A 54,545-nucleotide genomic window follows, 5' to 3' on the forward strand; every position below is an offset into this window, starting at 1 on the left:
TCGCGGGCCATATCTTTAGTGCATACAGGTAAATAGGGCAGCTAGAGGCTCCTAATAATTCCTTCAGCCTTAAAAATTAGAAACTTGGCAAACGGATGCACAGTTGCTTAAGACTAGATCAAAGGGCCCTGATCCAAATTGCTTCCTTGTTTATAAAATAGACCAGTTGAATTAAATCAGATGATTGTTTAGAAAACCAAGGCAAAAGACATTAGTACGCGCCCTTACTTCCGTATTGCTTCATGCTCTCCATGCGCATGCACCATTTCCGTGGGTCAGAGGAGGGGCCGACGACCCTGTTTTAGAAGTCCTTAGCTCGTTTAGAACGCGAAACTCTAAGCTTATTGGAGGGCAAGCTTGCTTTACGGCTCAGGGCCGCTTTTTACGTCATTTTCCGGCTTCCCATTCACTTCGCAGTGAAGATGGCGTCGGGCAGCGGGGTAGGTGTTGTGTGTGAGGAGGCTTTGGTCGGGGGGCAGAGGGTGCCTTCGTAGCGCGGAATATCCTGCACCCAACTGGCTTCTCGACACCTCCTTGCGGCCCAATGGTCCGAGTTCAAGAGCCTCCTCGTAGGGTCCTGGCACAGGGTCTGTGGAATCGCGGAGAACTCTTGGGTTGGGGTCCTGAGGCCACCTCAGCCTTCTGGTGCGGTGTGGAGAGTCTTCGCTCTCGACAGGTCCGGGGGGTCGCCTTGCCGGCGTGGACGCGGTTCCCTCCGTTTCTCTAGGGTTCCGATATGATTAGCGACGAATCTTGAGCGCTTTTTTCCCTACAGACAAAAAACTTGGACTTTCGCCGAAAGTGGGACAAAGATGAATATGAGAAGCTCGCCGAGAAGAGGCTCACGGAAGAGAGAGAAAAGAAGGATGGTGGGTGCCTACTCCCTAAAGGGCAGAGGTATCGTAGAGGTGAAGCCATAGCTGGAGAGCGGGTGGGGAGTTGAAATGCGATGTCCTGGTTGGTACCTTGTGTAACCTCTGGCTGAATGTTGCCTCCCTGGTTCTCCATTTCTTACTGTATAAAATGGGAGGAAAGAGATGGACTGAATATACTCAGAGGTATTTCCCAGCTCTGTTTCCTGTGCTTTCTTGCCTTCTTTTTGCTTAGCTCGTTTTGTACTTTCTTCAAGTGCAGAGAAGAGAGGAGAAGCCTTAGTAGTGACAGAGATGTGGAGTATTTTGCTGCTATGCACTACTCCTATTGAGGAAACTCTTTCCGTTGAAGTCACTTAAGGGGAAGAATATAACTGGTCCAATCAAGTCCTTCCCCTGTGGTCTGAGAAGAGTGAGGGTACTGGGAGGAATGTGTGATTGTTTCAGCTGGTGGTTAGTAGTACTGTTTCTCTGCTTTGTACAATGTTACGGAGTTGATTCTCCTCTCCTAGTTAGAGAATCCATTATACAAAAAGAATCCTTATTTTTTCTTATGCTTTCACTTTACTTTCACACCACCTTGCACAAACTGATCTTTTTAGTTTTGATCTAATTTGTACAGTAGCAAGTAACAGATATTGCCTGAATGTTGGTCCCATTTAGAAAATCTTCCCCAGCCTTCTAGAGATTCTTTTTTGTGTGTTACACTTGGGGTATCTGTCTGAAAGTATTACTGAGTGTCCTTGCTTTTCTTTTAAAAGTTTACTCTTTGTGAAAATTAATTCCTTTCTTCAATTCAGTTAACAATAAAAAACTTTGTTTTTAGACTTATTGGCTTTGAAGTGGAAAAAAGCTATGTAGAGTTTAGGGATTGCATATCATTTTTTCCTGTGTTGAGATTCTCCCTAGTTGCTGCTACAAGTGCTTTTTGTGCCCCCTGCTTCAGGCTTAAGAAAGAAATGAAGAGTAGACATCTGTGTATTGGGTTTCATGCATTTCTTTTCGTTTCTGCTTAAGGAACTCTAATAATAAAAGGACTTTCTTCTGTCTTATATTTTAGGAAAACCAGTACAGCCAGTCAAACGGGAGCTTCTCCGGCATAGGGACTATAAAGTGGACCTGGAATCCAAGCTTGGGAAGACAATTGTCATTACCAAGACCACGCCACAATCTGAGATGGGAGGGTGAGTGACTTTTCATCTTTTTCAGGAGCCAAGACTAGGTCTAATAAACTGTGTTGATTTTAGCAAGTGTCGAGGAGAGGTTCTCTGGCTCCAGGATAGCAATCATGTTACTTATAATTCTATCTTTATTTTTATTTATTTTTTTAATAGTCCTACCTTTAGATATTTCTTTGTGTCACTCCTGTTCCAGGCCTCAACTAAACATGGTAGTGTCTCTAGGAGGAGTTACTCTGTAGACCTCTTCATATTGGCACTGTAACTCTTTCTTAATATCTGAAGAGGAAGAAATGAAGGAAAGGACTCCTGAAAACATTTCTAGGGGAGAGATTTCTCGAGCTAGAATGGAGCCTAGAAGCTGTTGATGGTGAATAAAGGGAGTTGAGGTTCCAGACTGGCTGCAAAGGTTGTAGTTGTTACGGATTGCTTGGTTGTACACTTTCCTCCTAGACCAAGACTATGACCCATGAGAAGAGGTGTCCTGTAAGGACTTTTGTTTTTGCCCACCACTACTACAGTATTCATTTACGTTTTCTAGCAGGAGAGCAAAACAGATAGCAATGAGTGACATGTCTGAATTGCTTAGAAAACTTACATCAGGGATCCCTGGGTGGCTCAGTGGTTTGGCGCCTGCCTTTGGCCCAGGGCATGATCTTGGGGTCCTAGGATCAGGTCCCATGTCGGGTTCCCTGCATGGAGCCTCCTTCTCCCTCTGCCTGTGTCTGCCCCTCTCTCCCCCTCTCCCTGTTTCTCATAAATAAATAAATAAAATCTTAAAAAAAAAAAACACCTCACATCATTCTTTTCTGTATTAGTTACCTATTCCTGTGTAAATTAACTAACTCACCAAAATTTAGCAGCATAAAACAGATAGCTAACAATTTGGGTAAGTAATCTGGAAAGGCTTAGGGTTTCACAAAGCTGCAATGAAGGTGTCTGCTGGGTCTGCATTCATATGAGGCTTAAGTGGGGCTGAATGATTTGATTGAAAGCTCTTTCATGTAGTGCTTTGGAGGCCTCACTTCTTTGCCCCATGGGCCTCTAGTGCTGTTGACAATAAAGCAAGTGGCTTCCCAAGAGTAAGACATGGACAGGCTATTTATTTATTTATTTTAATTTTAATTTTTGTATTTTTTTTTAATTGGAGTTCGATTTGCCAACATATAGTATAACACCCAGTGCTCATCCCATCAAGTGTCCCCCATAATGCTCGTCACTCAGTCACACCAACTGCCCGCCCACCTCCCCTTCCACTACCCCTTGTTCATTTCTCAGAGTTAGGAGTCTCTCATGTTCTGTCACCCTCTCTGATTTTTCCCACTCTTTTTCTCTCCTTTCCCCTATAATCCTTTTCACTATTTTTTATATTCCCCGTATGAGTGAAACCATATACTGTTTGTCCTCCTCCCATTAACTTATTTCACCCCGCATAATACCCTTTAGTTAGACATGGACAGACTAACACTGCAGCCTTTTTTAAAAAAAAATTTCTTTTTTTCTTTTTTTCTTTTTTTATTTTTTATTTATTTATGATAGTCACAGAGAGAGAGAGAGAGGCAGAGACACAGGCAGGGACAGAAGCAGGCTCCATGTGCCGGGAGCCCGACATGGGATTCGATCCCAGGTCTCCAGGATCGCGCCCTGGGCCAAAGGCAGGCGCTAAACCGCTGCGCCACCCAGGGATCCCCCAATTTTTTTTTTTTTTTAAAGATTTTTTATTTATTTATTAGGCAGAGAGACAGAGGGAAAAGCAGGCTCCATGCAGGGAGCCTGATGTGGGACTCGATCCCAGGTCTCCAGGATCACAGCCCGGGCTAAAGACAGCACTAAACCACTAAGCCACCGGGGCTGCCCCTTTTTAAAAATTTTTAATAAAGATTTTACTTATTTATTTATTCATAAGAGACAGAGAGAGGTAGAGACATAGGCAGAGACAGAAGCAGGCTCCTCTCAGGGAACCCAATGCAAGACTTAATTCCTGCACCCAGGATCACGCCCTGAGCCGAAGGCAGATGCTCAACCGCTGAGCCACCCAGGCGTCCCAGAAGCCTTTTTTTTTTTTTTTTTTTTTATATAGCCTATTCTTGGAAGTGACACAGCGTAATTTTTGAAATATTTTTTTTTTTAAGATTTTATTTGAGAGAGACTAAACAAGAGAGACAGCATGAGCAGCGGGAGGGCCAGAGGGAGAAGCAGAAATCCCCAGTGAGCAGGGAGCCAGATGTCAGGCTCAGTCCCAGGACCCTGAAATCATGATCTGAACCAAAGGCAGACACTTAATTGAGCCACCTAGGTGCTCTGAAATATTCTTTTGGTCACAGGACAATTCTAGTACAAATTGGTAGGGAACTGCACAAGGTACGCATACCATGAATTTGAGAATCATTGTGGGGCTATCTTGGAGTTTGGCTACCATACTCTTCCACGAGGTAAGGCTTTATAAAAATGAGAAGTGCTGCCTTCTTGTAAACAGAAAATTTGCCTGAAAATATGAGGTTTTTAACATTTATTTATATATTTATTTATTTATTTTATTTATTTATTCATTCATTCCTTCATTCATTCATTCATGAGAGACACAGAGAGAGAGAGGCAAAGACATAAGCAGAGGGAGAAGCAGGCTCCATGCTTGCAGGAAGCCCCGATGTGGGACTCGATCCCGGGACTCTGGGATTGTGTCCTGAGCCAAAGGCAGATGCTCAGCTGCTGAGCCACCCAGGCATCCCCAAAAATGAGTTTCTTAGTTGAAAACATTAAGATCCTTAAGCTAGATTTGACCACAAGTGCTGTTTCTTCTGTTCGCTAGGTATTACTGCAATGTCTGTGATTGTGTGGTGAAGGACTCCATCAACTTCCTGGATCACATTAATGGAAAGAAACGTAAGGCTTGGAGGTAGTTTGTGACTAGGACTGGGATTGGGTTTTGGAGACGGGGTAGGGGAAGGAGTGGTTTCAGTTGAATCTTTTTTTAATGCCTGAGAATTTCTCCGGTTGCTTCATCCTTTACTTCATAATCTAATGTTTCTGGAGGCACTGAGATGAGACACTGTTTTAGGCTCTCAACAAGCTCAGACCACAGTCTTCTCCAAGGCCTCGCTGTCCCCACTGGTATGCATTTGCTCACTAGGGGCAGTTGAAAGCCACTTGCATCTTGCTATTTGTAGCTGCTGCTTCTGGGAACAAGTAAAGCCAAGGGTTGTTTATTGTTGTTGTTTTCCAGCTATAATTATTTTTGCTGTGTATTATTTTATGAAAAAATTTTTTCTTTTTAATGTCAAAGACTTTTTGATGGCCTGAAGATATTGTAATGTCATTACCTTTTTCGCTATTGATCCCACCCAGATCAGCGAAATCTGGGCATGTCTATGCGTGTGGAACGTTCCACCTTGGATCAGGTGAAGAAACGTTTTGAAGTCAACAAGAAGAAGATGGAAGAGAAACAGAAGGATTATGATTTTGAGGAAAGGATGAAAGAGCTCAGAGAAGAGGTAAGGCTTTTTTCCATCCTTTGTCCTCCAGCTTTGAATTTTATGTTACTAATCATGAGGAGGCTGTCTTCCTCATCCACTCCTCCTCTCAGGGGATAGTTGTATCCTGAATCTCTTTGTATTGGGGGAAATAATAAATATTTCCTTAGAGACTCTCAAGATCTGAAGGATATGGTTATAAACCTATCCTTTTTTCCTAGACTCTGGGCCTACTTTTTTTTCTTTAAACTATAGGAGGGATTAAATTCACCTAGTCCCCAAGAGGCACATAGAACTTGGCTGACTGGGTCAGAATTCTCTTTCCTTCACTTACTAGCTATGACTTTTGGGCAAGTTATATAACTTCTCCATGTCTCAGTTTTCTCATATTAAGAGATCTTAGATTATAATCTACATAAGTGTTTAGATCAATTACTGGCATATACTCTATGCACCAGGGTGATAGTTGCTATTATATGGTTCTGTTTTCATAACCTTTTTAAGAACTAGAGATGTAGGACTGAGAAATACTCTTCACAGGCTAAAACTTCTTTTTGTTGTTTCTTAAAATCTTTACTGTGGCTTTTCCTCTGCTCTTGAAATTTTACTTGCCTTTACTATTTTCTCCTAAAGATAGAAAGGAATCTTGACACTCACTTGTATCTTTCAACATTTGGCTTAGGAGTCTGAACTGATTCTGAGTGATTTCCCCCCTAGGAGGAAAAGGCCAAAGCCTACAAGAAAGAGAAACAGAAGGAGAAGAAAAGGAGGGCTGAGGAGGACTTGACATTTGAGGAGGATGATGAGATGGCAGCTGTGATGGGCTTCTCTGGCTTTGGTTCCACCAAGAAGAGTTACTGAGGCTTTCTATGCTTGGCCTTTTGTTAACTGTGTGTGTGTGGGGGTCATTTTGGGGGGGGGGCGGGACTTGGGAAAGTCCTTAAGAGCTGCAATGGGGGTGGACTAGAGGGTGGGTGTTGGTGGTTTCCCTCTACTTTGGGAGAGAACACAGGATGCAGAGGTAATGCTGTGGCATATTCCTTCAGCCTCAGCATATCACTGGAGTCACAGGGCCTCTGCCTGAGTTCCCAATAAAGAAAAACCTCTTCTGAGGCTGCTTTCCCAAACCTCCCCCTGCATCTTTCCCTCTTCATCTGTCCAATCTCTTTGAGCAGCTGACATTTATCCTGTGTTTTCCATTTGTTTTAATTTTGACTCTTGCTTAGCCTGCAGCAGAAGGGTTCTCTGGGTCCCCAGTGTCCAGTTGATAGCACATTTTTGACCAGCCCTCTTTCCCCCAAACCTCCTGTGGTTCTCTACTGCCTGTGCATGCATGTGTATTTCTGCCTGGGTCAGTGATATGTGCGGGCGTGTGTGCATGAATTTGTCACATAGAGGGAGCCTGAGCTAGATCCTCAGAGCATTGTTGCCTTGGGGCCTGATGTTCTTGGCTCCCTCAGTGCATGTAACAGGAAATTAAATGGGATGAGTGTTTGGTGTGGTTTTTGTCTGGTGAGTTTTTTAACCTTTGTTTTTCATACGTAGACTGTTCAGCCTTTCCTGTTTGTTTCATTTTATTGAGGATTACTCTTTTTTTCTTCCTTGTGAGCAGGCTCTTGGAAGAACCTATTTGATGCAAAAAAAGAAAAAGAAAAAAAAACTTTATATGGGAGCCCTTGGGTCTCAGAGACTGTTCAACATGTATAATAAATGGCATTGACTGGGCCTATTCACATTTGGTGGGAACATTCCATATTCTTCCCAGTGTATTGTTTTTTTTTTTTTTTTTTTCCTACACTGAATATTTACATATAGAGCTGCTGCTTTTTTCTCCCTTCATTTGAGCCCTGTCACTTTTTTTTTCTAGGTTCCTTCAGCACGAGTTGTATTTTCCTCTGATGGGATGTGTGTCCAGATGAATCTAAACACAACTTTTCCTATAATTTTAGCCTCCTTTGGTCTGTTTTTGGAACAGCAGAATTTAGGGTGGAACTTGGTGTTTTCCTTGCTATCTGCAGTTAGGCTAAGCACAGGGTTATTCAGTTTTAGCACTGTTGACCTTTTGGGCTGGTTAATTCTTTGTTGTGGAGGCTCTCTTACGCATTTCAGGATGTTTAGCAGTGTCCCTAGCCTCTACTCACTAGATGCTGGTAGCACCTCCTGCCCGAGTTTGACAAATAAGGATGTGTCCCCAGGAGTTGGGGGTGAAATCCCTCCTGCCAGTCCCATTGAGAAGCATTGACAAGCTGTCTCCCTACTTTGGTCTGACTTGAGAATTAGAAGGCACAGACTGCTTAACTAAAGAAAAAGGTTTGATATTCCCTGAATTGGGTACTGTGCCAGATCCTAGGGATATAGGGGGAAAATCAGTCTTTTAAACCAACAATAGTTACACAAACTTCAAGCAGATGAATTCTGTAATTTTAACTGGTTCTATATCCTGAAAAGTGGGTTCTGTGTGTGTGAAGAAGGCTGCCATCAGCAGCCTTGGTGTAAATAAGCACAAGGTTTATTTACATTCTCTGTCGCATCTGGCCCCTAGAAGCATCTGAACTACCTTTGGGTCCCTTAAAGTACTATGCTCTTCCCTTTGGACTTTTGTACATAACTCCCTTTTTACCAGGCATAACTTTTGCCTATTTTATTTCTGATGCTCAGTCTTGCCATTGGGATCACTGTGAATGTGTGTCTACTGGCTCAAAGTTTCATGTATGGTACTTGTTGGCCAATTGCAGGCAGATTAGTGGATTCTTTCCTTGATAGGATTATGTGCTCTACAGGTCATTCAAGTAACAGCTCTACTCTAGTAGGCTGGGCCCTTTTGCTCTCCATTTCAAGGCAGGCTGGAGAAAGCGTCAGCTGAGTTCCTTGCATTTTTCATTACTCTTCAGGAAACCGTCTAATTCAGATTGTCTTCAAGTGATTTCTCTCTCTTTGGTACAGTGAAATCTTAACTATGGTCACCTGTACTAAAAAGTGATTTTGAACAACAGGTTCTCTCAATTCTCTTGGGACTGGCAAGTGGGTTTGAGTCTAAGGGGGTGTGTCTAGGTCATGGATATGTGAAGAGACTCAAGATGGTGACTTGGGAGGGGGGAAGAAGGAGATGGAATGGAAATTTAGGAGCCCAGAGCAATCCCAGATAACTCAGGAATCTCCGGAAGAGAAACTTCTTTGGTGTTTGTGGTCTTTCTAAAATCTATGAAAATTTTGCATTCTGATTGAGGAATGTGCCTGTTACTCTCCTACATGTGTTCATTTATTCAGTGGTTGCTAAGATACTGAACAAGTTGTAGGACCTGGTAGTCTTTGCTAGGGTAAGGCATCAGGGTTCCAACTGTCATGGAATTTACATTCTGGTGGAATTGCCTTTTACAGTACCTAGGAACAAAAGTTTGGATGATTTCAGGCACCCCCAGGGACTCTTGCTGCATTGCTCTGATAACCCCCTCCAAAAATTTAAATGTGAAGATTCTTTAATCAGCAATTCTACTCTGAAGTGTCTATCCTAAAAACATACCTGTGTTTGTGTACATATACTTGAAAGTTTACTGCAGCTTTGTTTATATAACAGTGAAACATTTAAAATAAAACTGGTACATTTATTCTTGAACATAATGCAACCATTACTATATATATGAATCAGATTTGTGTATTAACAAGAAAGATCACCAAGACATACTATCAAGTAAAAAAGCACAAAAACAATACCAGACAAATTGATGTTCATAACCCCCCCAACCTCCTTCATAAAACTATATTATATGTACAGTTAAATAAAGAGATTGAGAAAAAGGACTGGAAGGGCATACACTGAAATGCTAACTGGTTAACTGGAAGAAATTATGGGAAGAGAAAGGTTAGCTGTTTAACAACGTACATAAAAGGAATAGAGTATTCATGTGGGGTTATTTATTCTTTGGTCCCAAAACCCAGGAATAAATATATGTGGAGGTTAAAATGTTTAAAATGCTAACAAATAATACCGTGAAACACCTATTATGGCACCTGAGAGGGGCTGTTAGGTATATCTTGTTTAGTTTCAGAGTTCCAAGGTAAGGCCTTGAATACACCTTGCACCTTTAAACATTCCACTCTTGACTCGGGCACTGTGAAATTGATTTGGTCAAAGAGTGACTCCCTGTGGTTGTTCAGCCAGCATAGAGGCTGAAGGGGATGTCCAGAGACCTGTGGACCAGGTGACCGCTGCAAGACAATAAACTTGGAAGGCACCTGATTGGTAGAGCTCGCTAGGCTGTTAAACGGAGGAGTTCTTATAGCAGTGTGTCCTCAGCAGATGAGCACTCCCGAGTGTCTGGGTAGGGCAGTTGTTTGGATGCTAGAATGTACTGGATCACTCCTGTTACGATTTAATTTATTTTATCACATGTTTTTCTTGCCAGTCAAGATAATATCTAGAGGATGTGGCCAGCTTGTCCCTAGCTGAGCAGTTCCTTCAAGTAAAGCATCTTCTCACCACTCAAGTGATTCAGAACCTTCCAGACCTTTTGCCACTGTGCTGGTTCTCTTCATTCCCCCACTAATAAGCCTTGGAGAGAGTGTTTTAGAACTCCTCTCCTGTCCAGAGCAGCAGAGTGACTAGGTATCCAGTGGATGTTAAGCATCCTTTACACCAGGAACCAGGCTCCTTGGAGATATGGTTGATGCTAGGACTGGGGAAATAAGGAGATGAACCTGGAGTGTCTTAGTGCCAGAAAGTGGGTAAATGCTAACAAAAAAACAACCCTAAACAAATAAATGAAAAACTCACTTAAACTTACTTTTGGTGTTTAGTAATGTTTGTGCGTTTGTTCTAGAGGTTAGTAACGCTTGTATCTTCTCAGGTCCTCAAATTTATTTTCCTCATTTAGAATCTATTTTCATTTGTCAGCTATATCTTGACTCCCTCCTACTATGTAACCACAATTATTTTGTTCTGTTTTCTTTTACTCCCATTTTTTTAAGTAATGTTTTTAGGGAAAAAAAGCTTGCATACTATTTTTCCACTCCTAATCACCTTTATTTTAGAGATCTACAATGTGATTTATTTAATGCTTGCCATCATAAGATTTTTTGAATTTCCTCCCAGTCTTTACTTGGATAAAACTCATTCTCTTATAAATTCCTCAAGAGAGTTTCCTGAATATTGTATTCTTGAGTTCTTGCATTTTTAAAACTGATTTTTATGGCTTTGGTATTTGAAGGACAGGTGGATATAAGATCTTGGTTCACATTTCTTTTCCTTGAGTTTTTAAAAACTGATTTGCTGCGTTTCTTTGTATGTTGTAGTGAAAATACCAACCTGATTCTTCCCTTCCTAAATGATTTTGTCTTTTTGTATGAGGCCTGGATTTTTTTTTTTTTTTCCCTTCAATTCTAATTGATTTTCTAAGGTATATCTCAGAATTGACCATTCCATATCAATTTTCCTAGGTTCATGGAGGACCCTTTGGATTTGTAGATTCATGTTTTATTTCCAGAAAGTTTTCTTGTATTATAATTTTGAATATTGTATCCATTCCATTATTTTGCTTTTTTTGTTTATATATATTGGATTTTTTTTGCCTTGGTATTTAGCACTTTCTCTTTGATCCTTCTTAATTGCTTTCTTGATTTTTATTTTCATTTCTTGACTGTTTTTATTTCTTTCCTTAATATCACGATATTTTAAGTAAAATATATTTCCCTTGGACATCGTATAAATTAGTCTCTTTTTTCCCTGAGATGATTTGTTTTTTTCTTCAGTTTTTCCTTTTTTTAAAAAAATTTTTTTACTTCGTTTTTTTTAAAGATTTTATTTATTTATTCATGAGAGACACGGAGAGAAAGAGAGAGGCAAAGACACAGGCAGAGAAGCAGGCTCCATGTAGGGAGCCCAATGAGGGACTCGATCCTCAAACTCTAGGATCATGCCCTGGGCTGAAGGCAGGTGCTCAATCACTGAGCCACCCAGGCGTCCCTCTTCAGTTTTTCCTGATTTTGACTAACTCTTGTCTTATATTTTTCTTTTTGGTCCACTTTTGTTCTGACTTATTTTTTATTTGTAATATTTTCTCATAACCCCAAATGACTGTTTAAGGTTATTTAATTTCGGTTGGAGTGTCATCTTTGTTTTCCCATTTCATAGTTAGATTTTTTTTAAAAAGATTTTATTTATCCATTCATGAGAGAGAGAGAGAGAGAGAGGCAGAGACACAGGCAGAGGGAGAAGCAGGCTCCATGCAGGGAGCCTGACGTGGGACTCAATCCCAGGTCTCCAGGATCAGGCCCTGGGCTGAAGGCGACGCTAAACCGCTGAGCCATCTGGGCTGCCCTCATAGTTAGATTCTTAAATATATATATTTATTCTCATTTTTTGTTGACTTATTATAATGCCTGCCATTTTCTGTTCATTTTGAAATGTCTTTATTTCCAGGTTCAGCAATTGCAAATTAGGCAGGCAGTGTTTCTTCGAGTGTGCTCTTCTGTTGGAAGTTTGAAGTGAAATAGAATGTGCTTTTTTTGGAGGTAGAGCCCAACCTGGCATTATTCTGTGGAAAACTGAATGCCACCTCATTTTTTTTGCTTAAAAGAATTTTAATTGTGGTGAAATACACAGATCATAAAATTTACCATTTCAGCGATTTTTGAGTACAGTCAGTAGTATTTACATTCACGTTGTTATGCAACCATCACAGCCACCCATCTCCAGAACTTCTTTCACCTTGTAAAACTGAAACTCTGTATCCATTAAACACTCCAGTGCCCACCCTCAGCCTCTGACAACCACTATTCTTTCTCTCAATGAATTTGACTACTCTACGTACCTTATATAAGTAGAATCATACAGTATTTGTCTTTTTGTGACTGGCTTTCTTTTGTATGTGTGACTAGCTTATTTTACTTTGCATAATGTGCTCAAGGTTCATGTATACTGTAGTATGTGGCAGGATTTCCTTTTTAAGACTGAATAATATTCTACTGTATATTTATATGCCACATTTTGTTTATCCATTTATTCACTGATGGACACTTGAATGGGTTGCTTCCACCTCTTGGCTGTGGTGAATTAGTGCTGTTATGAAGGTGGCTGCACAAGTATCAAGATCTTACTTTAAGCCCACTTGCCCTTTAGTGTAGAGTTTAAGGGTCTGGGCTCTGGAAACAGAGTACAGGGTTCAAACCATGGATCTAGAACATCCACACTCTGTAATCTTAGCCAAATAACCGCACCTGTCACACTGCTTTCTGATCTCAAGACATTAACATTCAAAGCACCTAATTTGTATAGTTCTTGTGAAAACTCATTGGATTGTGGTGCCTGGCTGGCTCAGTTGTTAGAGCATATGACTCTTGATCTTGGGGTTGTGAGTTTGAGCCCCATGTTGGGGGTAGAATTTACTTTAAAGAAAATGAGGGGTGCCTGGACGGCTCAGTAGGTTGGGCATCTGTCTTCACCTCAGGTCATGATCCCAGGGTCCTGGGATCAAGCCCAGTGTCAGCAGCGTTCCCTTGCTCAGTGAGGAGTCTGCTTCTCTTTCTGCCCCTTCCCCGCTCCTTCACTCTCTCTCTCTTTCTCTCTTTCTTTCTCTCAAATAAATATTTAAAAAAATGAAATGGAGGGGCACCTGGCTGGCTCAGTCAATGGAGCGTGCAAACTCTTGATCTCAGGGTTGTGAGTTTGAGCCCCACGTTGGGTATATAGATTCATTAAAATCTTTTTTAATTCCACAATTAATAAAAATAATATGCTTGGAACAGTAACTGACTCATAATTAGTGAATTGTTATTACTGGTACATCAAATAACTTAAGAGGATCAATTTACTGTCAACACATCACAAGCCACTAAAAGTTTCTGACATCAAGTACAACTACTAGATAGTAAAGAGGGCAAGATTCTGCTTTCAGTTCTTTTGGATATATACTCAGAAGTGGGATTGCTGGGTTACATAGTAATTACTTTTTTTTAGTTTTTTGAGGGACCTTCATGCTGTTTTCTATAGCAGCAACAGTATTTTACATTCCTAAAAACAGCGAAGAATTCCAATTTCTCCATATCCTTACCAACACTTGTTATTTTGTTTCTGTTTTTTTTAAATATTATAGTAGTCGTTTTAATGGGAACGACGCGAATCCTCTATATTCTTGCATGTTGATTTTTCTGTTATTATTGTCTACATCCATAAAATGTTGGTATTGGATTGGGATCATATTATCTATTAATTTGGAGACAACTTATATCTTTATGATAAAAGTCAAAGGGTCTTACTTTAAGAACAAGGAATGTTTTCCACTTGCTTAAGTCCACATTTGTGCTTCTTAGGACATTAAATTTTTCCACGTGTGAGATTTTGTACATTTCTTAACAGATTTACTTTTAAGAATTTATCTTGTTTTGTTTATAAGTAGGATCTTCTATTCCTTAACACTTTCTAACTTGTTATTCATATATATGTGAAGATTGCTGATTTTAGTGTGTAAATTTTATGTCCTGACACTTTACTAAATTGTTTTATACTTCTTTTCCAATTAATATACTTGTTTGTTTTCCTTTCTGTGTCTACATTTGATAATTACTCCAATGTAATGTTAAAAAGTAGTAAAAATAGAAAGCATCATTGCCTTGTTCCTGACCTTTATTAGAATTCTTCCACTGTTTCCTCATTAAGTAAGATGTGTCCCTAACATGCTTATATATGCGTGTATATATAATAATATGTGTATAATATGGTAAAATATAATTTTAAAAAAGATTTTATTTATTCATGGGAGACAGAGAGAGAGAGAGAGAGAGGCACAGACACAGGCAGAGGGAGAAGCAGGCTCTATTCCATGCAGGGAGCATGACGTGGGACTTGATCCCAGGTCTCCAGGACCACACCCTGGGCTGAAGGCGGCCCTAAACTGCTGAGCCACCCGGGCTGCCCAAAATAAAATTTAATGCACACACATGGTGACCTTAGACATACAGGCAATTCCCATTTTAATTATTTTTACAAATCTGAAAAGTGTGTTGAATGTTATAGAAGGGTCTTTTAGCACATAGGGAACGAATTGTTACTTTTCTTCTTAGATCTACTGATTTGGATAAATGATACTATTGTAATTCGTAATGTTTCATTTTTGCAAATATGATAAATTCCACTTGGTCGTGATGTGTTATTTATATAATGTGTTGCTGGATTTTGTTTGCTATTTATTTATTCTGCCTCAATAACTGAGTCTGATCTGAAGTTGTATTTTTATTTTTATTTTTTTTTTTAATTTTTATTTATTTATGATAGTCACACAGAGAGAGAGAGAGAGAGAGAGGCAGAGACACAGGCAGAGGGAGAAGCAGGCTCCATGCACCGGGAGCCCGATGTGGGATTCGATCCTGGGTCTCCAGGATCGCGCCCTGGGCCAAAGGCAGGCGCCAAACCGCTGCGCCACCCAGGGATCCCTGAAGTTGTATTTTTATTTTATTTTTAAAACAGTCGTAGGTTTAGAGAAAAATTTCGTAGGAAATACAGAGAGGACCTCTGTGCCCTCTCTTCCGTTCCAGCTTTCTGTTATTAACATCTTGCATTAGTGTGATACATTTGTTAAAATTTATGAACTAATATTAATATATTAACATTAAAGTCCATAGTTTTATTGTTTATTCTCTTTGTTTTATAGTTTTGTGGGTTTTGATAAATGCATAATGTCATATTTTCACCGTTAGAGTGTATTATAGAATAGTTTCACTGCCCTAAAAAATGCCCTGCACTCCACCTTTTAATCCTACCTCCCTCAAATCAAACTTCTGGTAACCACTGATCTTTTCACTCTCTCCATAGTTTTGCCTTTTCCAGAGTAATATATAATTGGAGTCTTAAGAGTATGCAGCCTTTTCTTTTCTTTTCTTTTCTTTTTTTTTTTTTTTTTTTGAGTATGTAGCCTTTTCAACTGGCTTATTTAACTTAGCAATATGCATTTAAGATTCCTCCATACTTTTTCATGGCTTGATAGCTCTTTTTTTTTTTTTTAAGTCACTCAGTAATACAGGCATACTTTGGTTATTATTCTTTACTGTGCTTCACAGGTAATGTTTTTTCCCTCTTTTTTTTTAAACAAATAGAAGGATTGTGGCAATCTTGTGTTAAACAGGTCTACTGGTACCATTTACCCAGCAGCATTTGCTCACTTTGTTTTTGTGTCACATTTTGGCAATTTTTGCTATATTTCAACTTTTCATTATTAATCATATTCGTTATGGTGATCTGTGATAAGTGATCTTTGATGTTATTATTGTAATTATTTTGAGGCACCATGAATTGTGCCAGTATAAGACAGTAAACCAGGAGAGCCTAAGTGGCTTAGACCATTAAGCATCCAACTCTTGATCTCAGCTCAGGTCTTGATCTCAGGATCATGAGTTCAAACCCCACATTGGGCTCCATGCTGGGCATGGGACTACTTAAAGACAAAATATATAACAGTGAACTTGATCAGTAAATGTTGTGTGTATTCTTGACTACTCCACTGACTGGCTGTTCCCCCATCTTGTTCCCTCTCGTTGGGGCTCCCTATTACCTAAGACAACAATGTTGAAATTAGTAATTAATAACCCTACAATGCCCTCTAGTGTTCAAGTTAAAAAAAAAGTAAAGCTAGAAATGATTAAGCTTAGGTAGCAAGGCATGTTGATTAGACAAGTTGAACATTGGGCCTCTTGAACCAGTTAGCCAAGTCGTGAGTGCAAAGGCAGTGTTCTTGGAAGAAACTGAGAGTTCTATTCCAGTGAACACATGAATGATAAGGTGAAACTGCCTTATGGTTGATATGGAGAAAGTTTTAGTAGATAGAAGATCAACCAGCTACAACATTCCCTTAAGCCAAAACCTAACCCAGAGCAAGGCCCTAACTTTCTTCAATTCTGTGAAGCCTGAGAGGTGAGGAAGCTGCAGAAGAAAACTTTGAACCCAGCAAAGGTTGGTTTATGAGGTTTAAGGAAGGAAGGTATCTCCATGACAAGTAGACATGAATAGACATTTTTCTAAAAAAGACATAGAGATAGCCAACAGACACATGAAATGATGCTCAACATCACTAATCAGGGAAATACAAATCAAAAGTACAATAAGATGCCACCTCACACCTGTCAGAATGGCTAAAATAACACAAGAAACAGCAGGTATTGGTGAGGATGTAGAGAATGGGGAACCCTCTTGCACTGTTGGTGGAAATGCAAACTGGTGCAGCCACACTGAAAAACAGTATAAAAGTTCCTCAAAAAGTTAAAAAAATAGAACTACCTGAGGTGCTTGGGTGGCTCAGTCAAGTCTATGACTTTTGATTTCAGCTTAGGTCATGATCTCAAGGTTTTGATTGAACCACATGTCAGGCTCCACACCTAATGCTTAGGATTTTCTCTCTGCCTCTCCCTCTGCCCCTCCCTCACCTCTCTCTCTCTCAAAAAAGAAAAGAAAAAATATATATGGGGTGCCTGGGTGGTTCAGTCAGTAAAAACCTGAGTCTTGGTTTCACCTCAGTTCATGATCTTAGAGTCATGAGATTGAGCCCTGTGTTGGGCTCCACACTCAGCAGAGAGTCTGCTTCTCTCTCTCTCACTCTGCCATTCCCCCTGCTCATGTGATCTCTCTCTCTATCTCTCTTTTAAGATTTTATCTATCCATTTGACAGAGAGATAGAGCCAGAGAGCATAAGTGGTGGGAATGGTGGAGAGGGAGAAACAGGCTTTCTGCCGAGCAGGGAGGGCTTGATCCCAAAACACGGGGATCATGGCAGATGCTCAACAGACTGAGCTACCCAGAAACCCCTCAAGTAAATCTTAAAAAAAGAACTACCCTATGATCCAGGACTTGGATTTAGGTATTTAGCCAGAGAATACAAAAATGTGAATTCAAATTGATAATGCATCCCAATGTTTATAGCAGCAGCATCTGTAATAGTCAAACTGTGGAAACAGCCCAAGTGTCCATCAACTGATGAATGGATAAAGAAGATGTGGTATATATACACAATGGAATATTACTCAGCCATATAAAAGAATGAAATCTTGCCATTTGCAATGACATGGATGGAGCTAGTGAATATTATGGTAAGCTAAATAAGTCAGAGAAAGACAAAAATGCCTTATGATTTCACTTATATGTGGAGTCTAAAACAAAGGCAAAAAAAAAAAAGACAAATCAAGAAACAGACTCTTAACTGTAGAGGACAGACTGATGGTTACCAGAGGGAAGGTGGATGGGGAGATGGGCTAAATGAGTGATGAGGATTAAGGAGTGCACTTGTGATGAGCATTGGGTATTGTAAGGAAATGTTGACTCACTGTATTGTACACCTTAAACTTACTGTGTAGGTTAGCCAACTGGAATTTAAATAAAAACTTTCAAAAAGTGCAAGTTGAAGCAGTAAGTTATCCAGAAGATCTTGCTAAGATAATTCATGAAAGTGGTACACAAAAGAACAAATTTTCAATGTAGACAAAATAGCTTTCTGTTGGAAAAAGATGCCATCTAGGACTTTTTTGCTAGACATCTAGGACATCTAGGACAAAGTTTGCTCATCTAGGACAAAGTTTGTCCATCTAGGACAAAGTTTGCTCATTGACAATGCAGCTGGTCACTCAAGAACCTCTATGGAGATGTATAGTGATATTAATGTTTTCATGCCTGATAACACAACATCCATTCTGCAGTCCATAGATCAGGGAGTCATTTTGACTTTCAAGTCTTGTTATTGAAGAAATATATTTTGTAAGGCTTCAGCTGCCACAGATAATGATTTCTTGGACGGATCTGGGCAAAGTAAATTGGAAAACCTGGAAAGGATTCACCATTCCAGATGCCATTAAGAACATTCTGATTCATGGGAAGAGGTCAAACTATGAACATTAATAGAGATTTTTAAAGGTGATGACAATCTTCATGGCTAATTCAAGGGGTACCTCAGTGGAAGAAGTAACTGCAGATAGGATGGCAATAGCAAGAGAATTAGAATGAGAAGTGGAGCCTGAAGAAGTGACTGAATTGCCACAATCTCATGATACAATTTTAATGGTTGAGGACTTGCTTCTTATGGATGAGGAAAATAAAGTGGTTTTTAAAGATGAAATCTACTCCCAGTGAAAATTCTGAGAAAAATTGTTGAAATAACAACAAAGGATTTAGAATGTTACCTAAATTTAATAAAGCTATGGCAGGGTTTGAGAGAATTGACTGATTGACTCTGATTTTCAAAGTAGTTCTCTGGTTAAAATGCTATCAAACAGCATTACATGTAGGGCACTTGAGTGGCTCAGTGGGTTAAGCATCTGACTCTGGATTTCGGCTCAGGTCATGATCTCACAGTGGTGGAATTGACGCCTGCATCAGGCTCTGTACACAGTGGGGAGTCTGCTGGGGATTCTGTCTCTCCTCCACTTGCTCTTCTTCCCCCCACCTAGTCAAATGAATAAATCAATCTTTTTTAAAAAACCCAGCATCACGTACTACAGAGAAATGCTTTGTGAAAGGAAGAGTCCTGGGATCAAGCCCTGCATTGGGCTCCCTGCTCAGTGGAGGGTCTGTTTCTCCCTCTCCTTCTGCCCTTTCCTCAGTCCTTTCTCTCCCTCCCTCTCTCTTTCTCTCTCTCCCTCTCTCTCTCTCTCACACACACACTGTCTCTCAAATAAACAAATCTTTTTTAAAAAAAGTAAAAAATAAAAAGTAATCACCAAACCCAAGGTTGCCTAGTTTTTACTATGTTGTCTAGAAGTTTTAGAATTTTTCATTTTATATTTAGATCTATTGATTCATTTTGAGAATTAATTTTTGGGAGAGGTGTAAAGTCTGCATCTATATTCTTTTTGTTTGTTTACATTTGGATGTCTAATTGCTCCAGCATGGACATTTGCTACAAAGATCCCTGTCTCCATTGAATTGCCTTTGTTCCTTTGTCAAAGATCACTTGACTATATTAGTGTTAGTCTATCTCTAAGCTTTCTATTCTGTTCCACTGATTTATTTTTGTGTTCTTCATACTATACCACACTATCTTGAACGTTGTAGCTTTATATGGTAAATCTTAAAAATCAGGTAGTGTAAATCCTCTGATTTTGTTTTTCTTCATTATTGTGTTGGCTACCCTGGGTCTTTTGCCTTTCCATATAAACTTTACAATGAGTTTATTAGTATATACAAAATAATTTCCTGGCATTTTAATTGGCATTGCATTGAATCTATAGATCATTTTGGGAAGAATTGACATCTTAAAAATATTGAATCTTCTTATCAATGAACATAAAATATCTCTCCATTTATGTAGATATACCTTGATTTCTTTCATCAGAATTTTGTAGTTTTCCTCATATAGATCGTTTACATCCCACAAATTTTGCTATGTAATATTCTCATTTTAATTTAGTTAAAAGTATTTAAAATTTTATTGTGACTTCTTTTTTTTTTTATTGTGACTTCTTATTTGACTCATATATTTAGAGATCTGTTGTTTAATCTCTACATACTTTGGGATTTTCCAGGTATGTTTTGTTAAATTTACACCTAAGTATTTCAGTTATTTTGGTGCTAATTATAAGTGGTATTATGCTTTAAATTTCAAAATCCAGTTGTTCCTTGCTGCTATATAAAAGAGCAATTGGCTTTTATGTATTAACTTAGTATCCTGCAAATACCTGGCTATACTTTCTTATTGATTTCAGAAATTTTTGTTGATTCTTTGGGATTTTATACATAGACAATCATATCATCTGCAAACGTAGATAATATTTCTTCCTTCCCAAAATATGTACATTTCCTTCCCTTGTCTTACTGCATTAGCTAGGGCTTCCAGTAGGATTTTAAAAAGGAATGGTGAGAGGAAACATCCTTATCTTGTACCTGTTATTAAGTGAAAATCATCTAGTTTCTCCTATTTTTGTTAAAATTTTATTTATTCATTCATAAGAGACAGAGAGAGAGAGAGAGAGAGAGGGGCAGAGACACAAGTAGAGGGAGAAACAGGCTCCATGCAAGGAGCCTGATGTGGGACTTGACTCTGGGACCCTAGGATCATGCACCAAACTGCAGGCAGATGCCCAACCACTGAGCCACACAGGCATCCCTAGTTTCTCACTATTAAATACAATGTTAGCTGTATACTTTTTTTTTTAGCTGTATACTTTTTTTGTAAGTTGTTTGTCAGTTGAGGAAGTTCCTCTCCCTAGTTTGCTAAGAGATGATGATGATGATGATGATGATGATGATGATAATGAATGGATTGTTGTTAGATTTTATCTAATACTTTTCTCTGCATCTATTACTACCATCACATGATTTTTCTTCTTCAGCCTTTTGATGTGATAGATTACATAATTTGATTTTTTTAAGTGAACTCTGTGCCCAACATGGGGCTCAAACTCATGATCTTGAGATCTAGAATCTCATACTCTACCAACTGAGCAAGCCAGGTATTCCTGATTTTTAAATGTTAAATAAGCCTTTCATACCTGGAATAAATGCCATTGGGTCATGGTATATAATTTTATACATCATTACATTTGGTTTGCCAATATTTTGTTAAAGTTTTTTGCATCTATGTTCATAAGATATATTGTTTTGTAATTTTCTTTTATTATCTCTGTCTGATTTTAATATTAGACACATATGGCCTCATAAAATGTACTAGGAAGTGTTCCTTCTGTTTTTGTTTTGTTTTGTTTTGTTTTTTTTTAAGAGATTGACAAAATTAGCTTCATTTCCTCTTTAAGTGCTTGGAAGAGGAGTCCAAGATGGCCAAGGAGTAGGAGACCTTAGTTTTGTCTGGTCCCAAGAATTCAGCTAAATAGCTATTAAATCATCTGAATACCTGTGAACTCAACAGGAGATCTAAGAAAAGAATTGCTGCAATTCTACAAATAGAAAAGCAAACACTTTCTGCAAGATTGACAAAATAGAAAAACTCACCTCAAGAAAGAGAACAAGAGGCAGTACTGACTGCCAGAGACCTAATCATTATGGCTATAAGTAAGATGTTGGAACTAGAGTTTGGAATAAGGATTATAAAGATCTTAGATGAGCTTGATAAAAGCATAGTAAACAATAGAGAATGCCTTTCTGGAGAAATAAATGAACTAAAATTGAATCAAGTTGGAATCAAAAAGGCTATTAATGAGATGCAATAAAAATGGAGGCTCTAACTGCCAGGATAAATGAGGCAAAAGAGAAAATTAGTGATATAGAAGACAAAATGATGGAGAATAAAAAATCTGAGAAAAGGAGAGATAAACAACTACTGGATCATGAGGGGAGATTTTGAGAGATAAGTGATACCATAAATCGAAACAATATTAGAATAATTCAAATCTCGGAGGAAAAGAAAAGGGGAGGCAGAAGGTATACTGGAGCAAATTATAGCAGAGAACTTCCCTAATATGGAGAAAGAAACAGGCATTCAAGTCCAGGAGGCACAAGAAGTGCTGCCTTCAGCCCAGGGCCTGATCCTGGAGACCCTGGATCGAGTCCCACATCAGGCTCTCTGCATGGAGCCTGCTTCTCCCTCCGCCTGTGCCTCTCTCTTTCTTTCTCTCTGTGTCTCTCATGAATGAATAAATAAAATCTTAATAAAAAAAAGAAAATCTCAGAGACAAAGAGAAAATCCTTAAAGCATTGGGACATGAGGTCTATAACCTACCATAGTAGAAACATTAGACTGATGCAGACCTATCCACAGAGACATGGCAGGCCAGAACTGACTGGCATGATATATTCAGGGCGCTAAATGGGAAAAATATGCAGCCAAGAATACTTTATCCAGCAAGGCTGTCATTCAAATTAGGGGAGGGTGCCTGGGTGGCTCAATGGTTGAGCATATGCCTTTGGCTCAGGTCTTGATCCCAGGGTCCTGGGATTGAGTCTCACATTGGGTTCCCTGAGGGGATCCTGCTTCTCCCGCTGCCTATGTCTCTGCCTCTCGCTGTTTGTCTGTCATGAATAAATAAATAAACTCTTTTTTTAAAAAAAGGAAGAAATATAAAAGCTTCCAGGACAAACAGAAACTAAAAGAATTGTGATCTTCCACCCCTTCAAGAAATATTAAAGGATGGGCAGCCCGGGTGGCTCAGCGGTTTAACGCCGCCTTTAGCCCAGGGTATGATCCTGGAGACCCCGGATTGAGTCCCACGTCAGGCTCCCAGCATGGAGCCTCTTTCTCTCTCTCTCTCTCTCTCTCTCTGTCTCTTATGAATAAATAAATAAAATCCTTAAAAATAAATAAAATATATTTTTTTAAAAAGAAATATTAAAGGGTATCCTTTAAGCAGAGAGAGCACCCAAAAAGTAACATAGACCACAAAGGAACAGAAACAATATACAGAACAGTGGCTTTACAGGTAATACAATGGCACTAAATTCATATCTTTCAACAGTTACTCTGAATGTGAATAGGCTAAATGCCTCAATCAAAAGACACAGGGTATCAGGTTTGCTAAAAATAAAAAATAAAAAAAAAAAACAAAAATCAAGACCCACTGATATGCTGTCCCCAAGAGACTCATTTTAGTCTTCCAATTAAAAGTGAGGGGGTGGAAAACTATCATGCTAATGAACATCAAAAGAAAGCTGGGGTAGCAATCCTTATATCAAACAAATTAGATTTTAAAGCAAAAAATGTAGTAAGAGTTGAAGAAGGACAGTATATCTTAATTAAAAGGACTATCCAAAAAATATCTAACCATTGTACAGGCTTATGCCCCTAACATGGGAGTAGCCAATTATATAAACCAATTAATAACCAAATTAAAGAAACACATTGATAATAATACAATAATACTAGGGGACTTTAACACCCCACTCATGGCAATGGACAGATTATCGAAGCAGAACATCAACAAGGAAACAAGGGCTTGAATGACACACTGGATTAGATGGATTTTACATATATATTCAGAGTATTCCATCCTAGAGTAACAGAATACACATTCTTCTTGAGTGCACATAGAACATTCTCTAGAGTACATCGCATACTGGGTCACAAATCAGGTCTCAACTGGTACCAAAAGATTGGGATTATTCCTTGCATATTTTCAGACAACAATGCTTTGAAACTGGAACTCAATAACAAGAGGAAAATTGGAAAGAATTCAAATATATGAAGCTTAAAGAGCATCCTACTAAAGAATGAATGAATCAATCAGGAAATTAAGGAAGAATTTTAAAAATTCATGAAAACAAATGAAAATGAAAACAACTGTCCAAAATCTTTGGGATGCAGTAAAGATGGTCCAAAGAGGGAAGTATATAGCAATACAATCCTTTCTCAAGAAATAAGGAAGGTCTCAAATACGCTTCCTAATCTTATACCTAAAGGAACTGGAGAAAAACAGCAAATAAAGCCTAAGCCCAGCAGGAGAAGAGAACTGATAAAAATTAGAGAAGAATTCAATGAAATAGAAACTAAAAGAACAGTAGAACATGTCAATAAAACTAGGAGCTGGTTCTTTGAAAGAATTAATAAGGTTGACAACTCCCTGGCCAGATTTACTAAAAACAAAAGAGAAAGGACCCAAGTAAGTAAAATCATGAATGAAAGAGGAGAGATCACAACCAACACCAAAGAAATATAAACAATTATAAGAACATTGTATGAGTAACCATGTGCCATGAAATTAGGCAATCTGAAAGAAATGGATGCATTCCTAAAAATGTATAAACTTCCTAAACTAAAACAGGAAGAAATAGAAAACCTGAACAGATCCATAACCAGCAAGAAAATTTAAGCAGTAATCAAAACCTCCCAACAAACAAGAGTCCAGGGCTAGATGGGTTTCCAGGGGAATTCTGTCAAACATTTAAAGGAGAATTAATACCTATTCTTCTGAAGCTGATTCAAAAAAATAGAAATGTAAGGAAAACTTCCAAACTCTTTCTATGAGGCCAGCATTACCTTCATTCCCAAACAAGATGAAGACCTCCCCCCAAAAAGGAGAATTACATGCCAATATCCTTGATGAACATGGATGCAAAAATTCTTACAAAGATACTAGCCAATAGGATCCAACAATACATTAAAAGGATTATTCACCATGATCAAGTAGGATTTATTCCTGGGCTATAATGGTGGTTCAACATCTGCAAACCAATCAATGTGATACACTACTTTAATGAAGAAAAGGATGAGAACTATGTGATCCTCTCAATGGATGCAGAAAAAGCATTTGACAAAGTACAGCATCATTTCTTGATTAAAATTCTTCACAGTATAGGGATAGAGGAAACCATATCTTAATATCATAAAAGTTATCTATGAAAAGCCCACAGTGAATATCATTCTCATAATATATTCCCCCTAAGGTCAAGAACATGACAGGGATGTCCACTGTCATCATTTGTTCAATACAGTTCTAGAAGTCCTAGCCTCAGCAATCAGACATCAAAAAGAAATAAAAGACATCCAAATTGTCAAAGAAGAAGTCAAACACTCACTCTTCACTGATGACATAATACTCTATGTGGAGAACCCAAAGACTCCATCCCCAAATTTCTAGAACTCATATAGGAATTCAGCAATGTGCCAGGATATAAAATCAATGCACAGAAGTCATTTGCATTTCTATACTCTAACAATGAGACAAAAGAAAGAGAAATTAGGGAGTTGATCCCACTTATAATTGCACCCAAAGCCATGAGATACCTAGGAAAAAACCTAACCAAAGAGGCAAAGAATCTGTACTAAGAAAAATATTGAACAGTCATGAAAGAAATTGAGGAAGATACAAAGAAATGGCAAAACATTCCATGCTCAAGGAGAGGAAGAACAAATATTGTTAAAATGTCTATGTTACCTAGAGCAATTTATACATGCAATGCAATCTCTATCAAAATAACATCAACTTTTTTTTTCCATAGAGCTGGAACAAATAATTCTAAAATTTGCATGGATCCAGAAAAGACCCTGAATAGCCAAAGGAATGTTGAAAAAGAATACCAAAACTGGTGGCATCACAATTCCAGACTTCAAGCTCTATTACAAACCTGTAATCATCAAGACACAGTATGGTAGTGGCACAAAAACAGACACATAGCTCAATGGAGCAGAATAGAGAACCTAGAAATGGACCCTCAACTCTTTGGTCAACTGGTCTTTGACAAAGCAGGAAAGAATATCCAATGGATAAAAGACACTCTCTTCAAAAAATGCTGTTGGAAAAATTGGACAGCCACATGCAGAAGAATGAAATTAAAACGTATCCTTACAGCATGCACAAAAATAGATTCAAAATGGGTGAAAAACCAAAATGTGAGAAAGGAATCCATCAAAATCCTAGAGGAGAACACAGGCAGCAACCTCTGTGACCCTGGATGAAGCAGGTTCTTGGTGGACACATCTCCAAGACAAGGGAAACAAAGGCAAATATGAACTTTTGCGACTTCAAGATAAAAAGCTTTTGCACAGAAAAGGAAACAGTCGTTAAGCCAAAAGACAACTGACAGAATGGGAGAAGATATTTGCAAATGTCTTATCAGACAAAGGGCTAGTATCCAAAAATCTGTAAAGAACTTACCAAACTCAACATCCAAAGAACAAATAATCCAATCAAGAAACAGGCAGAAGATAAGAACAGACATTTTCCCAAAGAAGACATACAAATGGCCAACAGACACATGAAAAAATGTCCACATCACTTGCCATCTGGGAAATACAAATCAAAACCACAATGAGATACCACCTTACACTGATCATAATGGCTAAAATTAACAAGTTGGGAAATGATAGATGTTGGCAAGGATGCAGAGAAAGGGGAACCCTCTTACACTGTTGGTGGGAATGCAAAGTGGTGCAGCCACTCTGGAAAACAGTACGGAGGTTCTTCAAAAAGTTGAAAATAAAGCTACCTATGACCAAGCAATTGCACTAGTAGGTATTTATCCCAAAGATACAAATGTAGTGGTCTGAATGGGCACCTGCACCCCAATACAGCAGCAATGTCCACTATAGACAAACTAGGGAAAGAGTCCAGATGTCCATTGACAGATGAATGGATGAAGAATATGTGGTGTATATATACAATGGAATACTACTCAGCCATCAAACAAATGAAATCTTGCCATTTGCAATGACGTGGATGGAATTAGAGGGTATCATGCTAAGCAAAATAAATCAAATAGAGGAAGACAATTATATGATCTCACTCATATCTGGAATTTAAGAAACAAAACAGAATCAGGAGAAGGGAGGGAAAAATAAAACAAGAGGATATCAGACAGGAGACAAACCATAAGAGACTCTCAATTATAGGAAATGAACTGAGGGTTGCTAGAACGGAGGGGATTTGGGGGATGAGGTAACTGGATGACAGACATTAAGGAGGGCCCATGATGTAATGAGCACTGAGTGTTATAGAAGATTGATAATAGGACACCTAGGTGACTCAGTGGTTGAGGGTTTGCCTTGGCTCAGGTGTCATCCCAGATTGCCAGGATCGAGTCCCACATTGGGCTCCCTGCATGGAGCCTGATTCTCCCTCTGCCTGTCTCTGCCTCTCTCTGTGTGTATCTCTCATGAATAAATAAATAAATAAATAAATAAATAAATAAATAAATAAATAAATAAAACCTTAAAAAAATAAGACAGATGAATCACTGAACTCTACCTTTGAAACTAATAATACACTATATGTTAACTAATTGAATTTAAATGTTAAAGACCAAAAAATGTTTGGTAGAATTGGAAACTATTTGGGCCTGGTGATTTCTACTTTGGAAGTTTATTAATTGTTGATTCAATTTCCTTTAAATATATAAACTTCTTCAGATTATCTGTTTCTCCTTGGATGAGTTTTGGTCAATTTTGTCTTTCAAGAAATTGGACTATTTCATCTAAGTTACCAAGTTTGTGGTATAGGAGTTGTTGATAATATTCATTTATTATCATTTTAAATGACCATATGGTCAGTACTCATGGTTCCTCTTGCATTTCCAATATTAGTAATTTGTATTTTTTTTCTTTTTTGCTTTGGTTAACTTGGTTAGAGGTTTATTGATCTAAGTTATATTTTTGAAGAAACAGATTTTGGTTTCGTTGATTTTATCTTTTGTTTTCTTGGTTTATAATTTCATTGACTTTTACTGAAATTTTAATTATATCTTCTCTGTTACTCTGGATTTAATTTGCTTTTATTTATCTAGTTTTCTTATGTGAAAGCTTAGATTATCAATTCTGGATCTTTTTTCTTTTCTAATGCATGTTTTCAATGTTATAATTTTTTCTCTAAGCACTGCTTTTGCTGCATCCCACGAATTTTGCTGTGTAGTATTTTCATTTTCATTTAGTTCAAAGTATTTAAAATTTATTATGTGACTTTATATTTGACTCATATGCTATTTAGAGGTCTGTTGTTTAATGTCCACATATTTGGGATTTTCCAGCCACCTTTCTATTACCAATTTCTATTTCTATTTCACTGTGGTCTGAGAGCTTATTTTGTTATTTTATTTTATTTTATTTTATTTTATTTTACTCAAAAGATTGTATTCACTTGTTTGAGAGAGAGTGAGAGAGCACAAGTGGGGGAAGCTACAGAGGGAGAGGGAGAAGCAGTCTCCCCACTGAGCAGGGGCTCGATGTCAGAACCTCAGGATTATGACCTGAGTCATAGGCAGACACTTAACCAACTGAGCCACCCAGGTGCCTTCTGAGAGCTTACTTCGTATGATTTCTATCCTCTTAAGTTTTTTAAGGTGTGTTTTATGGCTCAGGATGTGGTCTGTCTTGGCAAATGTTCTATATGATCTTAAGAATTGTGCATTCCTTGGTTGTTTAATAACATATTCTATAAATGTCACTTAGACCCAGTTGGTTGATGGTGCTATTTAGTTCAACTATGTTCTTACTGATTTTTTTTCTGAATCTGTCATTTACTTGTTAAAGGGCTTTAAACCTCCAAGTGTAATAGTGGATTTGTCTATTTCCCTTTGCATTTCTATCAAGTTTTTTGCTTCATGTATTTTGCGGGTCTGTTGTTAGGTGCATCCAAGATTACACTTTGAGAATAGTTTTGTCTCCTTGGAAAACTGATGGCTTTTTCATTGTGTAATGTTCATCTTTATCTGTCATACTTTTCCTTGCTCTAAAATCTGCATTGTGTCAAATTTAAATGGCTCTTCTAGCTTTCTTTGGATTACTGGCCATGTAGTATATCTTTCTCCATCTATCTCTGTTTAACCTGTGTGTTTCTATTTAAACTGTGTTTCGGGGCACCTGGGTGGCTCAGTCGGTTAAATGTCTGCCTTCGGCTCAGGTCATGATCCCAGGATCCTGGAATTGATCCCACATCAGACTCTCTACTCAGCAGAGCACCTGTTTCTCCCTCTTCTTCTGCCTGCCACTACCCCTGCTTATGCTCTCTCTCTCCTTCTCTGTCTGTCAAATCAGCAAATACAATCTTAAAAAAATACGGTAAATTTCATGGGGTGCCTGGGTGGCTCAGTCAGTTAAGTGTCAGACTTTTGCTTTTGGCTCAGGTCATGATCTCAGGGCGGTGAGATTGAGCCCTACAATCTCCACGCTCAGCACAGAGTCTGCTTGATTCTCTCTCTCTCTCTCTCTGCCCCTCCCCCTTGCTTGTGCCCTCTCTCACTCTCTCTCACTCTCCTTCTCAAAATAAATACAGGCTTAAAAAATAAAATACAGTGGTTTTCTTGTAGACAAAGTATAGTTTGATCTTATTTTTATCTACTTGGGTAGTCTATCTTATAATAGGTGTATTTAGATATTGACATTTATTTTTTAAAAGATTTATTAATTTGAAAAAGAGTGTGCCTGTATACATGTGCAAGTGGGAAGAGGGGCAGAGGGAGAGGGAGGGAAAGAATTCCAAGCAGACTCCCCATGGAGGTCACCTTCAGGATCAGTCTCATGACCCTGACATTATGACTTGAGCCAAAACTAGGAGTCTGATGGTTATCGAACTGAGCCACCTAGGCGACCCTAGGCCATTGACACTTAAAGTGATTATTGATACAGTTGGATTGGTATTTACTATGTTTTGACTATATTTGTTGCCTTTGTTTTTTATTTTCCTTTTTTTTTTTTGTCTTCCACTCTTTTTCTGCCTTCTCTAGTTTTGACTGGGCATTTTATGTGATTTTAGTTTCTGTCCTCTCTTACTTTTTTAAAAAAATATTATTTAAATTCCACTTAGTTAACATATAATGTTATATTGGTTTTAGGTGTACAACATAGTGATTCACGACTTTCATACAACACCCAATGCTCATCATAGCAAATGCACCCTTTAATCCCCATCACCCACTTAATCTATCCCCCAACCAACCACCCCTCTGATAACCATCAGTTTGTTAGAGTGAAGGGTCTGTTCCATGGTTTGCCTCTCTCTCTTTTATCCTCCTTTGCTCATTTGTTGTGTTTCTTAAATTCCACATGTAAGTGAAATCATATGGTATTTGATTTTCTCTGACTGGCTTATTTTGCTTAGCATTAATATTCACCCATGTCACTGAAAACAGTAAACTTTCATTCTTTTTTATGACTGAGTAATATGCGTATATATATATATATCACATTTTTATGACTAATATTCCATAACATATATACATATATACATACACCACAGTAATATTCTATTATATATACATATATATACATATACCACATTCTTTTTTATGACTGAGTGATATTCCATTACACACACACACACACACACACACACACCCCACATCTTTATCCATTCATCTGTTGATGGACACTTAGGCTATTTCTGTAGTTTGGCTATTGTAAATAATGCTGCTATAAACATAGGGGTGCATGTATCCATTTTATTTAATATTTTTTAATTCTTTGAGTAAATATCTAGTAGTGCAATTGCTAGAGGGTAGGGTAATTCCATTTTTAACTCTTTGATGAAACTGTACTGTTTTCCACAGTGGTTGCACCAGTTTGCATCCCCACCAACAATGCAGGAGTGTTTCCCTTTCTCCATATATTCACCAAAACCTGTTGTTTTTTGTGTTGTCAAACCAAAGAGGTGAAAGATGCTGTAACAAACAATTATAAGATTTGTATGGAACAACAAAAGTCCCCAAATAGCCAAAGAAACCTTGAAAAAGAAAAGCAAAGCTGGAGATATCACAATGCTGGGCTTCAAGTTACATTACAAAGCTGCAGTGATCAAGACAGTAGGGTGCTGGCACAAAAAAATAGACACATAGATCAATAGAACAGAAAACCCAGAAATGTATCCACAACTATATATGGCCAGATAATCTTCAACAAAGCAGGAAAGAATATCCAATGGAACAAAGACAGCCTTTAACAAATAGTGTTGGGAAAACTAGACAGCAACATGCAGAAGAATGAAACAGGATGACTTTCTTACACCATACACAAAAATGAATTAAAAATGGATTAAGACCTAAATATGAGACCTGACACCATAAAAATCCCAGAGTAGAATACTGGCAGTAACCTCTTTGACATGGCCATAGCAACTTCTTTCTAGATATGTCTCTAGAGGCAAGGGAAACAAAAACAAAATAACTGTTGGGACTTCATCAAGATAAAATGCTAGGGCACAGTGAAACAACAAAACTAAAAGGCAATCTATGAAATGGGAGAAGATATTTGCAAATAATATATCTGACAAAAGGTTAATATCCAAAATATATAAAGAACTTACCAAACTCAGCACCCAAAAAATGAATAATACATGAACAGTCATTTCTTCAAAGATGTACAAATGCACCATAGACACATGAAAATATTCTCAACATCACTCATTGTCAGGGAAACATAAATCAAAACCACAATGAATTATCACCTCACATCTGTCAGAATGGCTAAAATAAAAAGCACAAGAAAGAGTAAGTGTTGGCAAGGATATCGAGAAAAAGGAACCCTCATGCACTGCTGGTGGGAATGCAAACATGTGGACTCACTAGGGAAAACAGTATGGAGGTTCCTCAAAAAATTTAAAAAAAGAACTACCCTGTGATCCAATGATTACACTACTGGGTATTTACTCAAAGAAAACAAAAACTCTAATTTGAAAAGATGTATACACCGCTATGTTTATAGCAGTATTATTACAATAGCCAAATTATAGAAGCATCCCAAATGTCCACTGATAAATGAATGGATAAAGGAGATATGGTGTATAGGTACAAAGGAATATTACTCAGCCATAAAAAGAATGAAATCTTGTCATTAGTAACAACATGGACAAATCTAGAGAATATAATACTAAGTGAAATAAGTCAAGCAGAGAAAGACAAATAGCATGTGATTTCACTCATATTTGAATTAAAACAAAATAAATGAACAAAGGGGGAAAAAAGACAAACAAAAAAAGCTTTTAACTATAGAGAACAAACTGATGGTTACTAGAGGGAGGTTGATGGATGAAATAGGTGAAGGGGATTAAGAGTATACTTACCGGGATCCCTGGGTGGCGCAGCGGTTTGGCGCCTGCCTTTGGCCCAGGGCGCAATCCTGGAGACCTGGGATCGAATCCCATGTCGGGCTCCCGGTGCATGGAGCCTGCTTCTCCCTCTGCCTGTGTCTCTGCCTCTCTCTCTCTCTCTGTGACTATCATAAATAAATAAAAATTAAAAAAAAGAGTATACTTACCATGATAAGCATTCAGTAACGTATAGATATTAAATAACCATATTGTATACCTGAAACTAATATAACATTGCACATCAAGTATACTGGGTTAAAAATTTTTTTAACAGAATAACCAATGGGGAAAGAATAGTCTCTTCAATAAATAGTGCTGGGAAACTGGATATCCAAATGTATAAAATTTGGATTTTGGATATCCAAAAGTATAAAATTTGACCCCTATCTTACATTACTCACAAATATTAACTCATTAGTGGATTAAGGACTGAAATTTGAGACATAAAACCATAAAACATGGGGGAAAGCTCCTTGACATTTGGCAATGATTTTTTGGGATATGACACCAAAAGCACAAGAAACAAGAGCAAAAATCAACGAGAGACTATAACAAAATAAAATCTTGCTCCATGGCAAACGAAACATTCAAAAACAAAAACTGAAAGGCCATCTACAGAATGGGAGAAAATATTTGCAAACTTTATATCTGATAAGGACTTAAAATCCAAAATACATAAGTAGCTCATACAACTGAATAACTAAAAAACAGTTTAACATAGTTAGATGAAGGGCACCTGGGTGGCTCAAATGGTTGAGTGTCTGCCTTCAGCTCAGGTTGTAATCCCAGGGTCCTGATCTAGCCCTAGATTGGGCTCCTGCTCAGCAGGAAGTCTAATCACATCACATCTCATCACATCTCTCATCTCATTGACAACTAATAATCAGGAAATGCAAATCAATACTACAGTGAGGTGTCATCTTATAAATGTTAGAATAGCCATTAGCCAGAAAACAAACAAAAAACATACACACAAGAATTAACAAATACTGGCAATGATGTGGCTAAATGGGAACTCTGTCACTGTTGGTAGGAATGTAAATTGGTTCAGCCACTACTGAAACAGTATGGAGTTTGCTCAAAAAATTAAAAATAGAACTACTAGGGATCCCTGGGTGGCGCAGCGGTTTGGCGCCTGCCTTTGGCCCAGGGCGCGATCCTGGAGACCCAGGATCGAATCCCACATCGGGCTCCCGGTGCATGGAGCCTGCTTCTCCCTCTGCCTGTGTCTCTGCCTCTCTCTCTCTCTCTCTGTGACTATCATAAATAAATTTAAAAAAAAAGAACTACTATATAGTCCAGCAATCCCACATCTGAATATATTTCTGAAGAAGTTGAAATCGCTATTTAAAAAAATATCTTAAAAAATAAAAATAAATAAAAAAGATATCTTCACTCCCATCTTCATTGCAGTATTATTCACAATAGCCAAGACATAGAAACAACCTAAGTGTCCATCAATGGATGAGTTTATGTATGTTTATATACCCATTATGCATATATATGTATATGCACATACATATGTATATACACTTATTTATACACATATTTCACACATATATGTATATGCCTGTGTCTGTGTGTGTGCACCATAAAAACAGGAAATCCCACTACCCAAAAATGTGGACAGAACTTGAGACCATATTCTAAAAGAAATAAGTCAGAAAAAGACAAATACTGTACAATCTCTCATATATGTGTACTCTAAAAGCATCAGACTTGTAGAAATGCATAGAATAGTGCTTATCAGACTAGAGACTGAACAAAAGGTTAAATGTTGGTCAAAAAGCATAAATTTAGTTATAAGGTACTTAAGTTCTGGGGATATAATGTATAGCATGATGACTTTGGTTATTGTATTATATATTTGAAAGTTGCTATCAGATAAAGCTTTAATGTTCTCACCATAAAACAACCACCATAGGGGATCCCTGGGTGGCACAGCGGTTTAGCGCCTGCCTTTGGCCCAGGGTGCGATCCTGGACACCCAGGATCGAATCCCACGTCAGGCTCCCGGTGCATGGAGCCTGCTTCTCCCTCTGCCTATGTCTCTGCCTCTCTCTCTCTCTCTGTGTGACTATCATAAAAAAAAACAACCACAATAAAATGGTAATTATGTAGGATAAAGGATGTGTTAGCTAACCTTATTGTGGCAAACATTTTGTAATATATACATAAATCAGCACCTTTAACTTACACAATGTTGTATGTCAACTATATTTCAATAAAGCTAGGAAAAAAAGTGTGGGGAAAAGCAGAAAAGCACAGATATTAGTTATAGCCCAGGCACAGGGTCGCTAAAGACCAAGACGTGATCACAGGATTATAGAATACTTCCCCTCTCCCCACAACATACCACCATATCAGTAAGCCTCCTGTGTAACAGAAGATTGCAACTGAAAGAAGTGCATGACTCAGACTTTATTTAAGAAGGAGTATTGGGATGCCTGAGTGGCTCAGTGGTTGAGCGTCTGCCTCTGGCTCAGGGCGTGATCCTGGAGTCCTGGGATCGAGTCCCGCATTGGGCTCTGCGTGGAGCCTGCTTCTCTCTCTGCCCATGTCTCTGCCTCTCTCTGTTTCTCTCATGAATAAGTAAAATCTTTTTTTTAAAAAAAAGAATATCAAGGGAAATCCAAAGACAACAGGAGAGACAAAAGCAAGCAATTAGAAGAAATTTTAACTTCTGACACCTACAGCTAGGAGTAAAAACAGCTTCTAGGTAAATCAAACAGTAAAAACAACATAGTCCCTAGCAAGAAAATAAAAATTTCACACAAAAAGCCTATTTACTTAATTTCCTGTTACCTGGGACAACATGTCCAGCTTTCAGAAAAATTTACAGGGAACATTAAAAGAAATAAAGCCACAGGCTGAAGAGACAGAGCAAACAGAATCAAATTCAGATATGACACCCACCTAGAAGCAGCTCCTCATGCTCCTTCTGGAACCTCTGTCAGGTTCAGCCTCCTTGCCTCCACTCCAGCCTCTGCTGCAGCCTCCATCATGTCCACCAGGGTGACCTCGAAGTTCTACAAGATGTCCACCTCTGGTCCCTGGGCCTTCAGTAGCCTCTCTTACACAAGTGGGTCCGGCTCCCACATCAGCTCCTCTGCCTTCTCCCGGGTGGGCAGCAGCAGCAGCAGCTTCTGGGGTGGCTTGAACAGCAGCATGAGTGTGGTCGGGGGCTACAGTGGGCCCGGGGGCATGGGGGGCATTACAGCTGTCTCAGTGAACCAGAGCCTGCTGAGCCCCCTTAAGCTGGAAGTGGACCCCAACATCCAGGCAGTGCACACCCAGGAGAAGTTGCATATCAAGAGCCTCAACAAGTTTGCCTCCTTCATCAACAAGGTCAGGCACCTGGAGCAGCAGAACAAAATGCTAGAGACCAAGTGGGGCCTCCTGCAGCAGCAGAAAACCACTCAGCAACATAGATAACATGTTTGAGAGCTACATCAACAATCTCTGGAGGCAGCTGGACCTCTGGGGGCAGGAGAAGCTGAAGCTGGAAGTGGAGCTTGGCAACATGCAGGGGCTCATGGAGGACTTCAAGGATAAATATGAGGATGAGATCAGAGAGTGTGCAGACATGGAGAATGAATTTGTCCTCATCAAGAAGGATGTGGATGAAGCTTACATGAACAAGATAGAACTGGAGTCCCGCCTGGAAGGGCTGACCGACAAGATCAACTTCTTAAGGCAGCTGTATTTAGGGGAGATGAGTGAGCTGCAGTTTCAGATCTTGGACATGTCCATGGTGCTGTCCATGGACAACAGCCCCTCCCTGGACCTGGACGGTCCATTGCTGATCATTGCCAAGGTCAAGGCCCAGTACGAGGACATCACCAACTGCAGCCGGCTGAGGCCAAGACCATGTACCAGATCAAGCATGAGGAGCTGCAGACATTGGCTGGGAAGCATGGGGATAACCTCTCACATGAAGACAGAGATTTCCGAGATGAACCCGAGCATCAGCTGCCTCCAGGCCAAGATCGAGGCCCTCAAAAACCAGAGGGCTGCCCTGGAGGCTGCCATAGCTGCTACCAAGCAGTGCGGGGAGTTGGCCATTAAGGACGCCAATGCCAAGGTGGCTGAACTGGAGGCCACCCTGCAGCGAGCCAAGCAGGACATGGCCCAGCAGCTGTGCGAGTACCAGGAACTCATGAACGTCAAGCTGGCCCTGGACATTGAGATCGCCACGTACCGCAAGCTGCTGGAGGTCGAGGAGAGCCGGCTGGAGTCTGGGATGCAGAACATGAGTATCCATATGAAGACCACCAGCGGCTACTCAGGTGGCCTGAACTTGGCCTATGGGGGCCTCACTAGCCCTGGCCTCAACTATGGCCAGAGCTCCTTCCAGTCCCCCTTTGGCCCTGGCGGTTCTTCCAGCCGCGGCAGTTCCTCCAAAGCTGTGGTGGTGAAGAAGATCGAGACTTGTGGATGGGAAGCTGGTGTCTGAGTCATCTGAAGTCCTGCCTAAGTGACCATGGGTCCTCCCAGCCTCCTTACTCTTGTGGCCCCCATAGAGCCTTTGGGGGAAAGAGCTGTGCAGGGGAGCCTTGCTACAAGAGACCCCCCTAAGGCTCAGTCCCAGTCCTCAGCCTACCTTTAGGGGGAGTCTACTGCCATGAGTACCCCCTCTTGTCCATGACCCCAGCGGAAAGCCAACTCAAGTGTCTTTTCCCAAATAAAGCCTCTCATGTAGCTGCCAGTACCCCCCAAAAGAATTCAGATATAACAGAGACATTGGAATTACAATACCTAGAATTTAAAATAATTAGCATTAATGTACTAAGGGCTCTAATGAAAGAAGTGAAAAACACACAAGGATAAATCGGTAATGAAAGCAGAGACAGAAAAATCTAAGAAAGGATTAAATGGAAATGCTAGAGTTGAAACCCAAATCAATTGTATATGAGTTTTTTTCTTAAAGCAAAAACCCAAACAACAAAGCAAATGTTTTCTCCAATTCTCCCAGGAAAATTTTCTTACCACAGAGTGGCTATTGCAATTGCTGCAACACAACCAAATGGAATTAAAATCTTCCATTAATTTGAAGATATGATGGAAAAGAAGTAGCACAAGCAAAGACTATCTTTAACAGGGATCCCTGGGTGGCGCAGCGGTTTGGCGCCTGCCTTTGGCCCAGGGCGCGATCCTGGAGACCCGGGATCGAATCCCACGTCAGGCTCCCGGTGCATGGAGCCTGGTTCTCCCTCTGCCTATGTCTTTGCCTCTCTCTCTCTCTCTCTCCTCTATGTGACTATCATAAAAAAAAAAAAGACTATCTTTAACAGAAGTCTAAAATGAGGAACTTGAGATGCAAAAACCTCTTTCATTCCTCTTCTCTTTATAGCCAAAAGTTTTTTCAAGTCATCTTTATAAAAAGTCTGTAGATCTATATATTGTAAGTATATAACATGATTCAGTACTTTATCTTCTTCTTCTGTCAATATGGTAATTATTTCAGGTGATAGATGTAACCTTCAAGATTTCATGAAATAGGGCACCTGAGTGGCTTAGTCAGTTGAGCATCCAACTCTTGGTTTTGGCTCAGGGTCATGGGATCAGACTCCACATCTATCACTGTGCTAGTGTGGAGTCTGCTTGTCTCTCTCTCTCTCTCTCTCTCTCTCTCTCTCTCTACTTCTTTCCTGCACATGCTCACTCTCTTCCTCTCCAATAAATAAATAAGTAAATAAGTAAGTAAATAAATAAATAAATAAATAAATAAATAAATAAATAAAATCTTAAAAAAATATTTCGTGAAATAAGGTCTGACAATTCACCCTGCCATTTGAAGAAGAAAAATCAGATATTTAAGGATGTGAGGAAGAATGACAGAAGTCTGTTATCAGGCCTGGCACTTCCAAAGCTGGGTAGAATCCATGTGATTGATCACTATGTAGACGCTGAAGGGAGTTGGCCAAATGTTTTTTTGCTGGAAAACATTCCAGGCAGAGGGGGAAATCTAGAGCAAAAGCCATAAGGAAGATATGTTCTTGATATGTCCAAGGAACAGTACAAAGTTTGATGTGGTTGGAGCAGAGAAAAGATGATCAGTAGAGCAGTAGGAAATGAGGTAAGGATGGTAAGGGGAGAACAAGACAATTTGGGCTATTTTACAGTAAGGCTTTGCCTTGTTTTCTGAGTGAAATGGGAATCTAGGACTTCTCTTTTCAGGACGAGAGTGATATAGCTAAAGTCAGTCTGGCTGCCATGTTGAAAATACAATGCAGGGAGGAAAGGGTAAAAGCAGAAAGATACAATAAGAGGTGATTTCAGTCATCATAATGAGAGGTTATGACTACCTTGGACATGGTGGTAGCACCTGGGAAAATAAAATAGTAGGATTCTTGGTATTTTTTCAACTTTGAAAACTTCAAATCTATAGAAAACTTGCAAGAATCAGACAATGAAAATTCATATATCCTTCACTTGTATTTACTAATTGTTAACACTTACCTTATTATCTCTCTATATATACAGATATTTATGTATTTTTAATATGTATTTGCACACACACGTACATATATATGATATATATGTATATAGAGAGATAAAGATAAAATGTTAAATGATTTTTATAATGTTACATGAATTTTACAAGTGTTAAGCCATTTTACAGTCAGCTAATGACATCATAACACTTCATACTGCAATACCTTATGTATCTATCTCCTAAGAACAAGGATATACTGTGATATTTAATTTTGTTTGTTAATTTGGCAGGGCCATTAAGTGCCCACATATTTGGTTAAGCATTATTCTAGGTATGTTTGTGAGGACATTTCTGAATGAGGTTAACATTTGAATAGATAGACTGAGAAAACAGATTGCTTTCACCATTGTGGGTGGGCTCATACAATCTTAGTTATTTTAATCTTAATGCATGTAGAATTTCTATATCAAGTGTAATTTATGCTGTAGTTTTAGTATATAATTTTTCAAAGAAAAGAAATTTTCCCAATAATTATTTTTAATCAGAATTATGTATTTAATTTTATTGAATATTGTAGTAGGTTGAACAATGGCCCCCCAAAAGACATGTACATGTTCCAATACCTGTATCCTCTGAATGTTATCTTATTGTGAAAAAAGACTCTTTGCAGATGTAGATAAATTAATCACCTTAGCATATCATAGGTTACACAGGTGGATTCTAAATCCAATAGCAAGTGTCCTTATAAGACAGAAGAAAATAGAGAAAAGAGGAGAGAGCCATATAAAGGTGGAGGGAGAGACTGGAGCGATACAGCCAAAAGGAATGCTGATAGTCACCAGAAGCTGGAAGAGGTAAGTATGGGTTCTCCTCGAGAGCCTTTGGAGGAAGTGAAACATTGCTAATGCCTTATTATCACAATCCAGCCTCTAGAAATGTGAGAGAATAAATTTCTGTGTTTTAAATCAATCAAGTTTGTGGTAATTCATTATAGCAGCCCTGGGAAATTGATGCAAATGCTTTTATGCATTATATAGTTTTATCTCTTATTTTGTTTTTAATTGGGAGGATATTCATAGAGGGAATTATATGCCTACAATGTTATTGAAAGGTTTAACTAGTAAGCTGCACAAAAAAGAGCTTGCTAGTAAAATTATTTCTTTTTTTAAGATTTTATTTATTTGAGAGAGAGAGAGAGTGAGCATGAGTGGAGGGAGGGGCAGAGGGAGAGAGAGAGGGGCAAACTCGCCACTGAGCAGGAAGCCCCAGGATGTGGGTTTCAATCTCAGGACTCTGAGATCATGACCTGAACTGAAGGAAGATGCTTAACTGATTGAGCCATCCAGTTGCCCAGTAAAATTATTTCTGCTGAGAATGCCATTATAAGTATACCAATCAACTTCTGCAGCTTATTCTATTTGTCACAACAATATCTGAAGCCAGAATTCTGGAGAGTGTGCACTAAATATGTTACCTGGGATTTAATACAGTTGACCTTAAGGCCTCTATTTTCAGAAATTACTGAAAATGTGAAAGCATGCTTGAGAGGAACTGATTTAACTTTCAGGTAACCCAAGGGAATATTTTACTCAAATTATAATCTGTGATAATGGCCGCTTATAGACATTTTATAGTATGTAATTCATAACAGAAACTCTGCATATTAATTAAATATCATAAAGCTAATCTTTTTGAAAACCGAGATAATTTTCTCTAAAAATGGTATTATTGAAGATATTTGCAAATGACATACCAGATAAAGGGCCAGTATCCAAGATCTATAAAGAATTTGTCAAACTCAACACCCCAAAAACAAACAATCCAGTCAAGAAATGGGCAGAAGACATGAACAGACATTTCTTCAAAAAAAAATACCTACACATGGGCAACAAGCACATGAAAAAAATGCTCCACACATCACATGTCATCAGGGAAATACAAATCAAAACCAGAATGAGACACTACTTTACACCAGTGACAAGGGCTAAAATTAACAAGACAGGAAACAACAAATTGTGGTGAGGATGTGGGCAAAAGGGAACCCTCTTGCACTGTTGATGGGAATGCAAAATGGTGCAGCCACTCTGGAAAACACTGTAGAGGTTCCTCAAGAAGTTAAAAATAGAGCTACCTTATGACCCACCAATGTCACTAGTGGGTATTTAACCCAAAGTTACAGAGATAGTGAAACAATGGGACACCTGCACCCCAATATTTTAAAAATAGATTTTATTTATTTATTCATAAGAGACACAGAAAGAGAGGCAGAAACATAGGCAGAGAGAGGAGCAGACTCCCTGCAGAGAGCCTGATGTGGGAATCCATCCCAGGACTCTGTGACCATGCCCTGAGCCAAAGGCAGACACTCAACCACTGAACTGCCCAGGCGTCCCTGCACCCCAATGTTAATAGCAGCAATGTCCACAATAGCCAAACTATGGAGGGAGCTGTGATGTCCTTCAATAGATGAATGGATAAGGAAGATGTGATATATATATGTATATATATGGAATATATATATGGAATATTACTCAGCTATCCGAAAGGATGAATACCTATCATTTATATTGATGTGCATGGAACTGGAGGGTATTATGCTGAGTCAAATAAGTCAATCAGAGAAAGACAATTACCATATGGTTTCACTTATATGTGGAATATAAGGAATAGTGAAAGGGACCATAAGGGAAGGGGGGGAACTGAGTGGGGAAAAATTAGAGGGAAAGATGAACTATGAGAGACTCCTGATTTTGGGAAACAAAGGGTTGCAGAAGGGGAGGTTGTTGGGGGGATGAGGTAACTGGGTGGTGGGCATTAAGGAGGGCATGTGATGTGATGAACACTGGGTGTTATATGTTGGAAAATTGAATTTAAATTTAAAAAATGGTATAACCATAAAGAATGTGGAATGACCTTAGTAAGTATATCAATTTACTCAACATAAGAAAACTCATAGTGGTGGAAAATAGAGTGAGAGTAAAGAATGTGAGGAGATGTTTGCATTTAATTTGGTCCTTACCCATATAGAGAATTCATAGAGTGAGAAATTTTATAAGTGTTAAGAATTTGAGAGCATCATTATTTGTGTGGGTAATTTAGTCACAACCAGAAAATTCATCCTGGTGAGAAATCCTGTGAATATAAGGAATGTAGGAAGGTATTTAGAGTTGAATTCTTTTTGCAAATCTGCAAATTCAAATTGCAGATAAGCTGTATGAATATTAGTAATGTGGGAAAGCCTTTACTGTGTGTGGACAAGTTACTTAACATTGAGAATTTACACTGATGAGAAACCTGGTGAATGTAAGAAATGTGGCATGATGGTTAGACTTAATTCAGTCCTTACTAAATACTAGAGAATTCATACTGGTGAGATATTTTTAATGAATAGGAGAAATGAAATAAAATCTTTACTGTGTGTGGATAATTTACTCAATGAGAGGATTCATGCAGATGATAAATCATACGAATATAAAGAATATGGGAAGGTCTTTAGACCTGACAGTTATTTTTTCAAACCAGAGAATTCATACTGGTGATACATTATATGAATGCAAGGAATGGGGAAAGCCTTTACTATTTGTGGATAAGTTATTCAACATCAGAGAATTTATATGGGTGAGAGATCACAGGAATATGAAGAATGTGGGATCTAAATGAGTTCGTTCTTCCCATTAGAGAATTCATACTGATAATAATTGTTATGAATATAAGGAATGTGTGTGGACACACATTTAGTGTGTGTGGACAAGTCACTAAATTCAGAGAATTCATACTCTTGAGATACTTGATTAATGTAAGAAATATGAGAAGATATTTATACTTAATTCAGTCCTTATTATAACATAGAGAATTCATACTGGTGAAAAGCTTCATGAATATAAGAAATTTAATAAAGTTGGTTAAAAAAAAAGATTTTATTTTATTTATTCATGAGAGACACACACAGAGAGAGAGGCAGAGATATAGACAGAGGGAGAAGCAGGCTCCCTGAGGGGACCCCGATGTGGGACTCAATTCCAGGACTCTCAGATCATAACCTGAGCCAAAGGTAGACACTCAATCACTGAGCCACCCAGGTGCCCCTATGTTGGTGAATTTATACTGTTGTGAATTATTATGAATGTGGGGAATGTGAGAAAGCCTGTAGTCAAGGAACACACCCTCACATGCAAAAGAGAATTCATACTTGTGAAAAACATTTAATATAACACGTTGTGGGAAGACCTTAAGTAGTGGCTATTAAATTACTCAACGTCAGAGAATTCACTCTTGAGAAAAATCTGTGAACACAAGGTATGTAAGAAGATCTTTCCAATGGCACGCTTTCTTTAATTGGTATGAAGAGTCTTCCAACACGAAATGGGACTTTAAAATTGCCTCACTAAATAATTCCTTAGCTAAAGCAAATTAAAAACATGAGAAAATTAGAACTGCCTTATTTGTAGATCTATAAAAACTTGTCATACTCCTCTACCTATCTCCTACTCTTCTCTTACCCTTCTCCACCTCCAGGACCTAGTTTAACTTTCATCAGTTCCTTAGATTTATTCATTCTCTTCCTTTTTATGAACTCATAAAATTACCTTAATGCATCTTAAAATTGATATTTCCTTTTGGAGAAGACCTCAACATCTAGTCATGTTTAGATCCCTGTGCTATTGTTTGGATTTCCCATATCCCAACATGAAAAGAGAAATGTCTGTCAAGGTGACCTTGAGGTTTTTGTCTTTTATTCATATAAAATATTAAATTAATTGATTTTTCAGATGACAAAACAACCTTGCATTACTGAAATAAATCACCATTAGTCATGATGCATTATCTCTTTTAAACACTGTTGGGGGATCCCTGGGTGGCGCAGCGGTTTGGCGCCTGCCTTTGGCCCAGGGCACGATCCTGGAGACTTGGGATCAAGTCCCACGTCGGGCTCCCGGTGAATGGAGCCTGCTTCTCCTTCTGCCTGTGCCTCTGCCTCTCTCTCTCTCTGTGTGACTATCATAAATAAAAAATAAAATAAAAAAATAAAAAATACGTACATCATACACACCTTACAAACTGTCAAATTTAAAAAATAAATAAATAAACACTGTTGGATTCAGGGGTGCCTGGGTAGCTCAATTGATTGAGCATCTGACTCTTGATTTTGGCTCAGGTCATGATCTCAGGATTGTGAGACTAAGCCCTGAATTGGGCTCCTCACTGGGTGGGCATGGAGTCTGCTTAAGATTCTTTTTCTCTCACTGCCTCTGCTCCTCCCCCCCTTTCCCTCTCTTAATTTTTTTTTAATTGGTGAATTCAATGTGCTAGTATTTTTTTGAGTATTTTTGTGTCTATATTTGTAAGAGATAATTGCTTCTAGGACTTTTTCCATGTGATGCCTTTGTCTGGTTTTGTTCTCAGTGGCCTCATAAATTAATGAGGAAGTGTTCTATTCTTTTTTTTAAAGTTTTGTGAATAATTAGTATTAATTCTTCTTTAATCATCCTGGGCTTTTCTTTGTTGGGAGAGTTTTTAACAAAATTATTGCTAATCCAATCTCTTTATTTGTTATAGGTTTAGTCAGATTTTTATATTTATTCTTGACTTAATTTTGGTATTTTGCATATTTCTAGGAATTTTTCCATTTACCTGCATATCCAGTTTGTTGGACTACAGCTCTTCATAGTATAAACTCTCATTCTTTTTTTTTCTTCCAATTTTTTATTTAAATTCTAGTTAGATAACATACAGTGTAATATTAGTTTCTGGTGCAGGGTTTAGTAATTCATCACATATATACAACAGCTCGTGCTCGTCAAACAAGTGCCCTTCTTCTTACCCATCACACATTTAATCAATCCTCCCCTGCTCCCCTCCAATAGTCCTTAGTTTGTTCTTTATATTTAGGAGTCTATTTTATGGTTTGCCTTTTTCTCTTTTTTTAAATTTTTTAATTTTTATTTATTTATGATAGTCACAGAGAGAGAGAGAGAGAGAGAGGCAGAGACATAGGCAGAGGGAGAAGCAGGCTCCATGCACTGGCAGCCCAACGTGGGATTCGATCCCGGGTCTCCAGGATCGCGCCCTGGGCCAAAGGCAGGCACCAAACCACTGCGCCACCCAGGGATCCCACTTTTTTCTCTTCTTTTCCCCTATGTTCATATGGGTTCCTTAAAGACATTCATTTATTTATTTATTTATTTATTTATTTATTTATTTATTTATTTATGAGTAAGAGAGCATGAGTAGAGAAGGAGCAGAGGGAGAGTGAAAAGCAGACTTCACACTGAGCATGGAGCCAGACATGGGGCCCAAACCCACAATCATGAGATCGTGACCTGAACTGAAATCCAGAGTTGGATGTCTAACTGAATTATCTATGCAGGTGCCCCATGTTCATCTATTTTGTTTCTTAAATTCCACATATGAGTGAAATCGTATGGCATTTGTATTTTTATTTCTTTTTAAAACTTATTTTTTTATTTGAGAGAGAGGGAGATATAGAGAACAAGTGGGGGAAGGAACAGAGGGGAAGGGAGAGAATATCTCAAGCACACTCTGTGCTAAGCTTGGAGCCCAATGAGGGGCTCAATCTAGGACCTGATATCATGATCTGTGTCAAATCAAGGGTTGTATGCTCAACTGACTGAGCCACCTAGCTGCCCCTGTTTTTTTTATTTTTATAACATTAGTGGTAATGTCTCCTTCATTTCTGATTTTAGTAGTTTCATTAGTATCTCTTCCTTTTTTTTTTTTTTTTTTGGTTATTTTAGCTAAAGGTTTGTCAATCTTATTGATCTTTTCAAAGAAGTATATTTTGGTTTCATTGATATTTATTCTTCTTCTGTACTCTGTCATCAGTGTCCACTCTAATCTACATTATTTTATTCCTTCTATTTTCTTCTGTTTGCTCATCTTTTTTTCCTCCAGGACTATGAGGTGGACGTTTAGTGTATTGACTTAAGATTATTCCTCTTTTTGAATCTAAGAATTTACAGCTCTAAGTTTCCACTTGTCTTTCACACATTTTGGTAAGTTGTGCTTGCTATATTTTTACTTATTTCAGACTATCTTCATATTATTTCTTCTCTCGACCATTGATTTTTTGGTAGCATATTGTTTAGTTTTTAGACAAGTTTTTGCATTTCCCAAATTTCTTTCCATTATTAATTTCCATTAAAGAGAAGCATCCTTTTATCAGTTCATTCCTTTTAAATTGATTGAGGCTTGCCTTATAAACCAGCATGTGGTCTAACCTAGAGAATGTTCCATGTGTACTTGAAAAGAGTGTATTTATTCTAAATAAAAAATTTTTTAAAAACGTATTCTGGGGATCCCTGGGTGGTGCAGCGGTTTGGCGCCTGCCTTTGGCTCAGGGCGCGATCCTGGAGACCCGGGGTTGAATCCCACGTTGGGCTCCCGGTGCATGGAGCCTGCTTCTCCCTCTGCCTGTGTCTCTGCCTCTCTCTCTCTCTCTCTCTCTCTCTCTCTGTGACTATCATAAAAAAAATAAAGATATGATCACCTTACTTTAGTCCTTTTGGCATCCCCCACACAGGTTAAAAAAAGACAAACTCAATAATTTCCAAATAAGGTCTATCATGCTTTCTTTGGTTCAAGGGGGGCAATTAGGAAGTGGTCTGCCATCTGTTCATGACTAAGATTGATGACCTTTCAGGGAGGAGGTGAGAAAAAGATGAGTAAAAACACAAAACTTTTCTACCATTTTGAGGATGGCTTTATTTTTTACTGATGAGGTATCCACTTGATTTCTATAAACCTTTGAGTATTTTCCAGAGCTCCTACAAAGTTGACCCAGACAGCTTCTGATTATTTGTTTCTTTATTTATGATGTTTCTGTGGAGAAATGAGAACTTGAAGCCTTCTAGGCTACCATTTTGCTGACATCACTTCTGATTTTTCAATTAAACTTTGTATTTGAGATAACAGTAAATTCACATGCAGCTATAAGAAATAATAATCCTCTCTAGCCTTTACCCATGTTCCCCCATTGGCAAGATCTTGCAAAACTATAGTACATAACATACAATCATATTGACATTGATGTAACCAAAATACAGAACATTTTCATCATCATCAGGATCCTCATATTGCCATTTTATATCCACAGTCACTTCTTCCTTCACTCTTGCAATCAATAATCTGTTATCTAGGGACACCTGGGTGGCTCAGTGGTTGAGGGTCTGCCTTCAGCTCAGGGTGTGATCCTGGAGTCCGGGGATCAAGTCCCGCATTGGGCTCCTTGCATGGAGCCTGCTTCTCCCTCTGCCTATGTCTCTGCCTCTCTCTCTCTCTGTCTCTTGTGAATAAATAAATAAAATATTTTAAAAATCTGTTATCTATTTCTAAAATGTTGTCATTTCAAGAATAATATATAAATGGAATCATGAAATATGTAACCTTTTATGACTGTTTTTTTTCCTTTACTTGGCATAATTCTCTGGAAAATCATTCTTGTTTTTGCATGTATCAGTAGTTAGTTCCAACAATGCCATGATGTGGTTGTATTATGGTTTGCTTTATTATTCTCCCATTTAAGAACATCTGGGTTGTTTTCAGTTTTTTGAATACTATAAATAATATTACTAACAACATTTTTGTAAAGGTTTTTGTGTGAACATGTTTTCATTTCTCTGGGATAAATGCTCAGAAGTGCATTTATATGTCTATGTTTCTTTTTTAAAAATCTGCCAAACTAAAAAAAATAAACAAAAATCTGCCAAACTGTTCTCCAGAGTGGCTGTAGCATTTTACATTCCCACTAGCCATGTATGGGTTAGCTACTTTCTCTACATTCTGCTTACATTCGATGTCACAATTTTCTTTTCTTTCCTTTTTAGTTTAATTTTTTAAATTTATTTATTCATAGAGACACAGCTAGAGAGAGAGGCAGAGACACAAGCAGAGGGAGAAGCAGGCACCATGGAGGGAGCCTGATGTGGGACTCGATCCCGGGTCTCCAGGATCATGCCCTTGGCTGCAGGCAGCGCTAAACCGCTGCGCCACCGGGGCTGCCCTTTAGTTTAAAATTTAAAAAGATTTTATTTGTTTGTTCATGAGAGACAGAGAGAGAGAGAGAGAGAGAGAGAGAGTCAGAGACATAGGCAGAGGGAGAAGCAGGCCCCATGCAGGGAGCATCATATAGGACTCGATTCCAGGCCTCCAGGATCACTCCCTGAGTCGCAAACACTCAACCACTGAGCCACCCAGGCATCCCTCTTTTTTAAAATTTTAAGCAAGAAGTTTATTTAAACAAGGCACTTGACTTGAAGAGAAAGCTACCTCGGATTCATTTCTTTTAGAGTAATTTATCTCTACTTAAAGACACTTTGTCCAACACGTAATAGCTATGTACAAAAATTTTTATAAAATTGTCCTCAGTTTTACAATGATAAAAGAGAAAAATTAAAGTTTTCCAATTTGAACTAAATATGCAAGCATTTTTATATTGTTCTTTTTTTGTTAAACAGTGAGAACAAAATAACTTACTAAAATATAAAGTTAAGATCCAAATGAGAGTGCCACTAATGGAGAAAGGGGGTATTTTCAAAGAACCAGTATTTTTCCCTATCCCATCTTTATTTGATGTTGATGAAGACATATCATTGGCCATTTAGGTTTTTTTTAAAGAAGGCAATGTGTTTGTGCCCATACACAGTTACTTTGTGTACAATAAAGGAATGGGGAAGAGGAAAATGAAAAATTAAAGAAAACTGTACTGTAGTAGTCAGGATATAGTGGAATCAAATTGCAGTTTTCTTTTTCTTTTTTAAAGATTTTATTTATTTATTCATGAGAGACACACAGAGAAAGGCAGAGACATGGGCAGAGGGAGAAGCAGGCTCCATGCAGGGAGCCCAATGTGAGACTTGATCCGGAACTCTGGGATCAGGCCCTGAGCCAAAGGCAGACGCTCAACCGCTTAACTACCCCAGGCGTCCCTCAAACTGCAGTTTTCTAATTGAGAATGGCTTCTTGGTCTGGAAGAAGAGAGTTCTGAAGTAAAGTAGCAGATTCCCTTTTTAATAGATCCCTCCTGTCTGTCTGCTACTGGACCATATCAGTTGTATCTTCATCCTCCATTTCCAACTGTGTAGGTGTGTCTGTTTCATTGATTGGCTGCCCATCAAATCGGAATCTGATCCATCTCATTGACAAACTCTGTCATTCACAATATGCTTTCAATAGTTCACTGAGTGGTGTATGCCTATTAATCTTAATTAATAGGCACAGAATCATCCTACCCCACCACCTTCAAATTAATATGATTGCTGCTTGCTGCTCTTTCTCTTTTTAAAAGATTTTATTTATTTATTCATGCGAGACAGAGAGGCAGAGACATAGGCAGAGGGAGAAGCAAGCTCCTCACAGGAAGCTCGATGTGGGACTCGATCCCAGATCAGGATCATGCCCTGAGCCAAAGGTAGACGCTCAACCGCTGAGCCACCCAGGCGTCTCTGCTTGCTGTTCTCAATCTTGACTCCTTCCTTGGGCTTTTCATCAGCCATGTCAAGTGCCAGAATCCTCTCAGTTGCTGCTTCCCAACAGAGAGGTACCAGGTCACACCAATTGAGAACACAAGCAATACCAGGAGCAGAAGAATGAGGCAGCAGCAGTGGAGGAGCTAATGTTACAATTTTCATTTCAGCTATTCTGATAGATGTGTAATGATACTGCATTGTAGTTTTAATTTACATTTCCCCAATAGCTTCTGGTGTTGAAAATATTTCCATGTATTTATTTGCCCTCTGTGTACCTTTAGTTAAATGTCTCTTTATGTCTTTGCCCAGGTTGTCATTGGGCTGTTTGATTTTCTGCTATTGAGTTTTGTCTGTTATATATTCTAGATACAAGCTGTATGTCAGATATGTGCTTGCAATAATTTCTCCAAAATTTGTAGCTTTTCTTTTCATACTTTATTTATTTATTTTTAATGTTTTCTTCCTGTATTTTTTTTAGAGATTTTACTCATTTATTCTTGAGAGACACACACACACACAGAGAGAGAGAGAGAGAGAGAGAGACAGGCAGAGGGAGAAGCAGGCTCCATGTAGGGAGCCCGACGTGGGACTCGATCCTGGGTCTCCAGGATCACGCCCCAGGCTGAAGGTGGCACTAAACCACTGTGCCACCGGAGCTGCCCTCTTTTCATACTTTAAATGTGATATTTCACAGAGTAAAAGTTTTCTTAAGTTTTTTCATTTATTTTTATTTTTAAATTCAAATTCAATTAGCCAACATCTTAGTTTCAGATGTATAGTTCAGTAATTCTTTAGTTACATATAATACCCAGTGCTCATCACATCATGTGCCCTCCTTGATGCCCATCACCCAATTATAGCTCACCCCCAACATATTATCACCCCTAACATATCTCCCCTCCAGCAACCCTTAGTTTGCTTCCTATAGTTAAGAGTCTCTCGTGGCTTTTCTCTCTCTCTGATTACTTCCCATTCAGTTTTCCTTCCCTTACCCTGTGATCCTCTGTGCTGTTTCTTATATTTCGCATAAGTGTGGAAACATTTTTTAGTTTTAATGAAGTTCAGTTTATCAATTATTCCTCTTCTAGATTGCTTTTGGTGTCATATCTAAGAATTCTTTGCCTTCCCTTAGAGCTTGAAGATTATATGTATATTTAAGTCTTAGAGTTTTATGTTTTTCTTTGAAGTTCATGATCCATTTTGGGTTTTTTTATTTTTTCAGATTTTGATCCACTATATTTTTGACATTTTGTACCTTTCATCTTGTGACTTATTCATTCCATGGCTGGAAGCCTGTATACCTCCTACTCCTCTCATGATCCATTTTGGATTAATTTTATTATAAGATGTGAGACTTAGGTCAAGCAAGTTCTTTTTTTTCTTGTTCTTGTTGTTGTTGTTCTTCTCCTCCTCCTCCTCTTCCTAGTCTTCCTCCTCTTCTTCCTCCTCCTCTTTCTCCTCCTTCTTCTTCTCCTCCGTCTTCTGCTCCTCCTCCTTCCCTCCTCCTTCACTTCCCTCACTTCTTCTCCTCCTTCTTCTCTCTTCCTCCTCCTTCCTCTTCTTCTTCCCCTCTCCCCTCCTCTTCCTTTTTCTTCTAATGCTGTTTGTAAACCTTTTCTCCTTCTCTTCCTCCTTCTTTTTCTACTTCTTTTTCCTCTTCCTCTTCTTCCACTTCTGCTTGTTCTTTGCCTAACAAAGTCCAGTTGCTCCAGCACTGCTTATTATCTTTTCTGCATTTGTGTTTGCATTTTTGTCAAAATTCAGTTAGTTTGACATATTTTCATGGGTCTATTTTTAGATTCTTTATTTTGTTGCATTGATCTACAGGTCTATTAATCTGTCTATAACACAGTCTTGATTTCTGTAATAAATCTTAATCTAGAGTACACTGATTCCTTCTACTTTTTTCTTTTTAAAGTTGCCTTAGGTATTGCAGTTCCTTTGCCATTCTGACATTCTAATCTTTGCTGGAATTTTGGTAGTAATTGTGTTGTCTTTATATTAATTTGTGGGAAATGAACATTTCCTTATGATATGCTGAGTCATCCAATTCATGAACAGAGTATATCTCTACTCTGTTATCTGGAATTTCTTCAATTTCTTTTATCAGTGTTGTGTAGTTTTCCAAATACAAGTCCTGTATATATTTTGTTACATTTACATCTAAATATGTTTTCTGAGCTAATGTAAATATATTATATTTTAAATTTAATTTTGGTGTTTGTATTTTCATTATTAGTATGTAGGAATAATTAATTTTTTGTATGTTTATCTTGTTTTCATTTTCGTATGTTTTTGCTTTCTGTGATGTTGCTGAACTCACTTATTCTAGGAGTTTTTATTTATTTATTTATTTATTTTGATTCCTTGGGATTTTATTTTTTTTTTTATTTATTTTTTTATTTTTTTAAATTATTTATTTATTTATGATAGTCACAGAGAGAGAGAGAGAGAGAGAGAGAGGCAGAGACACAGGCAGAGGGAGAAGCAGGCTCTATGCACCGGGAGCCCGACGTGGGATTCGATCCCGGGTCTCCAGGATCGCGCCCTGGGCCAAAGGCAGGCGCTAAACCGCTGCGCCACCCAGGGATCCCGATTCCTTGGGATTTTAATGTGCACATCTGTGTCATCTCTAAGTAGGGAGAGTTTTATTTCTTTCTCATCTGTATACCTCTTTTTTAAAAAGGTTTTTTAATTCATTTATGAAAGACACAGAGAGAGAGGCAGAGACACAGGCAGAGGGAGAAGCAGGCTCCATGCAGGGAACCTGCTGTGGGACTCGATCCTGGGACTCTGGGATCACACCTTGGGCTGAAGGCAGAAGCTTAACCACTGAGCCACCTGGGCTGCCCTGCAAATGGCAAGATTTTATTCCTTTTGATGACTGATTTCCTGTGTGTGTGTGTGTGTGTGTGTGTGTGTGTGTGTGTGTACCACATCTTCTTTATCCATTTATCAGCTGACAGACATTTGGGCTCTTTCCATAGTTTAGCTATTGTTGATAATGCAGCTATAAACATTGGGGTACATGTGTCCCTTCGAATCAGCATTTTTTTATCCTTTGAGTAAATACCTAGTAGTGCAATTGCTGGGTAGTAGGATAGTTGTATTTTTAACTTTTTGAGGAACCTCCATACCATTTTCTAGAGTGGCTGCACAAGTTTGCATTCCCACCAACAGTGCAAGAGAGTTCCCCTTTCTCTGTATCATAGCCAACATTTGTTGTTTCTTGTATTGTTAATTTTAGACATTCTGACAGGTGTGAAGTGATATTGCATCATGGTTTTTAAAAAAATATTTAATTAATTGAAAGAGAGAGGGAGAGAGCATAAGCAGAGGAGAAGGGCAGAGGCAGAGGGAGAGGGAGAAGCAGACTCCCCACTGGGCAGAGAGCCCTATTTGGAGCTCAATCCTAGGACTCTGAGATCATGACCTGAGCTGAAGGCAGGTACTTAACCAACCAAGCCACCCAGGGGCTTCTCATCATGGCTTTTCAAAAAAAGTATGTATGTATGTATATATGTATGTATGTGTGTTTGTTTATTTATTTATTTATTTATTTATTTATTTATTTATTTATTTATTTAAGAGAGTAGAGGGTCGGAGCAGAGGAAGAGGGACATAGAATCTCTGTGAGGAGCCTAATACGGGGCTTAATCCCATGACCCTGCGATCACTACCTTGACAGAAACCAAGTGTCAGATGTTTAACCAACTGTGCCACCTAGGCACCCCTCATTGTGGTTTTGATTTGTCTGTTATATATTTTATCTCTAGCTTTTATTTTTGGTTCTTTCCTATTATTTCCATTTCTCTGTTTACATTGCTCACCTGTTCTTACATGCTGTCTGTCTATTCATTTGAGCCCTTACCATATTATTCATAGTTGTAAATTCTTGGTCTGAAAATTACAATATCCTTGTCATGTTGAGTTCTGATGTTCACTCTGTCTCTTCAAAATGTGGAGTTGTGTTTTTGTTTTTGGCTTTTGGTATCACGTGTACTTTTTTTTGATAGCTGAACAGATGTATCTGGTGCAAGGAACTGATCTAAATGGGCTTGCAATAATATGGTGGTGAGGTATTCAGAGAGGGAAAACATTCTATATTTCTATGATCAGGTTTCAATATTTTAGTGAGCATATGCTTCTGGGTTGTGAACTATGTAACTTTTCTCACCATCTCCAACCTTTAGGTAAAACGGAATAGCTACAATGCACTGGGGTTGGATATTTTCCTTTCTCCTCATGGAAAACTAGAGCCTGCTGGAGTTGGGTATTTTTCTTCCTGTAGGACAGATAAGCTCTGATAATAACCCAACAGGTTAGCATCTCACTAAAGTTTTCCCTGACTGAAGGTTTTTTAAAGAACAGAATGCTCTGGATACTTCAAAATGGTTCCTTTTGCCCTCCCACTGCCAGAAGCATAAGGGGATTTTTCTCTGTTAATTACTGTGGGAATCTGGTCATGTTCCGGGAGATAAATCTCATAATTTTGTTGGAGTCCTCCATGACTGCTTTTCCCTGGAGTTTGCAACTGTCAGACTTCTCCACACTGAGCTTCCAGTGGCTAATCAATTACACTTCAGATTTTCCTATTCCAGCACTGATTACCACAGTGGTTTTTGCTCTTGAGTCTCTGTACCAGTAAGCTATACTCTCTGTATCCCTCCGTAATTCTCTAATCTTGAGGTCACTGATTTGCTCTGTATCCTCCCATCTTCCCATCTTTTACACATCCCAAAGAATTGACTTTCCAGTGTATTCATCTTTTTATTTAAGATGGAGCAGTGATTTCCAAGCTCCTTACATTCACAACTAAAAACTGGAAGTCCTTGCAGTATCTTTTAATAGAAAATATTTTCAATTTTAATGAAGTCTAATTTGTCTTTTATTTGGTTATTTAATTTTTTAAGATTATTTATCTAAGAGAAAGCGTAAGCAAAAAAGAGCATGAGTGGGGGAGGGGCAGAAGGAGAGGGAGAAGCAGACCCCTCCACTGAGTAGGGAGCCCAATGCAGTCTCAATCCCAAGACACTGGAATCATAACCTGAGCCAAAGGCAGTTGCCTAAATGACTGAGCTGCCCAGGTGCCCTCTTTTATTGTTTATGCCTTTAATATATCCAAGAAATCACTGCCAAACCCAGTGTTATGCAGTTTTTCCCTTATGTTTTATTCTAAAAATTTTATAATTTTAGGTCTTATATTTACATCATGGATCCATTTTTTAAAAGATTTTATTTATTTATTTGAAAGAGAAAGAGAGAGAGAGAGAGTGAGAGAGAGAGAGATCATGAGCAGAGGGGAAGGACAGAGGGAGAAGAAGATTCCCTGCTGAGCAGGCAGTCCAATGCAGGACTCAATTCCAGGACCCTGGGATCACGACCCGAGCCAAAGGCAGGTGTTTGGCTGAGCCACCAGGGTGCCCACTATAGATCCATTTTGAGTTCATTTATGTATGTAATGTTAGGTAAGGATATAACTTCATTCTTTTGCATCCTGTTTTCCTAGCACCATTTGTTGAAAGACTCTTTTCTGCCACCAAATAGTCTTGACACCCTTGTTGAAAACCATTTGACCTTATATATGAAGACTTATTTCAGAATCTCTATTCTATTCCATTGGTCTATATGTTTGTCTTTATGGCAATACCACACTATTTCAATTACTGCAGCTTTGT

General features: G+C 38.5%; 1 protein-coding gene and 2 pseudogenes across 2 annotated transcripts; 2 read left to right on the plus strand and 1 right to left on the minus strand.

Moving 5' to 3' along the window:
• The first annotated feature begins 310 nt into the window (after positions 1 to 310).
• Positions 311 to 7,255, plus strand: ZMAT2 (zinc finger matrin-type 2). 2 transcript variants are annotated; one of them, XM_025445085.3, is made up of 6 exons: positions 311 to 440; positions 776 to 869; positions 1,933 to 2,056; positions 4,860 to 4,933; positions 5,396 to 5,541; positions 6,238 to 7,255. In XM_025445085.3, the coding sequence occupies exons 1-6, from the start codon at positions 423 to 425 to the stop codon at positions 6,379 to 6,381; spliced, it is 600 nt and encodes a 199-aa protein (XP_025300870.1). In that variant the 5' UTR covers positions 311 to 422; the 3' UTR covers positions 6,382 to 7,255. The 2 variants fall into 2 exon arrangements, with proteins under 2 accessions (XP_025300870.1, XP_048957900.1); XM_049101943.1 differs by having other exon boundaries at positions 414 to 676.
• Positions 7,256 to 34,929: 27,674 nt separating this feature from the next.
• LOC112658977 (keratin, type II cytoskeletal 8-like) lies at positions 34,930 to 37,501 on the plus strand (annotated as a pseudogene).
• Positions 37,502 to 48,408: 10,907 nt separating this feature from the next.
• LOC118354094 (small ubiquitin-related modifier 2-like) lies at positions 48,409 to 48,894 on the minus strand (annotated as a pseudogene).
• Between the last annotated feature and the right edge of the window lie 5,651 nt (positions 48,895 to 54,545).

Source organism: Canis lupus, chromosome 2 (genome assembly GCF_003254725.2).
Source record: "Canis lupus dingo isolate Sandy chromosome 2, ASM325472v2, whole genome shotgun sequence".
Taxonomy (NCBI): domain Eukaryota; kingdom Metazoa; phylum Chordata; class Mammalia; order Carnivora; family Canidae; genus Canis; species Canis lupus.

Coding starts and splice junctions, on each gene's coding strand:
- ZMAT2 (XM_049101943.1), top strand. CDS start 545: ATGGTCCGAGTTCAAGAGCCTCCTCGTAGGGTCCTGGCACAGGGTCTG. Junction 4,934..5,395: donor TCACATTAATGGAAAGAAAC/GTAAGGCTTGGA, acceptor GATCCCACCCAG/ATCAGCGAAATCTGGGCATG. Junction 5,542..6,237: donor TGAAAGAGCTCAGAGAAGAG/GTAAGGCTTTTT, acceptor TTTCCCCCCTAG/GAGGAAAAGGCCAAAGCCTA.